The sequence below is a fragment of the Populus nigra genome, chromosome 11 (assembly GCF_951802175.1).
Source record: "Populus nigra chromosome 11, ddPopNigr1.1, whole genome shotgun sequence".
In the NCBI taxonomy this organism is placed as follows: domain Eukaryota; kingdom Viridiplantae; phylum Streptophyta; class Magnoliopsida; order Malpighiales; family Salicaceae; genus Populus; species Populus nigra.
The window spans coordinates 2,519,754-2,573,493 of NC_084862.1; the positions used below are offsets into that span (position 1 = coordinate 2,519,754).

The 53,740-nt window shown below is 32.7% G+C and overlaps 4 protein-coding genes across 5 annotated transcripts; all 4 read left to right on the plus strand.

The window, feature by feature from the left end:
- Positions 1-1,590: 1,590 nt before the first annotated feature.
- Positions 1,591-12,582, plus strand: LOC133706379 (probable LRR receptor-like serine/threonine-protein kinase At1g05700). 2 transcript variants are annotated; one of them, XM_062131904.1, is made up of 13 exons: positions 1,592-1,884; positions 4,869-5,427; positions 6,142-6,632; positions 8,433-8,568; positions 8,696-8,767; positions 9,313-9,384; positions 9,465-9,545; positions 9,920-10,065; positions 10,616-10,857; positions 10,957-11,083; positions 11,527-11,589; positions 11,676-11,865; positions 11,945-12,582. In XM_062131904.1, the coding sequence occupies exons 1-13, from the start codon at positions 1,743-1,745 to the stop codon at positions 12,339-12,341; spliced, it is 2,718 nt and encodes a 905-aa protein (XP_061987888.1). In that variant the 5' UTR covers positions 1,592-1,742; the 3' UTR covers positions 12,342-12,582. The 2 variants fall into 2 exon arrangements, with proteins under 2 accessions (XP_061987889.1, XP_061987888.1); XM_062131905.1 differs by lacking the exon at positions 8,696-8,767 and having other exon boundaries at positions 1,591-1,884.
- Positions 12,583-19,236: 6,654 nt separating this feature from the next.
- LOC133706381 (basic endochitinase CHB4-like) lies at positions 19,237-20,430 on the plus strand. The gene is made up of 2 exons (XM_062131908.1): positions 19,237-19,719; positions 19,924-20,430. Exons 1-2 carry the CDS (start codon positions 19,299-19,301, stop codon positions 20,325-20,327), a joined length of 825 nt encoding a protein of 274 aa, XP_061987892.1. The 5' UTR covers positions 19,237-19,298; the 3' UTR covers positions 20,328-20,430.
- Positions 20,431-38,350: 17,920 nt separating this feature from the next.
- Positions 38,351-39,588, plus strand: LOC133706380 (basic endochitinase CHB4-like). Its single transcript, XM_062131907.1, has 2 exons — positions 38,351-38,846; positions 39,051-39,588. The coding sequence occupies exons 1-2, from the start codon at positions 38,426-38,428 to the stop codon at positions 39,455-39,457; spliced, it is 828 nt and encodes a 275-aa protein (XP_061987891.1). The 5' UTR covers positions 38,351-38,425; the 3' UTR covers positions 39,458-39,588.
- Positions 39,589-49,036: 9,448 nt separating this feature from the next.
- Positions 49,037-50,453, plus strand: LOC133668266 (endochitinase PR4-like). Its single transcript, XM_062088041.1, has 2 exons — positions 49,037-49,591; positions 49,861-50,453. The coding sequence occupies exons 1-2, from the start codon at positions 49,156-49,158 to the stop codon at positions 50,265-50,267; spliced, it is 843 nt and encodes a 280-aa protein (XP_061944025.1). The 5' UTR covers positions 49,037-49,155; the 3' UTR covers positions 50,268-50,453.
- Positions 50,454-53,740: the final 3,287 nt, after the last annotated feature.

Here is a 53,740-nt window from a genome sequence, read left to right on the forward strand (position 1 = left end):
CTTTTATTTTCATTTTGTTAGTAGAATGATTAGGTTTTTACCCTGATAAGATAAAGATCTTTTTATCGAGGAGGACTTTTCGTCAACTTTAAATAAACCAACAATTAGAAAAGACAACATTTTTTTAGTTTATATCAAACAAACAAACAATACAATTTATCTCAGGTAAAACATATTAGGGATGTTAATATCTTTTCTTTACGCAAATAATCTCCTTACTCGAATTATAAGACTAGTTAGGGTTTTTAGTAGTTAAAATATTAGAGGGTGACTCTCATTTTTTTTTTACTGATAAAAGATAAAAAAAAAATTATTCTTCCTACCCACATCATTCCCAACTATCTTCATCCAATAAAATGATTTGTTGCGACGTCGTATAATCACGACAAGATTTTGGGACTTTCTTTATATATAGAAAAAAAAAATTTACTCAAATTTCTATGTACTCAATCATTGAAAATAGTAAAAAAAACCACACGAGAATGTATGAAGTGTTACATAGGGATAGCCCCCTGATGTCATTCTTTCCCTTAACAATGAGCTAAAAGCCTTATCTTTAAACAAGTTGATATGATTCATGACTATATAAATATCCATGAGCCATTTGGTAAAAAGGTCTAACATGGAAGCTCGCATTTTCTTTGCCAACCTCTGATATCTCTTACAGTATCCTTGCAAATACAGACAACATAGCCTCAAAGGCTTTCCTCCTTCTATATTTGTGATAATCAACCATTTTATGGTCCTTAAACCTAACAAGAAAACTTATTTTATAAGTGTTTATGAAACTCAAACCCTCAGTCACAATCCCCTAGCTCTCTTTCACCAACTTTTAAAAGACATTAATCTTTTCATGACCTTTGTCACTTAGACTCTGATGTAAAAGCATCACTTGATAGTAGGAGTGTTCAAAAAACCCTGATTATTTATAATATTTGTATTATCTTATGAGACCCAACCCATCAAATTTAAATAATATGAATATTATAGATGATAGTAGGTCAAAAAATCTAAAAATGATATCACGTGATGGGTGATAGGTTAGGATTTTTGAAACCTGATCAGCCTAACCCAACCTATATATCCTATATTTGTTTTATCTTTATATTTGATAGTTTATAGATTGAATGTTTATTTTTATTTTATTTAAAAATGTTTTGGCTCCACATATCTTGTTAATCGACTTTTAATTATATTTTTTTAACGTAACAAATAAGAGCTTGTCTTTTTACTAGTGAGGAGAGAGGAGATAATTAGAATTTAATGGTCATATAAGATATGAAAATTAGATCTAATATTGAAATGTTATTATACCTATTATGAATCCATCTCTAAATACAGATTCATGAAAATTAGCAATGTAAATTGATTGTAGATATTTGCAATATCTATAATTTTTTTTAACTGAACCTGATATATCAATCGCAGGGATTAAAAAAACTAAATGAGTTGGATTTTAAATTTATAAATTCATTATGCTATTTCACCTATCACAAAAAATAAATAAATTATACAAAGACTTTTAAGTCCTGGACTCGGCGGTGCTTGCTGCATAGCTGTCCATACAAAGACTTGTTGGCGTTCTCATCACTCACAAACTGTGCAGTACGAATATTCATAGTATTTAAATTCTCAGATTCCAAATTTTCTTGACACTTCAAATTGCGTTGTTAGCTCATAACAACTTCTTTTTTTAAAACTCCCTCACAACGCAAACTAAAATCGCCAGAACAAGACTAAGGATGGATGGTGGGCAAATACTGCTTTCTTATATAAAAGTATGGGTGATCCTCCTTTTGCTCTCAGCTACGTTTCAGAACTCAAAACTTGCTGCCAAAAATACTGAGCAGGATAAAAAAAGAAAGCTTGCTGAAGAAAACCCAGGTACTTCTGCTAGCTTTAAGACTAGAATACTGGTTCATCAAATTGCTGTAATTTGATTTGTGCTAAGTATATTTTTCGCTTAGTTTCTCCTAGCCAAATTACTCACACCCTGCTTGGTAAAATAAAAAAAAATGCTTAAGTTCTAAGTCTATACTAATTATTTGTATTTTACATGCAACGCGTATCCATGGTTGATTTTTTTTTTTCTAATTACTTGAAACTTTAAATTTGAGTTGTAAATAAATCATGAATTTGAATTTCATTCAAAATTAAATTTATTAAGTTAAATTATCATACATCCTTTACTATCATCTTCCAAGTTTAAGTTGGTGAGATCATTTTCCAAGTAGTCTCTTAGTTTATTTTTAAGAGAGTTAGCACTTGTTTTTGTTAAAAAATAATATAAATCATATCTAATATATAATATAAAAAAAACACATATTTGATCTAAAAAGTAATAAAGTTTAATTAATTAAACAAATAAGAAATTCTTAATATATAAAATAAAAAATATTAATTAGTAACTAGTAATAAAAAATAAAAAATATTTACTGTATGCAACATCCTAACAAATTAAAAATGAATATAAAAATCTCAAATTTACAAGTTTATGAATAGCATCGAAACATTTTGTTTGAGAGTGGAATAACATATGTTTTTTAAAATATTTTTCGTTTAAAATATATTAAAATAATATTTTTTATTTTTTTAAATTATTTTTAATATCAACAAATCAAAATATAAAAAAATTATTTAAATTTTTTTTTTTAAATATGGTTTTAAAAATGTTTCCAATCAGCCTCTGAATACAGGACTTCCACTTTTGTCTGGTTCACTTTTGTCTCTTCTTAGGAGAGTTAATTCTAAAATGACACGTTAACGGAAATTAATTCCAAAGAGGAGTGGTTCCTTTCAACAGTAAAGGTTGCAATCAAGATTGTAAACATATATTTTTTTTATATGACATAAAAAATAAAATATAAATTTGAATAAGTAATTTTTTTAATTGATTATATATTGATAATTTTAGTTAAGAAATTAAATTAAAATTTATTAATATCTAATAAAAAAGTCAATAATATTATAATTAATGAAAAATCTAAATAAAATGAGAGATATATAGTATGAATAAAGAAATTAATGACATGAAAAAATAAAATATCTCAAAACAAAATTTTCTAATACAAGGGACAAATCATTGAATGATAGCAAGTACATAAAAATCTTATGACAATTTAATTGTTCCCATCACAATAAGTTTTAATGGACTCAGGTTGCAAGTTAACGTGTATAAATTAGTAATTAACTAACACAATACAATAATAAAATAAGTTCCTAAACAATGTATAATGTACTAGAACAAACTAAAATTAAAACTAATTATTCAACAATAAATAAAAAAATAAATAGGATAATAAAAATAAAGTTTTCATGATAAAATTTCTTCTTGTAGCCCAAAACTCTAATTTTCTCTCATTCTTGACAGATTTCAGTAATGATTTTAAACATATTGTTCACTCTCGTCTGAATGAATTGCTAAACTTACCATTGATAGTTGAAAAACTTGAGATATCTAATTTCCAGTCCAACTTGAATCACATTAAAATCCAACATGTAACTTCAGATATGTACCAAATAGTACATAAATGTCTAATTTGATATATTTAACAAGATTCATATGTTTTCAAGTTCTATTTGACCTGAAACTTTACTACAATTTAGTTTCATGTGTTTAGTATTTTCTTGTAAAATTTTAACTCGACCTGATGTACGGTTTGAAAGATATGTCTAATCTTGTAAAACAGGTCAACAAATATTTGAAGACCAAAATCAAACTTAACAGACTAAGTTTACTAATTTTACATAAATTAAGTTTAATTTTACTGATTTTTAAGTTTTTAATCTAATTTTATACATTAAATACATATTAATCTTATAAAATTGTCCAACTCCGCAAGTAAACTCGCGTCTTTAAAGTTTAAATAACAATGTTTGCAATCATTGTCGTGGGCAAGCAACAAAACAACACTCTTATAATACTCACCTGCCAGCTAAGCTGCGGTCAAATCTATTTATTGACAACTGTTGTCAACCAATCACTACATATTTGTTACGGTGTTTAATGACTGAAAACTTGAAAAGCATCATAAAAAAGACTCCTGAAAGTCTTCGGATCTTTGGTCGTAGATATAAAACTCGGGATTGACATGACGAATTGATACATGACCTCACCAGCCTGAGTTGAAAGAAAAATAAACGGGAAAAACTTAAATGATTTAATTAGTCAAAAAGTTATGGTTGATTTATAACTTCGTGAATCCAGGATAATCAAAATCCAAGTTAAAATTTATTGATTTTTTTTATCTGATAGCATATCTCTATGCATGAGACTTAATTTATATAATAAATTTATGTAGTTGACGGGTCCATGTTGTTTAAGGCAAGTACTTGAGTCCACTTGGTGCGAATATTTGAGTTGGCATGATTTTGACTTGGTAATGTGTAACGTGATAGAAAGGATAAATATAAAAAAATTAAAGAAAAAAAAATATAAAATAAATTTATTCTTAGAATAGTTTTGAAGTGAATTTTTAAATCATAAAGTACAAGAAAATGTATCTTATCTGTCTCCAACATTTTTTTTCCTGAAATAGTAATTAAATGCTAGTGATTGTTTAATGCCCTAGAAGTATCCTGCTGCTTCCCCATGAATCATCCAAAAAAAGAAAACAATTTCTTATAATTAAACTCATGAACGTATGGATCGATTGCTACTACATAAAATTTCTGTTTCAAGTTCTTGGTCTGCATTTTTCTATAATTCCTTGCTCTTATTTTCTGTCCTGATCTTCAAGTTGGTGCTTCGCCTCTTCATGGTTTAATGAAAATTTGGCTTATTAAGAAAAAAAATCGTAATTAATAACAATATGTTGGAGATAATCAGTCTAATCGTTCGGTTTTCTCTTCTAACCAAAATTTTGAAGGCATCAGCATTGATTGTGGGGCGGATGAAGATTATACGGATAGGAATACTGGAATATCTTACAAAACCGACAAAGATTTCATTAGTACGGGCAAGAATATGATCGTACCACCAGAGCATCACTTGACAATTCCTTACTTTGGGGATATGATGAATAGCTTGAGAACCTTTCCTGAAGGTAAAAGGAATTGTTATACATTGAAACCCATACAGGGTAAGAACCAAAACTATCTCGTCAGAGCTTTCTTCTACTATGGAAATTACGATTCTGAGAATCAAGCTCAAATAAATTTTGATCTATACCTCGGGGTAAACTATTGGACAACAGTACAGCCTGTCAAAGATACGCCGTGGAAATATTACATTAATATTCATTATTCAGTAACTGATACCATTTATGTGTGTCTCGTAAATACGGGTTCCGGAGTTCCTTTCATCAATGGATTGGATTTACGGTTCATGAATGATGATTCCCCGTATAGAAGTATGAGTGGATCGTTGCTTCCTGAGGTGCGAGCTGACCTTGGCGGCAATAAAACCCAAAACTCCACGATGAACAGGTGAATTGTCCCTATTATCGTTTGTAACTAAATCATGTGCAACCTCATCCATAAGATATGATAAAAATTCTCATCATATATAGGTACCGTTTTGAAAAAGCTTGAGAATTTATAAGTGAGCGTTTTTACAGTAATTCTTTTTAAATATAAGGAGGAAGTTTATGTATAATATACAATATTCTTTTGGATAAATATCTATAATTTCACTGTATACCTTAGGGATATTGTATTTTATTATGGTTTTTAGAATGATTATCATTTGTAGTCTTTGACAGATCGATGTTTTGTTTTTATTTTTCTTGTTTCTCTTCCACTTCTAAACCATGATTTTTTGGAGTTAACTTTCTCAACCCTCATCCAGAATTTTCCCCCAAGTCAATAATTCTGAAAATGAATTTAATACTTTTAGTTTTGGGCAGCAAGTTGAGCAGTCGTTGGCGAGGGATAGCTAGCAAATCTCTTTCATTTGTGCCAAATGATATGTGTTTCCCCCCCCCCCCCCCCTTACGGAGGCATACAATATTTTTAAATTATATACTTTACGTTGATAGATTATTGATCATTAAATCTTCATTGGTTGTTTTTTCTTCTCATATGTAAATAGTTTTTTAATAGTGCTTAGAATCAATGAACATCAAGAAATAGGAAATTTGGAGAATGAGAATATTACTACTTTATTTAGTACTTGTGTTATTGTTTCTCCAATGCATTCAGGTACAAAGATGACGTGTACGATCGCATCTGGTGGTTTGACAACCTCGACGATGCAGTTTCAATTATTAACACCGAAGCAAATATTAATATCGGCAGTGATAATCCCTGCCGTCTACCAGTCGAAGTCTTGAGAACAGCGGTTAAGCCTCGAAATGGCCTTAATTCATTGAGCTACAACAAAAAATTATGGTATCCAGAGTATTTCCCACATGAGTTTCTTGTCTTCTTTCACTTTGCTGAAATATTCGAGCAGACTGCACCAGGCAAATTACGAGAATTCACCATTACTTTGAATGGCTTAAACTATGGTCCCTTTACCCTTGAATACTTGAAGCCATTGACCATACGTTCAAATATATCACAAGTTCAAGAAGATCAAGTTAGGTTTTCTATTGATGCAACGTTGCGGTCTGACCTTCCACCTATCCTAAATGCCTTGGAGATCTTCAAACTATGGCCACTCCCTTATTCACCGACAAACCAAACAGACGGTATGTTTTCTATTTCAATTCTGTTGAATGCTATAATAACCGTCATTAATGAATTGCTAGACTACTGGGCCTGATTAATGGCAAATTACTTGGTGATTGTCATACTAGTAAGTACAACGAGGGCTGGCCTTGTCTTTTCCTTTCTTTGTTTTTTTGAAAGAGGTTTCCTCCACTGTGATTTGGTGATGTAGTTGTTTTAGCGACAATAATTTGAAAAAATAGGTTTAATAAAAGTTATAATCTGTAGTTTTTTTTCAATTTAGTGATACAGACAGAAACTAAAGATAACAACTAAATAAAAAATATAAAATTTATTTATGTGTGAAAGGGACTATAAATATAAACATTAAATTCATAAGTTTATTCTCTAAAAATAAAAATAATAAAGTTTGTATTTTTAGAAGGTTTACGAACTTTAACTAGGTAAGAAATCTTATCCTATCTAGAAAAAAAAATAAAAAAATCTGAAATTACAAAAGAATGAAATATAAAATTAAAAATAGCATGAAATGTAAAACTAATAAAAAAAAATCACAAAAACTAGTAAAACCAGTGTCGTGGGGCGAGATTTGCAAAATCTAAAGATCTAATGGTTCACAAAGCAACATAGAAACAACTTCAAAGGAAAACAACCTCTGGAATCTCCTGTAAAAATTTGACAGCAATCCAATGATCGGATTAAAAATTATGACACTTTTGAACTGTTATTCTGATCTTACGCTACCATATTTATTCTTGGGACGCTACCATATTTATTTTTGGGCATAGACTTGTCCCATTTGGTCTATAAATATATCTTCTAGGTCATCCATGTAATATATCTGAGGCAGATCTTTATATTGTTATAATAGACTCACATCTAACTGCTCAAATCATTTATTATCGTAGGTATAATAACATTATCTAGTTTTCAAGAGAGAGTTTCCAGTTGGATCTATGTAATAATATAATATATGAATAAAGATTAATTCCAACAACTGAATCTTATGGAAATTAATTTTCAGACCGAAACATAATTCATACCATTAAAGGGTTCACTTTACCGTGAATAAAGATTGCAGACTAGCCGATAAAAACACCAATGTATCATCTGAATTGTAGCCCTTTTGAATAAACCAACCTCTGATGCACAGTGAAACAAGAATAGAGATAACGAATCACCTTGACGAATTCCTTGTGTGACCTTGAACTCTCTAGTAGGAGACCCGTTAATAAGAACTGATAATTAAGAAGTAAAGAGACATGCATATATTAAACTTCTCCATTTAGCCCCAGCCCAAACTCATATATCCTATAATCTCATCAAGATCATACCTTGTCCTCTCAAGCTTTGCAAATGATGAACCACTTTATTGGCTATCATAAAACCATCAACAATCTAATGTCCAATGATAAAGGTACTTTGATTATCACTAATAAGATCCTTGCTAACATGTTTGAGTCTGTTGGAAAGAATCTTTGCAAGACCTTTATATAGACCATTAATCAAACCAGTTGGCCTATAATCTGAAAATTCAATTGGAATCTTATAAAATCATACAAATGATAATTGTTTGATAGCCACCATACAAATGATAAAGCCTAATGGCTAATTGAGATAGTTTTATATATATATATATATATATATATATATATATATATATATATATATATATATATTCATCATAAAAAATTATTCTCGTCACAAAAATACAGGCTTGAGATTTTTTTTGATATATAGGCCTTTACCCAGTCTATAGCGATTCTCTTATAAATCTAAAGTTATGCACGTCTCACCCTTTCTAACCTATATTATCTTAGTTGATGCAATCATGGCCATCAAGAAAGCATACAAAATAGATAGAGTTGACTGGCAAGGAGATCCATGTTTGCCACTAATTACTACGTGGACTGGTTTGCAGTGCAACAATAATAATCCTCCAAGGATCATCTCTCTGTGAGTTCCTTTTTAAATTCTGTATGATTGTTGGAATATTTTCTGGAAGTTATTTTTTAAGAACATCCACTTAGATATGGCGTTTAGTATCTTAATGTCTTACTCATTTACAATTAACTATGAGCAGGAATCTAAGTTCAAGTCAATTATCAGGGAATATAGTTGTTTCACTCTTGAGCCTTACAGCAATCCAATCCTTGTAAGTGTTAATCACCAAGTTCTAACAGGTTTTAATACTAATAAACTACCCTGGCAATGGCTACTAGATATTTACCTAATAAACTACCCTGGCAATGGCTACTAGATATCTAGCATTGGAAAGACAGTCATTGCTAGAATTTCTTACTGACTTCAGACATTCATCATTCTATTTGAAGAGAACTATTGTTTATTGGTTCGAGACCCTTGAAATTAGAGGGCACCTCAGTCCTATGATGAGACATTGTCTTATGGAAGTCTGAAGGTGATGTTACGAATATTCCATATGAAAATTGGCTAGACGTGTATGGAGGGCTCATGCATCTTATAAGCTTGAAGCATAACCACTCTCCCTATATGCATCTTTTCTAGACAAAATCCTCCAAGCCAACGATTGGGATTCTGGCTCCACCAAAGTTGCAAAAATGCGTGACCATACTTCAGATCAGTGGAGGAAGAACCTCTGTTTTTTTCCCAACTATTGCATGTTTTTCCCAACTGTTGCAAAATGTGATTGTTTGTTATTTTTTTCACAATTTCTTTCAGGGATTTATCAAACAATGAATTGACAGGGACAGTGCCAGAAGCTTTTGCGCAGCTGCCAAATCTTACTATCCTGTAAGTTAACATGCTCTGGTATTTACCGCAAGAAGTTTTTACAAAGATTATCATGGTGACTTTGTTTTTCCTATTTGCAGAAATCTGAGCGGGAACAAACTCACAGGTGTAGTTCCCCATAGTCTCAAGGAAAAGTTTAACAATAAACCGTTGCAGTTGAGGTTTGGTTATCATCTTCAACAATTACAACTTCTTTATATGTTAATGAAACAATCATTCTACTCCTTTGGTTCTTCTCTAACTTCTTTTCTTACATACGGAGTGAATACTGTTTTAATTTTTCATAAATTGAAATTAAACGTTAAGGAACAAATAAGAGCAAAAAAATAGATTATACAAACCCGTAATTTAGTACGAGTTTCACAGTGAATTACGAGTTTAAGGAATTACGTAACTGATACAATTCTTTCGTACATTTCACAGTGATCTTGCTAACTTTCTAAAGCTAACCAGGATCACTCTGATTAGGTTATTTGTTACCGTTATGTAATCATTGATTCTCAGTTACATCTGACAATATTTTACTTAATGCAAGTTTGGATGGAAATCTGGATTTATGCAAGTTGGATACATGTGAAAAGAAGCAGCGAATTTTTCCTGTTCCAGTTATTGCATCTGTCATATCAGTTTTGGTGCTCCTCCTCCTTAGCATTATAACTATCTTTTGGAGGTTGAAAAGAGGTGAATTCTTTCTCTTTCACTTATCTTCTTTGTATTGTTTCCTCTTTTCTGAGTGGTGTTAACTAAATCCTAGAATAACATAGAGTAATTTTGGCTTAGAAGATGCTTTGTGTTTTCTGTGAAATCATTGATGATATATACATCTCATGGCTTACATATATGATCATACATCGTCTTCAACTTAAAAGCCTAATAGAATATTATTCTATGAGTCTATCTTATATGTAAGCACTTCAGTTTTTTCATTCATTTTCAATATATATATATATATATATATATATATATATATATATATATATATATATATATATATATATGTGCGCCCAACAACTTTTATATTACCTCTCATATGATAATTCTAATATGGCCCAATACCTCATTTCCTTCCTGCAACTTAGCAGATGAGAATACGATCCAGCATGTGATTAGTAAGTAATAACATAGTTTTGACATGTAAATATGATGACAAATACAATTTCATATTTTAGTATCTCTATTAAAATATTGGAATATTTATGGCTTTATCAAAAAACAAAATTTTCCTTTGCAGGGAGATTAAATGTGTCATTATCTTTCTCAATGGGCTTATCCAGAAAAGAATTGTCACTGAAATCAAAGAATCAACCATTTACTTACACTGAAATAGTTAGCATTACCAATAATTTCCAAACCATTATTGGAGAAGGAGGATTTGGAAAAGTATATCTTGGCAACCTAAAAGATGGTCCTCAAGTTGCTGTCAAGTTGTTATCTCAATCCTCAAGGCAAGGTTATAAAGAATTTCTAGCAGAGGTAACAAGTTAGTTAGCTTTCTCCTTTCCTGTAGAGGATATGAGAGGTGCACCAAATATTTTTCTTTTAGCTATGACAAAGTAGTGTTTTCAAATGCAGGTCCAATTATTGATGATTGTTCATCACAGAAACTTGGTGTCCCTTATTGGTTACTGTAATGAGCATGAAAATATGGCACTTGTTTATGAATACATGGCAAATGGGAACTTGAAGGAGCAATTGTTAGGTATTTATAGAATTACTCTTATAAACATAGAATTCTTTAATTTTTTAGGATAAAACTCTCACTCAGATTCGTACAAATATATCATTATTAAAGAATAATATAAATTATATTTTGTAATCTCACCTAATAACTTAAGCTTTTATGTTGAGATGGTTTTTTGACATGGTATCAAAGTCTTGATAACCAAGATGTTATGAGTTCGAATCTCATTATGGGCCTTTGCAAATTTCAAGTCCATAGAGCTTTCACTTGAGTTAGATAATAATTTAAATCATATTTTAAGACCTCACTCAATAGTTTACACTTTTAAATTGAGATGATTCTTTGACAATCATCTAGTATCGATGAACTTCTATGTGTAATGAAACATAATTCTTGTTGCATTCCTCACATTGCAAATTTGTTGTTTAATTTATTATCTTAATATGTTTTTGTGGCTGTAGAAAATAGCACAAATATGTTGAAATGGAGGGAAAGGCTGCAAATTGCAGTAGACATAGCACAAGGTCTAACTCCAGTGCCTGAGTATTTTTTTTTCTTCATTTTTGTTCTGCAAACTTTGTTGGATTAACTGGCATTATCGAACTCGCAGGTTTGGAATATTTGCATAATGGTTGCAGACCGCCAATAGTCCATAGAGATTTGAAATCATCCAACATCTTATTAACTGAAAACCTTCATGCCAAGATTGCTGATTTTGGGCTGTCCAAAGCCTTCGCAACCGAAGGAGACTCGCATGTCATAACTGTACCTGCAGGCACGCCCGGATACATTGATCCTGAGTACGTATTCACACTTAATTTTAATCTTATCACACAATGTTCGTTCTTCTAGATAATTATTAATATATTCTGTATACAGATTTCGAGCATCAGGAAACTTAAATAAGAAAAGTGATGTTTATAGCTTCGGTATTCTTCTATGTGAGCTAATAACTGGTCAACCGCCTTTAATAAGGGGCTATAAGGGCCACACTCACATACTTCAATGGGTGAGTCCTCTAATTGAAAAAGGGGAAATCCAGAGCATTATTGATCCAAGGCTGCAAGGTGAATTCAACACTAATTGTGCTTGGAAAGCTCTGGAGATAGCATTGTCCTGCGTGCCTCCGACTTCAACACAAAGGCCGGACATGAGTGATATTTTGGGAGAGCTAAAGGAATGTCTGGCTATGGAGATGTCATCTGAAATGAGCATGCGCGGTTCCGTTGAAATGAGCTTGGTGCTTGGCACAGATATGGCTCCAAATCTTAGGTAGTTAAGAAACAATAACAGTTTGTTTGTTGTTAAAACCGCTACAACTTGAACTAAATTATATATATACATAAAACATTATTATAGTATAAATTTACCCTCAACATCCTTCCTTAAACCTATCTCTAGATAAGTCCTACCAAAGCTCTTAATTTGCAAAAATCTTCTCATTTCAAAACCTTTGTAAGAATATATGTAACTTGATTAATGAACTTCACATAACTCAGTCACACCTCTTTTTTTCTTATGCACTCTCTAATAGAGGGATATCTGTTGTTTGCATGCTCATTTCTCTTATAAAAAAGTGGGTTTTTTTTCCAAAATAATTGTAGAGTTATTATCAACAAAAATCTCTATGCTTTTGTCTCGACATATGTGCATTATCTTTAAAATTCTCTTTACCTACACACAAATGTAAAAAATCATTGTCACATGTCAAAAGAATCAATCCAAAATCTTAAATTATTAGGTGAGGTCTCAAAATATAATTTATATTATTCTCTAACACATCATCTCAAGTGAAACTATTTTAGGCTTGAAACACGCATAAACTCACATATCCTTGTATTTTATTTTTTATCAAATAAATAAGAATAGTGAAATTCAAACTTGTAACTGTTTGGTTATTAAAGTTTTAATATTATATCTAAAACAAATTCAACTAAAATTATTAAGTTATTAAATAAAATTTCAAAATAAAATTTATATTATTCTCTTCTAACACCACACCACAAGTATTCCACCTCACGAGTAGAAAGAGTCAAGTAAACAATATCACATAACCATCACACTACTCTTAGCCGACAAATCAACCACCATAACCCATACCAACCCATTGATGACCAACCTTTTCTTCTCTCTAAATCCGCCATTAGTGATCATCATTAGACCCGATCCACTCTGGAATAAACCCAATGGATTGATATGCTTTTGCTTCTTCCTCGTTTAGCCTCCAAACACTAACCCCACAACGAATACAACTCCTCTCGTTAAAACAACCTCCTTTTTCATGATGACAACCCATATAGATTATCCTAGCACATAGAGTTGTAAAGAAAAATAAACATGACAGTTCTAAACGCCCTGTTAGTGAAGGTGTGAATCATCGTTAGTAGCAACAAGTGGAAAGAGATTAAAAAGCTTATAAGCCACCTCTATTCCACCCATTTCTAGTAGCATTCTAAGGTTGAAAACTACTTTTTCATTCCTATTTTATTATTTAAACCAATTTCCACAAGTTTTTTTTTAATAGTAAAAGTATTAGGGTACATGTTATTGTGTGGCAATACATGCTGTATGATCCCGCTAAGAAAATTATTTTCCAAGAAAGAATATGGTTGGAAATCAATATTCTCCGATGAGTTGGAAAAATCAAGCATCTTTGCCTCAAGTTCTTCCTACCAAACTTGAATCCTTCTTCTCTAAACAAGCTTCCAACTCCAAGGAATTCCTTTCTAAAAGTACCCAAACACGCAATTATATTGTGTTTTTACTCTACAAGATTGTACTAGAGGCATTGTCTATGCTTCATCATGGGAATGGACAAATCTGTCAATTATATAGTTCGCAATTGCAAAAACAAACAAAAAAAAAACCTAAAATGATAGGAAAAGAAGGTTTCACATTACGAAGGAAACATGATAAACTATATATAGCGGTGGCTTAACAAAGAAGCGACTAAATTTGCTAGGATGCGCAAAGAATCAAAGAGCTCTTATATACGAAAGAAAAAAAAAACCTCAAAACATAAAAATTAAAATAACTATTTAAAGTATTGGAGCGGATTAAAAGGTTTGGACTTTTATACAAAAGAAAAAAGAAAATGAAGCATGCAGTGGAAAGCTTAGGGGTTCACAATAAATTAGTTTGAGAAATAATTGAAGTCAAAAGATAACAAAAAGTTGAAATAGTATGCTTTAATAAATGTTTCCATATTAAAATAAGTTTGGACCTAATAAGTTTTATAAGAGTTATAAAGTTTGGATTAGAAGAAAGATAAGACATGTTATAGGAAAGATCTATACTTGTAAAAGAAACTAATTAAAACACATGAGATAATATAGATGGGCAGTTTTAGTTGTTCATCCTTAAAGTGAGGAGTAATGGAGAAAGTGGGTGGTTAACAAGAAGTTATCCATCATAATCCACCTAGAATCTTCATATCATTTTCTGGTCCGATGTATTCATACTTGGAAAATTTGGTCTCGTTTCCTATCTTGGTGGGTGTCAAATGGATTATGTCGCGTCGCTATATCAATTAATTTTTCAATGGCCTTCTCTTGCCAAAGGAAAATTCCAGAGGAAGTTTTGGATCAATCTCTCTTATGGTATAGCTTGGGGTATGTGGCTAGTGAGAAATGACTTGGTGTTAAATGGCGGAGCTTCTATTTGGGATATGATTTTTTATCTCATTTTGCATCGATTGGTTTTGTGGTTGCGATCAAAGAATGAACAATTTCATTACACGAGGCTTGACATAGTTCGTAATGTTGAGGGTATTTTACTTTGGACTAATAATGGAAGGGGGAGGGCTCCGTAACTTCTGATTCATTAATTTCTTTGTACTTTTTTTAAATTAATATGGATGTTTGGATCAGCTTGCATGTATCTCGATTAATCTCACGAGTTTTAAAATTAACGACCATATAAACCTCCAGTAACCCTGAGATTTGTAGAACTAAAACTAGTAATCTTTACAGAACAATCCAGAACGAGTATACCTCTTAAAATTAATTTCTTAGTACTTGATTGTCGAGATGACGACTTTTTGGAGTTGTTGTTGCATCTGTTTGTTGGTCATCCATGATCTGAGTTTATGGGAATCCCATGTTATATATGCTGATTCTCAAGGCTTTTCTGATTTTATTTTGGTGTTTGTTATAGGATTAAAAGGAGCCTTCACTTTTATTTATTGTACTTTTACTTATCCTTTAATTTGTATGTTAATTTTTTTGTCAATCGCTTGATGACCATTTAATTAAATCTTCGATCATTATCCAAAAGGAAAAGAAGTTATCCATGACTTTTCCTAATAAACCAAGGCTGAAGGAAGAAATACATAACAACTGAACGAAAACAAAATCAACAAAAACTGTTGCACCTGAAATCTCGATAGCCTCAAAAAAAAAATCTCCAAAGAAAAATATATATTTTTGGTATCTTATTCTTTAATAGAAAATATCTTTTTTAGGGAGTCGTTACCTAATATTATAGTTACTAGAAATCCTAACTGATCAACAGAGATTTTATGGTATGAAACTGGTTACATAAAAGGAAAAATATTTTTGATGATTTACCTATAATATTCATGACCCTAACGCTAGTGAATATTCGGCAACAGATACTTTTAATTTTAGTATTGGTAAATATTACATAGCTAAATAAATATAATATTTCTTGTTTTGGTGTCATTAACTATACCAATAAAATAAATTTAAAACAAAACATATATATTTTTTATCTTTTTTTTTTTTTAAAAAAAAAACACATCGAATTTCAAATTTACATTTCACAGTAAAAATTTATAAATTAAATATATAGTAAAATATCTTAAAAAAATATGAGATACCTTCAAATAAATTTTAAAGGATTCATAATTTTTTTTGGAATTTTCTGATATTAAAAGGAAACTCTTTGGTCAAATATTATAATAAAAAGAACTAAAATAAAAGGGATTAGCCAGTAGGACTTGAGGCCCAAACCCAGTTTTTTTCTGTTTTTTGGGGATTGCCCTAGCCCGGTTACTAGTACAAATCAATAACCCGGCTGGGTGGTAGGAACGCACGAGCTTATTCAAGCGTGCGCTACACATTGCGAAGGTAATAATTCACCTTCGCACAGTGCAAAAACTGAAAATTGCAAAAGCGGGGCAGAGGAAAGAAGAACCTACCTGGAGACGAAGCCGAATGCACTGGTGTGCTGATTGATCATATGCTTTACCCTCTGTGTTTTGTTTTCCTTTTCGTCTTCCCGTGTTCTTTCCTTCTGTCTTTGGTATTCTGTCCTTGTCCCTGTGTTTTTGTTCTTCTCTGTTTTTTTGTCTCTTTGCTCTCTTCATTCCTCTGTTTTTTTTTCCCTCTCTCTTCCCTCCAGTTCCTCCTTAGTTCGTCCTCTGGGTTCTATCCTTTTCGTTTATGTCCCCTGGTTTCTTTCCTGGGTTCTTTCTGTGTTTCCGTTTTTTTCTTTGTTCTTCGTCCGTGGGTTTTTATTTTTTCTGTCATCTCTGGTTCCTCGCTTCCCCAGTTCGTTCCCTCGGGTTCTATCCTCTCAGTTCGTCCTCAGTTCCCCCGGATTCTCCCTCCAGTTCTCCGGTCCTCCTTTCTACTGTCTTTGCTCTGTTCTGTTATTTTCCTGGTATTCTATCGTCCCTCCTCAGGTTTTTTTGTGTTATTTCTGCCTCTCTCTTTTTCGTCTTTTTTTTCTGTGTTAGTTCCCAGTCTTCTTTTTTCTTCATCCCCCTGTGTGCTTCCCCTGTTCTTTCCCAGCCTTTACTGCTGAAACGGTTCCCGAGGAATAAGGTGATGAATAGCTGTTTTTTAAACGGCGCCGTTTTCTTGACTAAAATGGCTATTTGCAATTGTGCCCCTGAATCAAATATAATTGGACCCCTTTATTTCGGCGGAATTTACAACAGGGTCCTTTTATTTTAATGTCTTGCAATCTTGACCCAAATCAGCTCTAAACTTTGATAATTTTTCAATTAAGCTCCTGATTTCCTTAATTAAACTAATTTCAAGTTCAATTAAATACTCAAATTTATCAATTATACAATTAAGCTCTTGATTTGATTAATTAAACCAGTCCAAAGTTTAATTAAGTCCCCAATCTTTCAATTTATATATCTTGACCCAAATTTCAATTTATTCTTCATTCATCTCATTTTTTTCATTTCATTCATTTTTTCATTTTTTATCATCACTTATTTTTTCTTCCTTTTCTATTATTTTTATATAGAAAATAAAATAAAAATAAGATAAAATAAAAATAGTTAAAAATTAGATTATGACAAAATAACAATTACCCCTTTTTTATAATATTTACAATGCAAATAAATTGAATTTTTTTTTTTGGTTTTGCATAGTAAATTTATAAAGAAAAGTAGATATAAAAAAAAAGTTTTGTATTTTTTTAGTGTCTAGAAAACTTCGAAAACAATAAATTGCTAGAAGACCTGAAATCAAGAAATTAGTCATTTGAAAAAGGACTTACCTTGTAAATAAAAATTTTAAAAAAGTGTTTTTTTTATATATATTTTATATATTGTTTCTTGAAAAAATTCAAAATTGTTTCAGGTGGAAGGGGAAAACAATCTTAGAGGTTGGCAAGACCATTTCAACAAAAGATATTAGGCTTTTTTTATTAATGGCCTCCCACTTCTCAAACCATTTTTTTTTTCTGAAACATGATAGTCTATCTATTTTGTTATCAGCGCAGACTCTAAATTAGGAGTGGCTTTGAAGAACAACTGCTGGTTTAAGATTGGCAATGAGAGCAATATTCACTTCTAAATAGGCAAGTGGCTAGCTGGTGCGCTGTTAAAAGATCTTTATCCACACCTTTTCTCCTTTATCACAACACCTTCTCTCTGCTTGTTAGATATAGGGGACAATGCTACAACTTAGTGGCAATGAAGACTTCACTGAAAAGATGCTTGCGGACATTAGAAGAGGAGCAATTAAATAACATGAATCAACTGTCAGCAGGGGTAACATTGCATTCAAGCAGAGGTGATAAAAAAATATGGGCAGGAGGAGACACAAGCGGGGCTATATATCAAGTATGACAATGATTTAATTGATAACATTCTATTTCTAGGAAACTTCATATTCACTTCCCTTTTGTCGAAAGGATCTGCCCCACCAAAGGTAGAAATGTTCATATGGATATTGCTACAAAGCAGAGTATATACAAGAGCCTTTCTAGCACACCGCCATTTACTACATCCCAGTCAAGCTATATATCCCTTTTGTGAACATGAAAAGGAGCATGATCCTCATCTTTTCCTTCATTGCTACCACACGTGGAGATTATGGAAATGATTTTTGAGTTGGTTTGATACCTCAAGTGTATGTTAAATACAATAGATCAAGTCATCTGGCAATGGAGCGACATGGTCAAAGGTAAGTTCTAGCAAAATGTTTTCACAATGCTATCATGTGGAATTTTATGGGGATATTTGGACTGCAAAAAACAAGCTGATCTTCAAAGATATATAAGAAGCTTAATTGGAATACATTGTTTCAACTCATACTCCATCGTCTTGCACTATAGTTAAATGTCTGGAATAATAATTTTTCATATACAAAGAATGGTTTGATTACAGATCCTTAAGGTATTTTGACATAGTCTAATAAGTTATGAGTTCTTGTTTGTAGGAGCTTGTTAGCAGCATCTCCTATGTAACGTCCTTTTATGTTCTCATCTATTTAACTTCCTGTTTATAATACCATTAATGGTATACTGGTTTTATCAATAAATTAATAACTTCCTGTTTTTAGGTTTCTTTAGTTAGGTCATTCATCAAACGTAAATTAAGCTCTCAATGAGAGGAAAATGTAGGGTTGGAAAAAAGTTAGGTAGGAAGTGATAATCAGTACATACCAAGCCAAGTAAGATTGTCTGATCTAGAAATAGATACAGAGGACTAAAAATAGGATTGTGTCTGATGTAGTAATAAAGTTTCTACCTTTTATGGTATATAACTGTCTGACCACTTCAACAACATGTCACGTAAGGACATTAATGTCATTATCCTAGATATTTTTGCTAAACTTTATTTATTTTGCTAAACTTTATAGACTAAATTATAATCAACTCCTAGATATTTACACGTAAAATTATAGACCTCGTCCACTTTGTGCCTCTATAAATAGCTTAACCTCGACCTTATCTCCACACATCACAAGAAATTCCTTTCTCTCTTTTCCTATCAATATCAAAACTCCTTTCAGGAGTAGCGAAAATGAGAAGCAATATTCTACTTACCATTATCTTAGCCATAGTTCTTGCAGGAGCCCTGCCCAAGAATGTGGTAGAGGCTCAGAATTGTGGCTGTGCTGCAAACCTTTGTTGCAGTCAATATGGCTACTGTGGCACTAGCAATGCCTATTGTGGTCGGGGATGTAAACAAGGGCCCTGTTATTCATCGCCTACACCTACTACCCCTAGTGGGAGTGGTTCTGTTGCTGATATTGTTACGCCTGGTTTCTTCAATGGTATAATCAGCCAAGCTGGTGCAGGCTGTGCTGGGAAGAATTTCTATACAAGAAATGCATTTCTCAGTGCTGTCAATTCATATCCTCAATTTGGTAAACTTGGTTCAGCTGAAGCTTCTAAGCGTGAGATTGCAGCTTTCTTCGCTCATGTTACTCATGAGACTGGACGTAAGTTCCTCTTCTATCCCTAATAACATTTCTCGCAGCATTTTAATAGCAAGCATGATAGCCAACAGTATTCTGTCTGTCTATCTATCTTTTCCACAAATACATTTGTCCGCATATGGATTTTGTCAACAAAGTGAACTGTCTAATAAGCGTGTTTCAGCTCCTAGTGTGTAAACTGACAAGAGAAAATGTCTTATTTTGCAGACTTCTGCTATACAGAAGAGATAAATGGTGCTTCCCGTGACTACTGTGATGAAAACAACAGGCAATACCCATGTGTTCCAGGCAAGAAATACCATGGTCGCGGACCAATCCAACTATCATGGAACTACAACTATGGGCCAGCCGGAAGGAGCAACAACTTTGATGGATTGAACAATCCTGACATTGTAGCAAGGGATGCTGTTGTGTCATTTAAGACAGCCTTATGGTTTTGGATGAAAAGTGTTCGTCCTGTTGTAAGCCAAGGTTTTGGAGCAACTATTCGAGCCATTAATGGTAATGAATGCAATGGTGGAAACTCAGGGGCTGTTCAGGCTCGTGTTAGATATTATAGAGATTATTGCAGTCAACTCGGCGTTTCTACTGAGAATAACCTCGCTTGCTAGGTTTTTAAATAACCTGACTTGTTATGCCAAGTTATGGCTAATCATATGAAAATAAGATGTACTGCTATGAAATAAATTGAAGAGAAAATAAAGTTTATAATAATCGTTATGTCTCTTACAGTTTTTCAGTAATTTTGATGTCCCTTTTTATATTTATTTTTATTACTTGGAAAAACCTCCACTTTACGTGGCCATAAATTTGTGTTGAAATTCAATTTACGCCTTGTATTTTATTTCCCATCAATTGAATCCATTTTGACCAAAAGATTGGATCCATCGAACCCAATATAATAGCAATTTGAAATTGAAATCACTATATGTGTGCATATTCATTTATTCTTCCATTTCCATAATAAATTTTCAAATTTATGTTAATATCCGTTGTAGGATCTACTCTAATTAATTACTTCTTGAGTAAAACAAAAACCAAAGGAAAAAAAAAGTATTTTTAAATAACTTTTTTTTCCAAGGAATTTGTCCTCATTTTAACAAATCTTGATTTTTATATATTGCTTATGCTAGAGACTAGATAGAGACGAGAAGCTATGAGTTTTTTTTCCTCCCAATTATACAAGCATATTGTTATAATGATCTCAATAATTTGAACTCTATAGAAATTGTTGTTTTAGTTTTAAATTTTTTTTTTTAAAAAAAAATTTCTTCAAAAAATTTGAAAATCACTTAGTTTGGAAATTAAAAATTTCATGAATATGACATGTTTTCATTTTTTTTTTAATGAAAGGTTGTATTGCCTGTTATGTTTATAATACATGATCAGCTTCCTTTTCATCTTTTAAATTTAGTTGATTGATACCAAAATTAACGTTGGTCATTGTATCCATCAATAATTGCCATGAATTGTAAAGTGTTTTTTATTTTAAAATATATTAAAATAATATTTTTTATATTTTTAATTCTTGATATTAATATATTAAAATGATAAAAAAAACACTAAAAAATATTAATTTAAAATTTTAAAAAAATATGGTCTAACCGCACTCTAAATAGAGCCAAACTCTATACACTTTGCTGTTTTAGTTTTAAAATTTTTTATAATATAAATAAAAAAAATTATTCTTCAAAAAACTTGAAAATCAATTAGTTTGGAAATTAAAAATTTCATGAATATGACATTTTTTCGTTTTATGTTTTTGAAAATGAAAGGTTGTGTTGCCCTGACTGTTATGTTTATAATACATGATAACCTTACTTTTCATTTTTCAAATTTGGTTGATTGATACTGAAATTAACAGAAGTGTAAATAGTGTCCATCTATAATTGCCATGAATTGTAAATAGTATGTTTGAGATTGTGGTGAAAGTGTTTTTTAAAGTGATTTTTATTTAAAATTATATTAAGATGATATTTTTTATTTTTTATATTAATACATGATTAAAAAAACACTAAAAATATTAATTTAGAACTTTTAAAAAAATTAAAAATTTTAAAAAATATAATCCAATCACACTCTAAATAGTGCCGAGAGAAACTAAATTACGTTTTTCTAGACATTAAGGGATTGAATTGAACTGTTCTAAGAACATCCAGAAACTGCATCACCTAGGATCTTCGCCATCGAATCACTATTGAGATTATTTGTTGGTTCAAAATCATGTTGAGCCGACGTTGAACATCATCAATATTAATGGAGAGACTTTTCAAAGAAGTTGTCAAGTCCATTTCTTACATGATAGCGCGCAATTGTGGATTGGGGTCCATGTCCATGGACAACATCGCATTGATCTTGATGTTAATGAAACAAGTTTGAAATACTGTTGCCAGACAGTATCATAGGCAACTTGCTGTGATTTCCTTTTGCTTCCCAATTATCATACTGTTTGGCGTTGCTAGGTAATATTAGAGAATAATATAAATTATATATTAAGATTTTATTTAACAGTTTAAGGTTTTAGGTTGAGATGGTTCTTTGACATGGTATCAGAGTTTTGATGACCAAGTGATCACGAGTTCAAATCTCACCATCCTCATTTATTTGATAAAAATTAAGCACAAGGTAAAGTGAATCTGTGCAAGTTTTAAGTTCAAAGGGCTTTCACTTGAGGTGGGGTGTGTTAAAGAATAATATAAATTATATTTTGAGACCTTACATAACAGCTTAAGTTATTGGATTGAGTTGGTTCTTTGACACTTAGCACTATATATTGATCAAAGTAAATATGATATTTTCCAATATATACGATATGGGCGCAGTGTGGTCAGATATATATCTTGTTAGTGTTGATTAATGGAGAGCTAAAGGCACAACCCACCCATTTCTTATCCAGCTAGCTAGATGTGGAAGAAACGATGGCTCCTATTTTACTTACTGTTCAGCTGCAAGAGCTGAGTTGTAGTAAGGTGGAATGAGTTGACATGACATGTATTGGCATGTGTTGGAAGGAGCTGTGGATCTATTCCACCTTGCTGCATATCTTTGGTTATAAAATCCCATTTGTTTGTGTTTTATAAGTTTTATTTGAAAAAAATATTTTTTTTATTTTAAATTAATTTTTTTAGTGTTTTAAGATCGTTTTTATCTGATATGAAAAATAAAATTTAAAAAATAAAAAATTATTATTTTGATGTATTTCCAAGCAAAAAAAGTACTTTAAAAAATAATCTCCACGACATTTCTATTGAGCTAATCACCAAGACAAAGAGAAAGTGTTGCGTGTTAAATAATCAATTCAACTCAATAACTTAAGTTATTAGGTTAGGTTCTAAGATATGATTGATATTATTTTTTAACACATTCTTTCAAGTGAAAATCATTTGGCTTGTACAGATTCATATTACTTTGTGCTTAATTTTTATCAAATAAATAGGAATGATGAGATTTGAACTCGTGACCACTTAATCATCAAAACTTTAATACCATGTCAAAAAACCATTTCAAACCAATAGCTTAAGCTGTTAGGTAAAATTTCAAAATATAATTTATATTATTCTCTAATATTAAACTTCTAATATTAAATTATTAAATTGAGATGTTTTTAAAGATTACGAGTTAGAAATTGAGTTGAGTTGAGAAGAGTGTATCTCCTCCTCCTTGTAATATGAATGGCATCTCTAATTAATAAAACAGATATTGTAGGCAAATTATTCAACCACATGCGTCGATTCTTGGCATCCATTTTTATCCTAACAGTTAGCTACAAAAGCTAGAAAAGAAAGGAGCACTAGAAGACGGGTTCAATTTTATTTTTTTCTAACCTTTCATTTATGGTGAAAGGTTGTCTTCTCTATCTTAAAAATATATAGGAAGGCGACGTAGATTTTGGGTAATTAGCTAGTCAACGACGGCGATGCCCATTCTATGCCATTGGGTGCCAGTAACTTCGTAGAAGCTACTCCAGACTGTTTAAAGTAATAGGATATTACGTTTTCTTTCGTTAGGAGATAGGGTTGGTCGACAGGCTTTTTCCTCCAAAGTCAGAACTAGCATGGTAAGCTACCAATTGAATCTGTGTCTTTATGTGGACAAGATTTCTATTTTCTTGCCTAACTTCTTTCAACTTTTGCTTGAAATGGTAGTGGTTGATTATCCCTTCCTAGTTGTTTGAAAAGTAATACGCATCTGCCAGCAATGGCACAAACAATGGGTACGGGAAATTATACTCTATGCCCTCCCTTGGGCCTATATTTGTTTCAGATAATAGTGTGCTCAAGAATTTAAAAGAAAATTCCCAGACTATGCTTGTCTCCTGGCATTGAAAATTTCCACTTTCGTAAAGCTTTTGAGGATCCTATTAAGCTCATCTCCCGTATGATTACCATCTATCGTTAAAACTTCATGTTGTTTTTTTAAAAAAAAACTAATGTTAAGATATCCTAAAGCCTTGAAATGATTTGAGAATTTTAAGTATTAGACAAAAAATCCACCATGAGTATCTTCTTATTCGCTGCGACAAGGTCAATATGGGTGAACTCTCCTCCAATTATGAATAGCTTTAAGCTTCCCCAGTTTTTCCTATATTTGATATACGACTTGAAAACAAAAGGGTTGATATATATATATATATATATTAGCATGTTGGCCAGCATAATGCAGAATGTCAATAATTTTTTTTTTCAAATGTTAAAAAAATATGAAAAGTATATAAAATATTTTAACTATCCTTGAAATATTTTAAATAAATTTTTTATAAATGTTTTCTATTATTTTTTTATATAAAAAAAATTAAACTACCCTTGAAGTATCATAAACAAAAATTATAGTTAATTGTTTTAATTTTTTTTTTATTTTTTCTATAAAAAATATTAAAATTACCCTTGAAGTGTTCTAAATAATTTTTAAATTTTTTTAATTTTTTATTAAAAAAATATTTAAACTACCCTTGAAGTATCCTAAACAAAAATGCTAATTAGTTTTTTTTAATTTGTTTTTATTTTTATTAAAAAAAACATTGGAACTACCCTTAAGTATCCTATATACTTTTTTGTATAAATGTTTTCTATTTAAAAAAAAAAAATTAAACTATCATTAAAGTATCCTAAATAGAAATGCTAATTATTTTTTATAATTTTTTTTATAATTTTTTCTATAAAAAATATTAAAACTACCCTTGAAGTATCTTAAATATTTTTTTTATAAATATTTTCTATTTGTTATAAAAAAACATTTAAACTACCCTTAAAGTATCCTCAACAAAAATACTAATTAATTTTTTATATTTTTTATATTTTGTATAAAAAAACATTTGAACTACCTTTGAAATATCCTAAATATTTTTTTAAATTTTTATTATATTTTTATTTTTCTATAAAAAAAATATTAAAACTATCCTTAAAATATTCTAAATAAATTTTTAAAAAATCTTAGTGCTTGTTTGTAATAAATTGAATGATCATCCAATGAAAATATGTTTTTTAATCATGAGTTGTTAAGTTATCTTTTACATTTAGATTATTTGATTATTCTACAAGTTTTAATTATTATTATTATTATTTTGCATATTAAAAGATCATAAAGATTTTAATACATCGTTACAAGTCTATAACTAAAAGTTCGGAGTTGTAAGAAAAGTGTAAAATTTATATAGTTTAACATTAAATTGAATTGAGGGTGGCTTTAAATTTAATATTTAAATTTGAAATTCAAAATCCTTTAAATTGAATTGAGGTAGGCATAAAAGAACCCGAAACACTATGTCCTACCAAAACAAAGATCCAGTTTATATAGGCTATATTGTCATTAAAGTGTCCGAAGCACAAACTGTGCTCCAATAGTTTAGTTTTCAAAGCTGTAAAGCTTCAATCCCAACAAATATTTGCACACAAAATACTTGCAAGCATCAAGGGTCTACATCTATATCTCATACATGTTAAAGTCTACATCTACACCCTAAAAAAATAATTGATAAAGGGTTTTTGACAATTTAATCAAATTCTAATGGATAATCATAAACTAATTACGATATCCATTCTTTTTACTTTTTAAAACATGAAAAATATGTAATTATTTTTGTTTTTGTTTTTGTTTTTTCTTTTAAAATATGCATGAAAAACTTTTTAGGATTTGGCCGTATGCATGAAAACAAAAATTTTTTTTCTTTTTTCTTTTTTTGAAAAGGGAAATTAATTTAAAAGTTTTGATTTTTTTTTATTTTTAAAAATGGTTTTTAGAAATATGTTGGAGAAAACCAGGTATTTTAATATCAGATTTGTATCTTACAATATAAATATACAACCTGATATTATACAAAATTGATAGAAAAACATTTGAGAAAACACAATTTTTTTAAAAGGATTTTTGAATTTTTTTGAATTTTTTCTTTTTTTATAATATATATTATATTATAAATAAATAAATATTAAATAAATATTGGCTTGGCCGAACTCGGCCCAAGAAATATTGGGCTAATCTTGGCCCAACATAATGTTTTTTAGTTTGGGTGGGACCCGTTCCAGCCATTTGGCCTAGCCCAAAATCCATTGCATGAATAGTAGGACACGCCCACTATTCATGCATGAACAGAGAGGGAAGAAGAAGAGGAAAGGGGGCTTACCTCGCTAAGAGGTCATGGATGCGGTCACTAGTTTGGTTGAGGACGGTGGAACGGCTGGTGGCTCGTTGCAGAGCTGGACGCAAGAAGAAGAAGAAGAAGAGGGAGAAACCTGTAGGGAGAGAGAGGGAGAGATGGTGCAGGTGATGGCCGAAGGCCACGGTGGAGAGAGAATGAAGAGATAGTAGGCACCAATTAAAAATAATCTAAGAAAAGAAAAGATATCTAACATCTTGTTCTTTGGGGGAAAGGTCTAGTTTAAGGAGTCATCACTTAGTATTAGAGTCACTACCAACCCTAACTGATCAACAGAGATTCTATGATACGAGACTGGTTATGCGAAATGGAAGATACTCTAACTGATCAACAGAGATTCTATGGTACGAAACTGGTTATGCGAAATGGAAGATACTATCACCCCTTAAGCGTTTTACTTGAAGCAAGCTGCATTGCTGGTTTTGTCTTGAATTGCTAAGAGTTTGTCTTTGTTCTATTTTTAAGGTCATCCTATAATATTCTCAACTCTGACGTCAATAAATGTTCACCTATAAATATTTCAAATTCTAGCGTTGGTAAATATTATGCAATCCACAAAGTACGGTATTCTTGACTATGACATCAGTGAATAAGTTCGCAAATTTTAAATTTTAAAAAAGAAAGAAACAATTTTTTTATTTTTTTTCTAGCTGGATCTAGGTTAGCCATACGAGCTGGGCTTGTTCCAGCTAGCCCTGGCTTGGTCACTGAAATGCAACAAGCATATGTAAATTATAATTCACGTATGCGTGTATAGTAAGAATGTAATTAAAATGGCAATGGTGAAGGGTCAAGAATAAAAATTAAAAATAAAAAGAATAAGAATCAAATTTGAAATATCAATAATTAAGAGGACAACATTGAAATTCTAAATGTCTAGTGCGATCTTCGAGAGGATAAGAGAGAGAAAAGAGGAAAAAAAAAGTCTCACCGACAACAATTCATCATACCAACATCACCACATGCCACCACACCAAAAATAATAAGCTGTAAAGATTTCAATAACATAACGAAAGAGCTTTTTAACCACTATGACGTGTTATGTATGCTGACAGAGGTTATGGGCGCCTCCCACACGTTGGAGTGTGACTTGTATATATCATCAACTTTTCTATTTTAATATTATTTTATTTTTATTAAAAGATTAAATTACCATTACTCAATTTGATAATAACAAAAAAAAGGCATAATGAAAAAACATAAAAGCTCCTATATGCAAGCTTTAGAAATTTTGCAAGGCTTTTTATTGTTCTTAAATAGTGAATTGATGTGAAAGCTCTTAAAAGTTAGTTTCAATAATTTTGGTTTGAAGAGTAAATTAATAATTTCATTGTTTTTAAAAACATAAAAAAGACAATCGATCAATATAATAATTAATAATAAGTCATGTGAAAAGAAAAAAAAATCCCCAATGTAAAAGCCATTGGTTTTTTTGAGAAGGTTAAATAGATAATTATACTATAGCAATAAATAATAAAATATTTTTATGCCATTGTATTTTCACCTTTTGTTTTAGCTTTATCTTCTTGTTTTTTTTTTGTTATATTGCTAGATAAACATCTTTTAACCGCACCTAATAGTATTCACATCAACAAATATAACTAAAAGCAACCAAGTAATCACTACATGGATCCTTAATGTGTCATTAAATATTATAAGAGATTTAAATAAAAATAATATATATATATATATATATAAAAGGTTCATACACAAAATTTATATGGTTTAAGGGCCACACTTTCTAAAAAAAAAAATTCTTCAAATTAAATATTACTATTTGAGAGTAATTGAGTTTATCTACTGAATTTATCATCCAATCTGCTTACAACGCGAAGCCCACATATCTCAAGCCCATCATATTATAGTCCAAATGAAGGCCCAAAACCGATGGGCCATTATGACGACAACTGTTCAGCACTTCATTTAGGCCCCCGTCTTTCAAATGAAATGCAATTACAATTTCAGGATGTGTTAGCAACAATTCCACGACGTCGCATCCAATGTTTCTGAGACGCATGAAGCACAAGGCTAAGCTTCTCTCTTCAAGTGGAAGTCTACAGCACATTGAAGATGAATGTGAGGTGGAATCCCAAGGCTCACTGGACTCTGGAATCAGACAAGGGAATCTTCGTTGTTTAACATCTTCATATCCAACAGCATCAAATTCTGTTGTTGAGGCAGAGGTGCAGGGAACGTTGAAAACTGGGCAGGCATTGGGTTTTGGAATGTTGAGGACTTGCAGGTGCTGGTAACATCCATTAGAGGCCAGGTGGACAGAGAGCTGGAAGATTGGAATGACGACCAATAATGCCATTTTGCAGCTCGACATTGGATATGTATTACCTTCTTTCTTAATGAAGATCTTATTCTGGAATAGTTGTGGATTGGGTATGTCTGCTAAGGGGGTATCGATTAGGAATACTGTTATACCGTTCTGCATAATGACATTGAGGTGTGTTTCCTGCTAGGAACTAAGAGGGCAATGTGCTGTGACAATTTTGTTCATGCATTATAGAATAACTTATCAGTCAAATGGTTTTAAAGAAATTTAAGACAGTGTTTTACATAAAGAAAACTTCAATCGTATACCTATTCTGTTGTTCTATACATGTATATATAGCAGGAAATTATGTGGCAAGGAAAGACAATCTTGCACATAATTTCTCCAAGAATCTCGCTAGGATTTCAGACTAATAATAACAGAGCATAAAATCATGTCTAATCTAGGTAACAAATAAATTACATTAGGGAATATTATAATACTGGAATATCTGTATCAATAGTTGCAGCTGGAATTTCTTCTTCAATATCTGTTGTATTTTCTGCAGTATCTTCAATACTCCCCCTCAAGCTGGATCGAGCGGATTGGTAGATCCAAGCTTGCTCAACAACCGGTGAAATTGAGTAGATGACAGCGCTTTTGTGAGCACATCAGCTAATTGATCATGAGAACGAACATACTGGGGTTGAATAAGTTTGGCTTGAACCTGTTGACGAATGTAGTGACAATCAACTTCGATGTGCTTTGTACGTTCATGAAATACCGGATTGGACGCAATATGCATGGCAGCTTGATTGTCACAAAACAATGTCATGGGAGTAACCCCATGAAAACCGAAATCAGCAAGAAGTTGTTTAAGCCATATCAATTCGCAGGCAGCAGAGGCCATAGCACGATATTCTGCTTCAGCACTTGACCGAGCGACGACAGATTGTTTCTTACTTTTCCAGGACACCAAATTACCACCAACAAACATACAATAGCCAGTAGTAGATCGACGATCAAGAGAGTTTCCTGCCCAGTCAGAATCAGCATATCCCATGATGTTGTTATGACCATTGCGAGTCATAACTATGCCACGACCAATGGTGCCTTTCAGATATCGCAAGATACGTTTGACCATACCAAGATGTTGAACTGTTGGAGCATGCATATAACCACTGACAAGACTGACAGCAAATGTAATATCCGGTCGAGTGATTGTTAAGTAAATGAGTTTTCCAACAATTTGTTGATAGTAAGTGCAAGAAACAAGAGATTCACTGGAAGAGTCCAATGTTAATTTGCTGTCTAAAGGGTTGGCAACAGGCTTCGTGTGCAGCATATCAACATCCTGCAATAAATCAATTATGTATTTACGCTGATTGAGAAAAAATCCTTTACGGGAGGTTGCCATTTCAATGCCTAAGAAATATTTCAATGAACCAAGATCTTTGATCGGAAATTGCTGCTGGAGAGACCGTTTAAGCTGGGCTATGGAAGCTTCATTACTCCCTGTTATAATAAGATCATCGACATATATCAGTACAACCAGTGTATGATCAGAAACAATTTTAATGAACAAGGAGGAATCTGCTGAGCTTCTTGTAAAACTGAGACTCTCAAGAGCAATGCTTAATTTTGTATGCCAAGCACGAGAGCTCTGCTTCAAGCCATAAATAGATTTGTGAAGCTTGCAAACCAACATAGAGTTTCCACTGTGAGGATGTCCGGGAGGAAGTTTCATGAACACTTCCTCTTCAAGATCTCCATGTAAAAATGCATTGCTGACATCCATTTGGAAGAGAGGCCACCCCTGGTTGATAGCAATTGAAAGTAAAACTCTAACAGTGGTCATCTTGGCCACAGGAGCAAATGTCTCCTTGTAATCAACACCAAATTTTTGAGTGAAACCTTGGGCCACTAGACGAGCTTTGTGGCGATCAACTGTCCCATCTGATTTAAACTTTGTCTTGAATATCCAACGACATCCAACAACTTCCTTTCCAGCAGGTAAAGAGACTATAGTCCATGTGTGATTTTCAGTAAGAGCCTTTAATTCTTCATGCATGGCCTGCTGCCATACGGGCTGTGATTGAGCTTCTTTAAAGTTTTTCGGTTCATGAACATTGGATATAGAGGTAAGGAATGCATTATGTGTTGGAGACAGTCGATGATAAGACATAAATTTGGAAATAGGGTACCTCACGTTGTAGGTGACATAGTCTTGCATGCGTGATGGCGGTTGACGTGTTCGAATAGAAACTCTTCTAGTGACTGGCAGAGCATCAAGAGTACCAGGCAGTTCTGAGTTACTGATATGGTCAATTGTGGAATTGCTGGAATCAATGGCAGACTGGAGGTGAATCTGTTGGTCAATCTGCAGAATATCATTGCTAGGATTAGATGCAGGATGAGTTGCAGCTGGAAGTTGATGTTGTCCCAGACCATCATTGTTGGATGTGAATCTAGTGGAAGACTGAGTGTGTTGGTCCGGATTGGGAAGAACACAATCAATACTAGGAACAATAGACAGAAGATTATTAGTGTTCTCAATACTGGGCAAAGGAAAAAAATTTGACAAAACTTCTCCCTGTTTTCCTGCAGTAAAATATGGTGTGCCTTCAATAAATCTAACATCTCTGGACACACACAATTTCTTCAATAACGGGTCATAACATTTGTATCCTTTTTGGGTTGTGGAATAGCCCAAAAAAATACACTTGCTTGCTCTAGGATCTAATTTATCCCGGTGAGTAGCTGATAAATGCATGAAACAAGTGCAACCAAACACCTTGATGTGTGATATATCCGGAACCTTATTCTGCAAAACTTCAAGAGGAGATTTAAATTCCAGCACTCGACTGGGTAAGCGATTGACAAGATAAACAGCAGTAAGGATTCCATATGACCAGAAGTGTTTTGGAACATTCATTTGAAGCATGATGGCACGAGTTTTTTCAAGCAGATCACGATTTTTGCGTTCAGATACCCCATTCTGTTGAGGTGTACCAACACAACTAGTCTGATGCACAATTCCGTTAGAATGTAAATATTTTGACATGTTTTTGGACATATATTCGGTGCCATTATCAGATCGAAGGATTTTAATATGAGCAGAATACTGATTAAGGATGAATGAATGAAAATCCTTAAAGCAATCAAATACATCATGTTTAGTTTTCAGCAGATACACCCAAGTGACTCTAGAGAAATCATCGATGAAAGAGACAAAATACTTAAAACCATCAATAGAAGCATAAAAGGGTCCCCATACATCTGAATGAATAAGTTCAAAAACATGAGTGGTTTTCGACTTCGAAAGGGAAAAAGGAAGTCGTGTAGATTTCGAAAAATGACAAATCTCACAATTGAGAGGTTCTTGTATTGGGACGGATTTTATTTTATTGAGGACAAACTCTGAAGGGTGCGCTAGCCGACGATGCCATAAGAGGTGCTCATGTGAATGATTAATGGTTGCTTGAAAACTCCTGGGAGCTGGAGATTTATGAGAGATATAATAGAGACCATGTAGAAAAAATCCTTCACCAATCATCTTCTTGGTGACAAGATCCTGAAACACAACCTTGGATGAGGTAAAAATTACTTCACAGTTGAGAGTAGCTGTAATTTTACTAACAGAAAGCAATTGAAATGGGAAAGAAGGTAAGAAAAGGACATCTGATTCTATCTTATTAGACAGTAGGTTGATCTTACCTTTTCCCTTAACATAAGCATTTTTTCCGTTAGCAACAGACACAAAAGTGGGACGAATGAATGATTTAAAATCATGGATGCTGGTTAACTTATTTGACATATGATCAGTGGCACCAGAATCAATTATCCAAAGATCATGCAAATTTACAAGTTCTAACGCAGTCATGAAAGCAAGCAGTTTACCTTGACTGTTTTTCGGGTCTGTCTCTGCTAGAAAATCAGCAAAGTGGCTAAGGAGTGCAGCTGATTGCTTCTGGTCCTGACTAGTTTGTTGATCAGGTGACTTGCCCTGGACTTGCTTGTCTTGCAAATAATTTGCAAAATCAGATATCAAGGTTCCCGGAGTAGCAGGAAAAATCTCGGTGTGGTTAGAATTATTGTGGGCAAGGTATGACTTAAAATTGTTTGCACGTCTTGGTTGCCTCCTGAAATCCTTTGCAAATTTAGGCTTGAGTTCGGGGTGTAGAAGCCAGCAACGATCCATATGATGACCAATATTGTGACAGTATTGGCACTTGGAATCAGGTCGTTTCCCTTTGTAAGCTTTATTCTCAGATAGTGACCTGTACTGACCATGATCAGCATTTCTAGAACTCATGTCTTGTGACAGCAACTTGGTTTGATAAGCACGAGTATCCGATACACCAGCTTCCCGAGTCATTACTTTTCTGCGTATTTCTTCACGTTGAATAGTGGCACAGACTGATTTAAAAGTGGGCAGTTCTGGGTTCATTAGAATGTGGCTTCGCAGATCTTCAAAATCTGGACTGAGGCTCGCCAATAGCTGAAAAATTTTGTCCTCCTCAGTCCTTTTTCGTAGTATGGTGGCATCTGTAGTGTGAGGTCTGTACATTTCCAATTCATTCCACAAGTTTTTAAAACTACCCAACAATTGAACAAAAGGTTTGTCTTCTTGGTGAAGGCTGGCAACTTCACGATGGATCTGGAAAATCCTGGCAGAATTGTTTTGATTCCCATACATGTCACGAATAGCATCCCATAGATCAGAAGATGATTCTGAGAAACTAAATATTTCTGCAAGGTTTCTTTCCATGGAGTTGAGAATCCATGACATAACCAGTTGGTCTTTGGACAACCATGCTTCATATTCCGGATCGTTCACTTCAGGAGAAACAGTTGAACCATTGATAAAGCTCAATTTAGATCTTCCACCAAGGGCAATGGTTACAGCCCTTGACCAAGGAAGGTAGTTGAACTCATTCAACAATACAGAGGTTAATTTGTGGGAGGTGTTTGTGTCGTCTGAGTAACTAACTGGTGTGGAGAATTTGGAGCCAACGTCAATGGCTTCTTTCAAGTGGCCTTCCATGGCAGCACAACTGACTCTGCCTATGGTAAACAAAAAAATTCAGAGAACCTGCTCTGATACCATAAAGAAATTTAAGACAGTGTTTTACATAAAGAAAACTTCAATCGTATACCTATTCTGTTGTTCTATACATGTATATATAGCAGGAAATTATGTGGCAAGGAAAGACAATCTTGCACATAATTTCTCCAAGAATCTCGCTAGGATTTCAGACTAATAATAACAGAGCATAAAATCATGTCTAATCTAGGTAACAAATAAATTACATTAGGGAATATTATAATACTGGAATATCTGTATCAATAGTTGCAGCTGGAATTTCTTCTTCAATATCTGTTGTATTTTCTGCAGTATCTTCAATAGGTTTCCACTTAATTCAGTTGATTAGGCTGGAGGTATTTTAGCTACGTGGGATGAAAGTAAGTTCATGGTTCATTCAATTGAATATGGTGGGCAATGGGTAGCACTTTCTGGATTGCATATTGAGAAGCAATTTACTAGTGCAATCATAGGAGTCTATGCGGGAATCATAGTTCATGAGAGACGGGAACTGTGGGAGGAACTCCGTACCTTACAAGCTGCGTTTGTAACACCTTTGTTCATTGTTGGGGACTTCAATGAAACATTGCATCAGTGTGAAAGGAACAGTGGCTATTTGAATGGCATTGTAATCTTTTGGAGTATCCCCTCTCTGGTCACCGATACACAAGATTTCATGGCAACTCAATAAGTAGAAGTGATAGAGCCTTTGCCACTCCATACCGCCATTTAACATTCTCAGGTCTCCTACTCAGTCGGTTTCCACCAGAATTGTCTGATCACTGCCCAATGATCATAGGACTGCAATGCCAAATTGGAGATGGAAGCCGTTTCGTTTCCTTAATTGTTAGGTCTCTCAGCCTATGTCTATGGATAAACTTGAGGTTCTTTGGCAGGAATGTGGTATTAAGTACAATGGGAGACTTCACTTGGTTAAAACGCTTGCCTTTATGGCTATGAAATTCAGAATATGGAATAGGAAGGACTTTGGCAATCAGGACTTAAAACTGTTGCAGCTTTAGCGTGACATCCAGCGACTGGAGAATATAGTAGAGGACAAACAGCTTAACCATGAAGAACTTTCTGTGCTGCAAATCTTGCGCTCTAAGCCATGGGAAATCAATAAGTTTGTGGAATCAATCTGCAGTACAAAATCAAGACAGACCTGGTGCAAGCCTTGGAGATAAGAATACAAAATTCTTCCACATTATAGCTAATATTCGAAGGAGTGGAAAACTCTATCACTCGTATCAGATAGAATGATATACTGCATACCTTTCCCAAGGACATCAAGGAGGCGGCAATATCCTATTTCTCAAGTCTGTTCACTAATGATATCTCTACAAGAGCTACAATGGGGCCACTTGGGTTCAATAAACTATCCATAACACAAACTCAACAACTTGAACAAGAGGTAACTATGGAAGAGGTCAAGCAGATGATTCGGAGTTGTGATGGAACAAAAGCCCCAGGTCTTGACTGCTTCACCTTCATTTTCTATGAAAAAAGCATGGCATTTGATAGGGCCTAACATTTTTTATATGGTGCTTGAATTTTCTCGACTTAGGAAATTACCAACAGGAATTAACATCTCTCATATGGCCTTTGTTCCAAAATCAAAGCTATCTACAGAATTTTCAGAGTAAGGCCAGTAAGTTTAGTGCATGGCTTGTACAGGATTATAGGTAAACTGCTATCCAACAAATTGAAAGTCATTATGTATAGTATTATTAGTGTTAATCAAACAACTTTCATCAAATTTTAGATGGTTTCATGACTGCTAATGAAGTTGAAGTTGTACAGTGTTAAGAAAAGTGGGCAACATAGTTTAGTTTTATTATGAAAGTGGACTTTCATAGGGCTTTTAATTCATTACCTAGAGGAAGTGATGTCATATATGGGTTTTTGGAGGAGGTGGACTTCTCTAATGCATGAATGCATTGTGAGATCTAAATTAGTTATTTTTATCACTACTAAAAAATTGATAAATACAAATGAAAATACCGATGAATATATTATGTCAGTAAATTACAGTGAATTTTACCAATAAAAATATTCCCCCAGTATGTACCGAGGGAATTACATTGGAAAGAAAAGCCAAAAAATATAATGACTTGTCATTTATACTAATGAAATTATCGACAGAATAAATTCCATCAATAAAATCATTGATAAACTATTAACACTGTTCATCATGTCAATTACAAAGGGAATCACCAACAGAAAATTTTGTTGGTATTTTCGAGAGAGCTCTAGAACTGTTCACTTTTCAATTACACTGTTAATTACTATTCTTTACAGGCAAAATCACCGACGGATTGAAAAGTCGTCAGTGTTATTTGGCTGGTTTTTGAAAAATTTTGATTAAATTAAAATTTTAAATTAAATATTATAGACGGAATCACTGATAAATTGAAAAGTCGTCGGTGATATTTAACAGTTTTTAAAAAAAAATTATTAAATTAAAATTTAAATTAAATATTACAAACAGAATCACCAATAAAATGATTTAAAATATTAATATTTAATTATTCATCAGTAAAACGCTCCAATAAAAAGCCTAAAATCCCTAATTTCACAATAGAATGACCTCCTTTCTTCTTCTTCTTCTTCCCCATATGTAAAAAAATCAGCATCCCTTTCTTTCTCTTCTCTTCTCTTATCTCCTCAGCTCCTTCTCTTCTCCTTCATGTCCAAGTATGTCTTCTTCTCCTTTCTTCTTTTCTCTTCTCAGTTCTTTTTTTATTAATATACTTAACAATTTTTTTTCTCTTCTCGGCTTCAGTTGCGACTATAGTAAGATTTTTCTTTTTTCTTCTTTAATTTGTCAAGTTTTTTTTTCACTATATTTGTTTTTTTTTTAATTTTTTTGTTCTGAATAATTGTATGAATATTGTTGTAGGATTTTGTTTTTCATATGAGATCAATTTTTAGTTGATTTATTTTTAGCAATAGCAACTTCATTTTTTTCATATGAATTGTTTTAGTTGAATTTATTTTTTTGTGTTATTTATTTGTTGCAAATTTATTTGATTTGGTTCTCTTCTTTTGTTTTTTCAAGCAACTCAGTTTTGAGTATTATAGAGTGTTGATTTATATTAATTTAATTATTTTATAGTTTTGTAAAATAGATTTTTTAAAAATATTTTTAAATAATCACCGACGAAATTACATATGGTATTTTTTCGAGGAAAATACCAATGGAATGAAGCGGATAAATTTTTTTTTGCTCTTTTTCTGTTAGTAAATCCATCAGTAATAATATTTTTTATTACCAATGGACTTACCGACGGACAAAAAATTACAAACGAAAGATTGACCGACGGAATATTTCCATCAATAAATTAATTACCAATAGAATGATAGTACAAATACTGATAAAAAATTTCATCGATAAATATAAAGATTATGGTAGTGTATTAAAGGTTCACCAAGCATGGAGTTTAGAGTAGAACGTGACCATGTCAAGGCGAGAATCACTATCGCCTTTTCTTTTTGACATAGATATGAAGGGATTCTCAGTTCTATTTAAAAAAGCTTCAACTTCTGGATAATTTAAATGAATCCATTGGGGAAATGGGATGTATATGAGTTATTTGTAATATGCATATGATACTTTAGTGTTTATTCCTAATCATTTCACTTTGATAACTAATGCTAAAAAGATTTTGAAGTGGTTTGAATTTACTTTATATCTAGAGGTTAATTTTCATAGAAGTTCACTAGTTGACATCATGATGAATTTACAGTAGAAATAACAAATGTGGTATATTGCAAATGGGACACACTAGTTGCCCAATACTTAGGCCTTCTTTTTGGGAGCAAACCTGAAAAGACTCTCCACTTGGAAGCTTGTGATAAATAGCATCCGCACAAGACTAATTTCATGGAAAGGTAAGTTCTAGCGAAATGCCTTCACGATGCTATCATATGGAATTTTGTGGGGGTATTTGCACCGTAAGAAACAAGCTGATCTTCAAAGATAAGAAGCTTGATTGGAATACATTGTTTCAACTCATACTCCATCGTCGACTTGCACTTTGATTAAAGGTCTGGAATAATAATTTCTCATACACAGAGAATGATTTGATTAAAGGTCTCAAAGGCATTTTAAGAGGGTCTAATAAGTGATGAGTTCTTGTTTATAGGAGTTTGATAGTAGCATCTTCTTTGTAACTTCCTTTTATGTTTTTATCTATAACTAGCTTCCAGTTTATTATAGCCTGAATGATATACTAGTTTTCTCAATAACTCGATTGAGTTGCCGTACTTGCTTTCCCATTGGCTACCGGTTTTAAAGTTTCTTTAGTTAGGTCATTCATCAAACGCAAATTAAGCTCTTAATTAATGAGAGGAAAATGTTGGGTTGGAAAAAAGTTATGAAGTGATAATCAGTAAATAGGGTTGTGTCTGATGTAATAATAAAGTTTCTACCTTTTATGGTATGTAACTGTCAGACCACTTCAACATCATGTCACGTGAAGACTTTAATGTCATGATCCTAGAAATTTTTGCCGAACTATATTTATTTTGCTAAATTTTATAGACTAAAATATAATCAACTCCTAGATATTTTACACGTAAAATTATAGACCTCGTCCACTTTGTGCCTCTATAAATAGCTTAACCTCGACCTTATCTCCACACACCACAAGAAATTCCTTTCTCTCTTTGCATATCAATATCAAAACTCCCTTCAGGAGTAGCGAAAATGAGAAGCAATATTCTACTTACCATTATCTTAGCCATAGCTCTTGCAGGAGCCCTGCCCAAGAATGTGGTAGAGGCTCAAAATTGTGGCTGTGCTGCAAACCTTTGTTGCAGTCAATATGGCTACTGTGGCACTGGCAATGCCTATTGTGGTCAGGGATGTAAGCAAGGACCCTGTTCTTCATCGCCTACGCCTACTACTCCCAGTGGGAGTGGTTCTGTTGCTGATATTGTTACGCCTGCTTTCTTCAATGGTATAATCAGCCAAGCTCCTGCAGGCTGTGCTGGGAAGAATTTCTATACAAGAGATGCATTTCTCAGTGCTGTCAATTCATATCCTCAATTTGGTAAACTTGGTTCAGCTGAAGCTTCTAAGCGTGAGATTGCAGCTTTCTTCGCTCATGTTACTCATGAGACTGGACGTAAGTTCCTCTTCCATCCCTAACAGCATTTCTCGCAGCATTTGAATAGCAAGCATGATAGCCAACAGTAGTCTGTCTGTCTGTCTATCTTTTCCACAAATACATTTGTCCGCATATGGATTTTGCCAACAAAGTGAACTGTCTAATAAGCGTGTTTCAGCTCCTCGTGTGTAAACTGACAAGAGAAAATGTCTTTTTTTGCAGACTTCTGCTATAAAGAAGAGATAAATGGTGCTTCCGGTCAAGACTACTGTGATAAAAACAACAGGGAATACCCATGTGTTCCAGGCAAGAAATACTTTGGCCGCGGACCACTCCAACTATCATGGAACTACAACTATGGGCCAGCCGGAAGGAGCAACAACTTTGATGGATTGAACAATCCTGACATTGTAGCAAGCGATGCTGTTGTGTCATTTAAGACAGCCTTATGGTTTTGGATGAACAGTGTTCGTCCTGTTGTAAGCCAAGGTTTTGGAGCAACTATTCGAGCCATTAATAGTATGGAATGCAATGGTGGAAACCCAGGTACTGTTCAGGCTCGTGTTAGATATTATAGAGATTATTGCAGTCAACTCGGCGTTGCTCCTGAGAATAACCTCACTTGCTAGGTTTTTAAATAACCTGAGTTGTTATGCCAAGTTATGGCTAATCAAATGAAAATAAGATGTACTGCTATGAAATAAATTGTAGACAAATAAAGTTTATAATGATCGTTATGTCTCTTATAGTATTTCAGTAATTTTGATGTTCCTTTTTATATTTGTTTTTATTACTTGGAAAAACCTCCACTTCAAGTGGCCATAAATTTGTGTTGAAATTCAATTTACGCCTTGTACGTATTTTATTTCCCATCAATTGAATCCATTTTGATCAAAATATTGTCCATCCAACCCAATATATTAGCAATTTGAAATTGAAATCACTGTAGGGCTGTTTTGGAACGTAGTTGCGGTGATGTTTTTAAAAAATTTGAATTTGAATTTTTTGTTAAAATTTAATATGATTTGTATGTTTTGAATTGTTTTAATGTGCTGATGTCAAAAATAATTTTTAAAAAATGAAAAAATATCATTGACATATATTTTAGCACGAAAAATTATTTGAAAAGCACCCGCATCCACACTGTCAAACACGCTTTATATGCATGCATATTCATTTATTCTTGCATTTCCATAATAAATTTTCAAATAATGTTTTTTTATTTTTGATATTAATATATCAAAACAATTAACATTAAAAATATTAATTTAAAACTTTTAAAAAAAATTAAAAATTTTAAAAAATATTCTCCAACTGCACTCTAAACAGCGCCGGAGTCATAAAGAAATTAATTTGCGTTTTTTTAGACATTAAGGGATTGAATTGAACTGCTCTAAGAACATCCAGAAACTGCAACAACGTTGAACATCATCAATATTAATGGAGAGACTTTTCAAAGAAGTTGTCAAGTCCATTTCTTACATGATAGCAATTATGGATTGGGGTCCATATCCATGTACCAGCATTGAATCGATCTTGATGTTGATGGACCAAGTTTGAAATAAATCGATTTGCCAAACAAAAAAATGAAAAATGAAAAATTAGGCGTTGCTAGGACATGTGCTTTGCTCACTTGACCGACAGCACTATGGACCAAAGCAAATATGGTCAAATATCTTGTTAGTGTTTATTAATGGAGAGCTAAAGGCACACCCCACCCACTTCTTCTCTAGCTAGCTAGATGTGGAAGAAACGATGGCTCCTATTTTACTTATTGTTCAGCTGCAAGTGAAAAAAATAATGACCATCAAGAGCTGAGTTGTAGTAAGGTGAAATGAGTTGACATGACATGTGTTGGCACATGTGGTGGAATGAGCTGGGTCTATTCCAACTTGCTGCATATCTTTGGTTATATATAAATTCCCGTTTGTGTTTATGTGTTTTATAAGTTTTTTTTGAAAAAAAATTAATTTCCGATTAAATTTTTAGTGTTTTGAAATCTTTTTTTGTGTTAATATGAAAAATAAATTTTAAAAATAAAAAATTATTATTTTAATATATTTTTAATTAAAAAAATACTTTCAAAAATAATAGCTACTACATTTCTAGACATGCGCTAAATTGACAGCAGAAACATAACACAAAGTGTGACAGAACACTAGTGAGCTAAACACCAAAAGAAAGAGAAAGTGTTGTGTATTAAAGAACCAATTAAACTCAATAACTTAAACTATTAAGTTAGGTTTTAAAATATAATTTATATTATTCTCTAACATACTCCCTTACAATGTTAAAGAACTATCCCAACCTAATAACTTAATGTTAGAGAATAATATAAATTATATCTTAAAATTCCATCTAACAGTTTAAGTTATTGGATTGTGATAATTTTTTAATATGATATCAGAGCTTTAATAATCAAACGATTATGAATTTAAATCTCATTAATTATATTTATTTAATAAAAATAAAATACAACAACATAATGTATACCAGTGCCAGTTTCTCCTCCGCCTCCTTGTAATATGAATGGCTTCTCTAATCAATAAAACAGATGTGGCAAATTATCCAACCACATGCGTCGATTCTGAGCATCCATTTTTATCCTAACAGTCAGCTAGTAGGGGAGAAAAAAGCACTAGGAGACGGCTTCAGTTTTATCTTTTTCTATCCTTTCATTTATGGTGAAAGGCTGCCTTCTCTATCTCAAAAATATATAGGAAGGGGACGGGGATTTCGGGTAATTGGCTAGTCAACGTCGGCTATGCCCATTCTATGCCATTGGGTGCCACTATCCTCGTAGAAGCTACTCTAGACTGTTCAAAGTTTTTCTTCACACATATTTGTGGGGTGTCTTCTCTTCGAATGGTCCATCATAAGGATCAATCTTGTAGTCCTAGATAGGATATTACCTTTTCTTTCGTCAGGAGATAGGATTGGACAGACTTTTCCCTCCAAAGGCCGAACCGACATGGTGAGCTACCAAATGAGTCTGTGTCTTTATGTGGACAAGATTTCTATTTTCTTGCCTAACTACAACGTTTACTTGAAATGGTAGTGATTGATTATCCTTTCCTAGTTGTTTGAAAAGTAATACGCATGTGCCAGCAATCGCCCTGCAGGTAATGGCGCCACAAATGGTATGGGAAATTAAACTCCTTGCCCTCTCTAGGGCCTAGATTTGTCTCGGCTGATAGTGCGCTAAAGAATTTAAAAGAATTGGTATTAGTATTGTGAGTGTGAAGAAAAGAGAAATGAAAAAAACTGAGGGCGGCTAAATTATGGCTCTGTAATTGGCTCTTCCATAGACTGTAGTGGTCAGTGCCATTGGATTGCCAACATCTATGCCTCTAGAAATCTTGAACTTCCAGTTTGTTAAGAGGTTTTAAATAAAAAAAAATGATATGAAAATATAAAAAAAATTATTTTAAACAAAAATCAAAATCAAAATTTAAAAGAATTCCCAAACACATTTTATATATATATATATATATATATATATATATATATATATAATCATGCGGTTGCCGTCTCCACTCTCGCCTGTAACATGGGCTCTCAAAATTGAATGTGGAGCTGGAACCACTCGTCTCATTATCTTCAAGATCTTCTAAATCCTTATTTATTAAGTAATGTTCAATTTTGAAACTTCCCTTTACAAATCTTTAATCACTAAGTTATGAAAGTTTTGTTCTTGGGCAGAACCTTCTCAACCATAATTAATTCCCCTCTGCCATAACCATGTTTTGCGTTGTGATCTCTGGTCATAGTTCTTCAGCAACAAAAAAAAAAGAAAAAAAAACCAGGAACAATAGGATATGATACCAACTAGCACAATTTAAACTAATTAAACTGGGAATAAAAAAACATGGGAAGATAGAATTCACCAAAAGGGCCAAACAAAACCCTAGCTACATTGTTATTTTCAGAATAATATTCTTCCACCAAAATCTACCTCATAAAAATATTTGCAATAACTTAAATAGGTCTATCTTTAACCTCAATCAAAATGGAAAAAATAATCCTACATAGATAGAAAAATTAAAAGCTAAAATTTGAAATAAAAAAAAAACTAAAACTAAAACTAAAACTAAATAGCATCTTTTAAATCTAATTTGAAGATCTTTCTAATCTCAACATATTATAACGAGCCGATATTCCACTATGGAATAGTGCTGTAGAATCTTTTAATGAAATTTAAACATGATTTAATAATTGGATAAAATATTATGTTTATTTTTATAAAACATATTGTTTGGAATGACTAAACATTTCCTTGAGTTTGGATTTTTTTATTCAATTCATAAATATATCTGGTTACAACAAATTTATATCCAATTATGATTATGATTATTATTCTTGTAGATTAATATTAGCAATAACGACAATATACCATGGGAAATTAAACTCCTTATAATTACCTTACCCAACTCTCAAGCCCTTGATTTAAAAGATATGGTATCAGTGTATAGGAAAGAAATTAAAATAAATTGAGAACTTGGCTCTGCCTCGGTGCTCAGTACCATTTGATTTCTAACATCTATGCTTCTAGAAGTTTTGAACTCATAATTTGTTCAAAGTTTTTTTTAGCAGCCTTCCTTGATGATCTATATGAACCGAACAATCAAGTCATTGAGAAGCCTACAACACTTAGCCAAGTCCCTAACTTTGTGGCGCATCGAGTGGAAGAAATTCTCAACGTTTGACTCCAAGTAGGATTGAAAATCTCCACTCATTTACGCTGTTGATAAAAATAAACCAAAGTTAAGATGGCAAAATTCGCTGAACCCGTACTTCATGAAATTTTAATTAGTACATAGGAAAATCCATGCCCAAAGTTAGAAACACATTATTCAATGAACTGTAATATAAATGGATATTTGCAGTTTAAGGTTGTGTTCCACTCATGGAATGGGATGATAGAAGCATCTGATTGATTCAGTGACAAGTTTTAAACTAAAAAAATTTCGGGAGTTTTTAAAGATACAGTAATAATTATTTTTAATATTAATATGGTTTTTCTAAATTTTAGGTTAAATATACACTTTGGTCCTCTAACTTTTCAAATTATAAATTGTTTATCCCTAAAAATTTATTGTTGATTTTATATCCTTATTTGGATCCTCATTGTCCTAGGGTTAGGGCTACCCGTTGTCTGCAGAGAAATTTTCACTTCCTCATCAGTCTCCTCTGACCCTCCTAAATCAATGAAGTCTCCAATCGATGACAAATTCCCCCCCTACTCTAGTCTCATCTTCTTCTTCCTCTAAGAACAACTTGCCCCCCCCCCCCCCCCCCCCCCCAACACTTATGACCTATAGAGATTCTTTCATGGACTATCTTGTGTGGCCATAGAGATTCTTTCATGGACTATCTTGTGTTAATAGATATCGGTCCTGTGTATAAACCAAGAATACGAGCTGTGGAAAGAATTGAAGCCATTAATGGTGATGTTGAAATCAGTGGTAAATAACTCTCCGCCTCAGTCTCCTACGGTTCAGGATCCGACTATTATTATGTGTTAACCATTCACTGGGCAAAGCAACAAAAACATTGTCCTAGAAGGAAATCTCTAGCAATTAAGATTTAAAATTTCGATGATAATATTTCCAGTCTAAATTCTCAAAGAGAGGGGTGATTATAAGGATCTGGAAATGGGCGAGAGCTAATGCTTTGGGTTGTTAATTAGAAACCTTAATAAAATTGCATCACCCTTCGACACATAATTGTTGAATTCAATCAACATTCTTCATATTTTTCTTAATTAAGAATTACAGGTTACGTGAGAAACAATGGTAGAAAAAAAATACATGGGCAATTTTAAAATAACAAAATAGGCCCAAATCAACCACATCAAAACAAAACATTTCATTACAGCTCTTTTATGTGTTCTTAGTTCATCTTAGCTAGTGACTCAACGCATATAATTTAAGTATTTACCTTTATTATATATTTGTATAAAAATCAATTATTCAATATTGTGGTTTGTCTCTCTCTTTTTTTTTTCATTTAAACGGATGAAATTGTATTTTTAATCTTCAAAGTAACCTTAATTGATATAAGGTTATACTATAAGAATTGTTTAAAATTATTCAAAATATTTTTTAAAAATAAAGAAATTAAATTCAAATTTGCGTTCAAAGTAACTCGATCATTATAATTTTAATAAAAAAGTTTTTTGAAAAAACATGTTTTATATTTGATCCATGGATTTTTAACATGTCAAACTAGATTATCCTAATTTGGGTCCAAGTCAATCTAACATAAAAACCCGATACATATTAAATGCAATGTCATCAATTTTTTGGCATAATAACTGGAAAAAAAAAAAGGTTATGATGATGATTGAAGGAGATGCAGATAAACTTCATGATAGAATGCATCGGCTAGACAGCCTATTTTGTTTGGGCCGGCAGGCTGTTTGGGTCAGCACTGAACTGTCAAGATATCAAAGGCTCTACTTCAGCCACCTCTGCTTCAGCCACCTGTCAGAGAGAATAGAAAATATAATGATTAGCAAGTTTGTTAATATGGTTAGACAGTTAATAAATTTTGTTACAGTTGAGTAGAATACATAACCAAGCTTCTCACTTTCTGTTGATATAAAATGAATGTAATAGTGCTGGGAATGTAAGCAGTGAATAATATACATAAACATTTTCTTCTTCCTCTGCATTACAGTAGCATCTTTCTCTACTTCTATTTGCTTCTTGTTCATCTCTATAACAATTCTTGCTAGCTTATCATGGTATCAGAGCTTAGGATTGTTAATATCTTGTGATCCTGTGATTTCACTGCTTCTAATATCTTGTTAATCTCTGTTTCTAGCATTATTATCGCCTGACTAAACCAATTCTTTCATAATAATCAATCTGCCTATCATCTGTTTGATATATTGTCAAACTGAAAAATTCTTCTTCAACTCTCTTCTTAAATCTGTGATTCTTTTTTATATATTGTCAAACTGAAAAATTCTTCTTCAACTCTCTTCTCAAATCTGTGATTCTCTTCCTCTCTGTCTCTTGAGCTCTAAAAATGGTGACTACTTCTCAACTTCAAAGCTTCTAATATCTTGCTAATCTCTGTTTGCTTCCAACAGTTTCTACTACTGTGACAGTCAAGCATGTCTCTTCTGCAGTTCCTTCTGATCCCGCTGCCTCCGTCTTTCTTCCTCTTTCTCCTGGCATAATATGGTGTACTCTTCAAGCATAGAAAGAAGGTGGATACCATCATATAAGAATTCAGCGCCTCTCTCGCTTTTCCATGTCATGGTTTTGGAAGCCAAAGCCTCCACCATACCTGGCATTTTATTAACCAAATTACGACCTTTCTCATCATGCTTGAGAGTCAGATGAGCACCTCTCCCAGCATTGTATCAATTGTCATCCCTGTTATATTCCTCAAGCCAACTCTCCTCTTCACATGCAGTCAACCATTTCTCAACCTTTTCAAGTATTCCTTTCCTGCTAAAAGATTCCTCCTTAACATTAGCAATTTGAAGCTCAATCTGCTCAAGTATACTCGCAGGGTCCATGTTTCCAGATTCTATGGCTTCAACAGCATATTCTTCTCCTGATTAGTTTGCTTATATTTTCACTAAAGGCCTTTCCACTCCTTTATTTCGACGTCTCTGTTCCAATCTTATGCTTGGTTCCTCCAAGCATATGATTGCGGGGGAATGTCAAGATATCAAAGGCTCTGCTTCAGCCACCTCTGCTTCAGCCACCTGTCAGAGAGAATAGAAAATATAATGGTTAACAAGTTTGTTAATATAGTTAGACAGTTAATAAATTCTGTTACAGTTGAGTAGAATACGTAACCAAGCTTCTCACTTTCTGTTGATATAAAATGAATGTAATAGTGCTAGGAATGTAAGCAGTGAATAATATACATAAACATTTTCTTCTTCCTCTGCATTACAGCAGCATCTTTCTCTACTTCTATTTGCTTCTTGTTCATTTCTGTAACAATTCTTGTTAGCTTATCATGAACAGCCTAACACTGTAGCATGACATCTATTCCGATCCATCTCAGTCCACTACACGCAGACCTGCGCACCTTCATTCACACAAAAAATCTCCGAGCAAAGTAGAAGCATGCATCAACTCTCTAAGAATGACATAACAAAGAACATGTTTTTGCAAGAATAACCAAGCCCAAAAATAAAGTTTACGATCCAAGTCCACACACTTCAGTACAAGAATTCATCATAAATTAAAGTTTGTTTTATTAACTAATTAATCGTTTTAATTGTAATAAACAATTACAATTTATATTGAAAAGTCAAGTTATTTAAAGGGAAGTTTTAATTGTAATAAGGTAGCGTCAACAAAACACACTCCAGTCAATTTTGAAGGTAGAATAGTCTCACAAGAGATTTCACGCATTTAATTTAATTGATTGACTTCATGAGGTTTTACATTTAGTCAAATCCGGTAATTGAATGTGTAGCTGGAACCACTCATCTTATTATCTTCAAGATCTTCTAAATCCTTATTTATTAAGTGACGGTCAATTTTGAAGCTCCCCTTTGCAAATCTTTAATCACTAAGTTTTGTTCCTGGGCAGAACCTCCTCAACCATAATTAATTCCCCTCTACCATGAACATGTTTTGCGTTGTCATCTCTAGCCATAGTTCTTCAGCAACAATAACAAAAAATACCAAGAACAATAGAATAGGATATGATACCAGCTAGCATAATTTAAACTAATTAGACTGGGAATAAAAAAACATGGGAAGATAGAATTCAAGCCATGTTTGTTTCCTGAAAAGTAGTTTTTGGAAAACTATTTTCCAAACTTTTCTGTGTTTATTTGCTATTAAAAAAGATGGTCAACAGAAAATACTTTTCGGTTAACGGAAAACACTCTCTAGTTAAAACAAAATTTAACTTGATTTCCAGGAAAGTGTTTTTACTTTTGGCTGTGTTTATTTTTCAGAAAGTGGTTTCCGCGAAAACATTTTCCAAACATTCAAATTTAACCTCAATCAAAATGAAAAAAATAATCCTATATATATAGAATAGATCTACATAATCTTTTAATAAAATTTAAACAAAACCCAGCAGTTAAATAAAATATTATGTTTATTTTTATCAGACATATTATTTAGAGTAATTAAACTTTTTCTTGAGTTTGGACTTTCTATTCGATCCATAGGTGTTTTAGATACTCTAGTTACAGCAAATTTATATGCGATTATGATTATTATTCTTGTACCAATATATATTAGTAATAACCACAATATTCGTATGGGAAATTAAACTCCTTATAATTACCTTACCCAACTCTTAAGCCCTAGATGTACATAGTGTGGTAAAGGATTTAAAAGATATGGTATTAGTGTATGGGAAAGAAATTAAAATAAATTGAGAACTTGGCTCTGCCTCGGTGCTCAGTACCATTCGATCTCTAACATCTATGCTTCTAGAGATTTTGAGCTCCTAGTCTGTTCAAAGTTTTTTTAGCAGCCTTCCTTGATGATCTATAAGAACCGAACAATCAAGTCAATGAGAAGCCTAGCTACAACACTAAGCCAAGTCCCTAACTTTGTGGCGCATTGAGTGGAAGAAATTCTCAACGTTTGACTCCAGGTAGGATTGAAAATCTCCACTCATTTACGCTATTGAGAATTAAGCACATGATTTATGTAATAATGTGTTGGTAACACCAGATTACAAGTTACAGATCCATGTTTATAAAAAAAAAACAAAGTTAAGATGGCAAAATTCCATGAATCCGTACTTCATGAAATTTTAATTATTACATAGGAAAATCCATGTCCAAAATTAAAAACACATTATTCAATGAACTGTAATATAAATGGATATTTGAAAAATAAGATTGTGTTGCCCTAGTAGAATTATCCAGTTTTGATTTGAGATTGATTCGGTTAAGAAGTTCAATCTTGAATTATATTGGTTAATTTGAATTAACTTGAAAAAATTTTAAAAATATATATAAAAATTTAAATATTTTATATAAAAAATTTTAAAAACAATTTATATAAATATAACTATATAGAACGTGAGATGTCTCTCTTGCCATCAAGGCATTTAGAATTTTCATATCTATCGTTATATGGTGCTTCGTATAGCTTCACAAAACTTTGCTTATTGTACCCACTTTTGTCGTTATAAGTCAATTAAGCAGACCCGTATTCTACACGCACAAATATCCATAAATCTACAAGTTCTAATTGAATTCCCAACCTTTTCAAGCTAACAAGTTACATGCTATCCTGCTATATATATGGCCCAAACCAAACCTTATTTTTCCATCCAGATTTTTTACCCTTAATTAAATAAACAACACCTTGCTTACCTTATGTTTTCTCTTAACATGGGAAACAATGTACTATCCATCATTCTGGCTATGATGCTGGCTGTAACCATGCCGCAGTTGCTAGTGTCTCAAAATTGTGGTTGTGCTCCCAACTTGTGCTGTAGTCAGTTTGGCTTCTGTGGCACCGGTGATGCCTATTGTGGCCAAGGATGTCGGGAGGGACCTTGTACCTCAGCACCTAGTACCCCTAGCACGCCTAGTAACAATGATGTTACGGTGGCTGATGTTGTTACACCGGAATTCTTCAACGGTATAATCAATCAAGCCGGTGGAGATTGTGCCGGGAAGAGCTTCTACACACGAGATGCGTTTCTCAGTGCTCTCAATTCTTATTCTGGGTTTGGCAAGATTGGATCAAATGATGATTCCAAACGTGAGATTGCAGCATTTTTTGCTCACGTCACGCATGAGACCGGACGTAAGATCTCTTAAATCTCATCTATATATATATATATATATATATATATATATTGTCACACATCACACCTTCAGTAAACAACATAATAAATAATAATAATAATAATAATAATAATAATAATAATAATCATATAGCAGTTAAAAACTTTATTAACATGCATACAAACTTGGAAGTGCTATAGTTGGTAGAGAATGATCGTTATGATATGTACACAAGCATAACCATACATCTCAAAGCTAACAAATGGATATGTTTTGCTTGGTTTACAGACTTCTGCTACATAGAAGAAATAAACGGTGCCTCTCAGGACTACTGTGATGAGACCAATACACAGTATCCATGCAACCCGAACAAGAAATACTTTGGTCGTGGACCTCTTCAACTAACATGGAATTACAATTACGGGGCAGCTGGAGGGGCAAACAACTTTGATGGACTAAACTCTCCTGAAACTGTGGCCAATGATCCTGTTGTGTCGTTTAAGACTGCCTTATGGTTTTGGATGACTAATGTCCGCCCTGTGGTCACTCAAGGGTTTGGTGCAACGATTAGAGCCATTAATGGTGCAGTTGAATGTAATGGTGGAAATTCTGGTGCTGTTCAAGCTCGAATTGGCTATTACACAGATTATTGTAACCAGTTTGGTGTTGCACCTGGCGATAATCTAAGCTGTTAGGTTACATTAGGCATATCATAGTATAGTAATGAAATAAAATGGAATCTACCTTTTGCCATTTCTCGAATTTAAGGTGGGATACCCAGTGGTGTTCTGTAACTCTCGATCGAGTTCGATGTATTTCATGGAATGGATTTTACAAATAAATAAAAGAATTAATAAAGACATAATTGATTTTGCTTATAATGTATTTGCTGGCTTAATTGTTGTTATGTTCATTGCAATTGCAAGTTTCTTGTTTAGTTTTTTATTTATTTATAATCTTCTAAAGCTTGCATTTATGTACTCTTCTTTTTAGTTGTCTATGAGGTTATTTCTTCAAGAGTTAAAAATAGCTAATTAGTCCTTCTGATTTATTGACATTAATTAATGCATTGGTCCTTGTACGTAGTATCAAAATTAAGCAATTAATAGTCCTTGACCAGCATTAAATACTCTCAGTTTAGATTTTTCTAAAAAAAAAAAAAGTTTCCTCTTTCCATTCCTTATCACATTTTTCTCATCTTAACTATTTCAATTTTTAGAGATGAAAAAATATATTTACGAATTGCAGAAAATTAAAAAAAAAAAAACTATTTTCTGAATGGATTTAATAATATATGGATTAAATAATAGTTTTTAAAACGACAAGGACTAATTGATTAGCTTCAATAAACTACAAGGACTAAGTAACAAATTAAATCATGAAAATGGAAATCAGATCCACAATCAATTTTCTAGAGAAGATTATTCTATGAAAGTTTAAACAATTTTACCTTTGTAAGTCTCTTTGTGCTTTTTTTGCTTATAAATCCCTACAAACAAATTTCAGATTAATCCCTTAAATATTGATGATTACCAATCGTTTCCCAGACAAAAAGCAAATGACGATTAAGTTTCCAAAGGATTGGAAATTCTCAATCAAGTATTTTGATTAATGTCTAACTTGGTGTTCGATTTATCAAAACTTTCAAAATCTCACTTATTATATATGAGCGATCGAGGTACTATCAACTCTCCTCAATTTTTTACAAAAATCTCATATCAATTAATTAAACAATGTGAGAAACTATTTCCTTGTGAGAATATTCGTCAAATTCCATCGACTTCCATCAATGGATATCGAATGAATTTTTTATCAATGAATTTTTAAATCTTGTGCATCCAATGAAAAAAAAAAGGCTTTGTGGACAACATTGAAAATTAGTGATAGTAAATGGACTGAAAAGTTTTTTATTATATCTTTATAAACCCAAATTAATTAACAATTAAAGCACATTTACTAAGGAATAACAAAATTCAAAGATAAGAGACTAAGATAAAAAGACGTGACAAAACAATATAGTTTTTCTAAACTTTGGGCTAGATATACATTTTGGTCATCTAACTTTTTAAATTATAAACTTTTTGTCCCTAAAAATTTATGAAATTTAATTTTTGTCTCAAACTTCATTTTCCTTATATTTTTTATCCTTGGTTTATGAAACGAGAGAGAAAATTATCAAATTTTGATGATATAGAGAAAAAAATACTAAAAAGTTAATTTTAAAAAAAAAACTCAAATTTTAATTAAAAAACAAATTAAAATTCATTCTCAAACATCCATTTCCCTACGTGAGAAACAATAACAGAAAGAAAATAAATTAAAACTAGAAAAGTGAGATCTTCTCCATTAGAAACATATCCTCCGTGGATCTATTACAATTTTCAATTTCTTCAAAGATCCTTTAGAAACCCTAGTCTACCTCAGAGTCTTGAACCCCAATACCTTTAACCTGCAACTTATCTCCTCCATTGTCAGAGTTGCAAAATCCCATAGTATAGGGCATAACCCCTTCAACCAGTATGTATTCCCAAAACCATGACGTACCCACCCATCTTGATGCCAACCCTAACCTCCTTGCAACCCTTAAATGCATGAAGTTATAGGTACTTCCGGCATCTACTAACGCCATGAACAATTTGTTGCTGATCCTTATTTGGATCCTCATTGTCCTAGGGTTAGGGCTACCCGTTGCCTGCAGAGAAATTTTCACTTCCTCATTAGTCTCCTCTGATCCTCTGACCCTCCTAAATCAATGAAGTCTCCAATCGATGACAAATTGCCCCCTACTCTAGTCTCATCTTCTTCTTCCACTAAGAACAACTTGCGCTCGCCTCCCCCCCCCCCCCCCCCCCACACACACACACACACACACTTATGACCTGAGCTTCATTTGCTGTTGTATTTAATACAAAACCCCTTTTCTTGTGTGGCCATAAAGATTCTTTCATGGACTTTCTTGTGTTAATAGATATCGGTCCTGTGTATAAACCAAGAATACGAGCAGTGGAAAAAATTAAAGCCATTAATGGTGATGTTGAAATCAGTGGTAAAAATAACTCTCCGCCTCAGTCTCCTACGGTTCAGGATCCGACTATTATTATGTGTTAACCATTCACTGGGCAAAGCCACAAAAAAATTGTCCTAGAAGGAAATCTCTAGCAATTAAGATTTAAAATTTCGATGATAATATTTCCAGTCTAAATTCTCAAAGAGAGGGGTGATTATAAGGATCGGGAAATGAGCGAGAGCTAAAACTTTGTGCTGTTAATTGGAAACCCTAATAAAATTGCATCGCCCTTCGACACATAATTGTTGAATTCAATCAACATTCTTCATAATTTTCCTAATTAAGAATTACAGGTTACGTGAAAAACAATGGTAGAAAGAAAATACATGGGCAATTTTAAAATAACAAAATAGGCCCAAATCAACCACATCAAAAAATACATTTCATTACAGCCCTTCTCTGTGTTCTTAGTTCATCTTAGTGGCTCAACCTATATAATTTAAGTATCTACATATATTATATATTTGTATAAAAATCAATTATTCAATATTGTGGTTTGTCTTTCTCTTTTTTTTTCATTTAAACGGATGAAATTGTATTTTTAATCTTCAAAGTAACCTTAATTGATATAAGGTTATGCTATAAGAATTGTTAAAAATTATTCAAAATATTTTTTAAAAATAAAGAAATTAAATTCAAATTTGCGTTCAAAGCAACTCGATCATTATAATTTTAATAAATTTTTTTTTTTTGAAAAAGCATGTTTTATATTTGATCCATGGATTTTTAACATGTGAAACTAGATTATCCTAATTTGGGTCCAAGTCAATCTAACATAAAAACCCGATACATATTAAATGCAATGTCATCAATTTTTTGGCATAATAACTGGAAAAAAAAAAAAGAGGTTATGATGATGATTCGTGGAGGAGATGCAGATAAACTTCATGATAGAATGCGTCGGCTAGACGGCCTATTTTGTTTGGGCCGGCAGGCTGTTTGGGTCAGCACTGAACAGCCTAACACTGTAGCATGACATCTATTCCGATCCATCTCAGTCCACTACACGCAGACCTGCGCACCTTCATTCACACAAAAAATCTCCGAGCAAAGTAGAAGCATCAACTCTCTAAGAATGACATAACAAAGAACATGTTTTTG

Bases quoted from the DNA above. Each gene is read 5' to 3' on its own strand.
- LOC133706379 (XM_062131904.1), top strand. From the start codon at position 1,743: ATGGATGGTGGGCAAATACTGCTTTCTTATATAAAAGTATGGGTGATC. The intron at 8,768-9,312 runs GTAAGTGTTAAT...AATTTCTTTCAG, and splicing joins CTTACAGCAATCCAATCCTT to GGATTTATCAAACAATGAAT. The intron at 10,858-10,956 runs GTAACAAGTTAG...TTTCAAATGCAG, and splicing joins ATAAAGAATTTCTAGCAGAG to GTCCAATTATTGATGATTGT.
- LOC133706381 (XM_062131908.1), top strand. From the start codon at position 19,299: ATGAGAAGCAATATTCTACTTACCATTATCTTAGCCATAGTTCTTGCA. The intron at 19,720-19,923 runs GTAAGTTCCTCT...CTTATTTTGCAG, and splicing joins TGTTACTCATGAGACTGGAC to ACTTCTGCTATACAGAAGAG.
- LOC133706380 (XM_062131907.1), top strand. From the start codon at position 38,426: ATGAGAAGCAATATTCTACTTACCATTATCTTAGCCATAGCTCTTGCA. The intron at 38,847-39,050 runs GTAAGTTCCTCT...CTTTTTTTGCAG, and splicing joins TGTTACTCATGAGACTGGAC to ACTTCTGCTATAAAGAAGAG.
- LOC133668266 (XM_062088041.1), top strand. From the start codon at position 49,156: ATGTTTTCTCTTAACATGGGAAACAATGTACTATCCATCATTCTGGCT. The intron at 49,592-49,860 runs GTAAGATCTCTT...CTTGGTTTACAG, and splicing joins CGTCACGCATGAGACCGGAC to ACTTCTGCTACATAGAAGAA.